The sequence below is a fragment of the Salvelinus fontinalis genome, chromosome 29 (genome assembly GCF_029448725.1).
Source record: "Salvelinus fontinalis isolate EN_2023a chromosome 29, ASM2944872v1, whole genome shotgun sequence".
In the NCBI taxonomy this organism is placed as follows: domain Eukaryota; kingdom Metazoa; phylum Chordata; class Actinopteri; order Salmoniformes; family Salmonidae; genus Salvelinus; species Salvelinus fontinalis.
The window spans coordinates 24652315-24707552 of NC_074693.1; the positions used below are offsets into that span (position 1 = coordinate 24652315).

The following is a 55238-nucleotide window of genomic DNA, read 5'->3' on the forward strand; positions in this document are numbered from 1 at the left end:
ACTAACCAGCACCACTGCTGGCTCACCAACCAGGACCACTGCTGGCTCACCAACCAGCACCACTGCTGGCTCACCAACCAGCACCACTGCTGGCTCACCAACCAGGACCACTGCTGGCTCACCAACCAGCACCACTGCTGGCTCACCAACCAGAACCACTGCTGGCTCACCAACCAGCACCACTGCTGGCTCACCAACCAGCACCACTGCTGGCTCACCAACCAGCACCACTGCTGGCTCACCAACCAGAACCACTGCTGGCTCACCAACCAGCACCACTGCTGGCTCACCAACCAGAACTACTACTGGCTCACCAACCAGCACCACTGCTGGCTCACCAACCAGCACCACTGCTGGCTCATCAACCAGAACCACTACTGGCTCACCAACCAGCACCACTGCTGGCTCACCAACCAGCACCACTGCTGGCTCACCAACCAGCACCACTGCTGGCTCACCAACCAGCACCACTGCTGGCTCACCAATCAGCACTACTGCTGGCTCACCAACCAGCACCACTGCTGGCTCACCAACCAGAACTACTACTGGCTCACCAACCAGCACCACTGCTGGCTCACCAACCAGAACTACTACTGGCTCACCAACCAGCACCACTGCTGGCTCACCAACCAGAACCACTGCTGGCTCACCAACCAGCACCACTGCTGGCTCACCAACCAGAACTACTGCTGGCTCACCAACCAGAACCACTGCTGGCTCACCAACCAGCACCACTGCTGGCTCACCAACCAGAACCACTGCCTGCTCACCAACCAGCACCACTGCTGGCTCACCAACCAGCACCACTGCTGGCTCACCAATCAGCACTACTGCTGGCTCACCAACCAGTACCACTGCTGGCTCACCAACCAGCACCACTGCTGGCTCACCAACCAGAACTACTACTGGCTCACCAACCAGCACCACTGCTGGCTCACCAACCAGAACTACTACTGGCTCACCAACCAGCACCACTGCTGGCTCATCAACCAGAACTACTACTGGCTCACCAACCAGCACCACTGCTGGCTCACCGACCAGAACTACTACTGGCTCACCAACCAGCACTACTGCATCTGGTGACACAATTCTTTCATAAAATAGAAATGCTTAACTGCTATGCACTAAGGTTGACCTGAAATTGGCTTCCATTACATTTTCACCAATCTATTCTAAAGAAGCTGATTCCTTTCTTGTCTGTAGACCCTGGCACTTCTACAGAGACACAGCAACCATCCATTGGAGTGCCTGCAAATCCCACTGGCCTGTCTACAACCAGAGAATCTTTAGACTTCAACTTAACAAAACCAGGTCAGCCAATATGACAGATTTGATTACCTGTCTGCTAACGCTACAAAATTTCCATAGAAAAATATCAGTGACTCTGAAATAAGTTTATTTTCCATAGGTGTAAGACCTAGGTTGAGAGATGAAGGCTGTTCAAATGTACAATCATTTCCACTGTTATGCTGTCATTAGGCATTGCATCCACCTTCTACAGAGTTAATATGAAACTGAATATGACAACTACTGTAACTGGCAAGGACCCAGGGGAGACCATTCAGAAGTGGGTAAGAAACACGACAACAACAGCATTGGCACTGGAGGATGATAAACGTATAATAACACTCTCTTCAGCCTAACGGTCGATACAGCGTCTTTTTGTCTGGGTTACAGGTTCAGAGAAAGCTTGGGAAAGCCCAGATGAACGTATTAAACATCAATATTTTAAACTCGACTTCTAAGTAAGTCCTGGCATTACCTACATTATGACATGTTGTGTAGCATAAGAAAAACAAGACCCCGAGGTGTGCCTTTTAACGGGGGCTTGTTCCATCTGTTTTTGTTGTAGAGTCAATGATCATAAAAAGATTCAAGAACTGGAGATGGTGAGGCTGTTTTTAAAAAGATGATTGTATCAACAATAGAAATTGATTTAGGGTGTAACTACATTGAATCATAATCGCAGCAGTAAGGAACCAGTTATACTTTTGCCAAAATTAATGTGCATAATCTTTATTACCACACTGTAGGTTTATGGCTTTCAATATGAGAAAACAATTTATTGCCCACAAGCCATGAATTGTGTTTGGTTAAGTAAGATGTATAGTGCATATTTCATTGTGGTGTCTTCTCTGTTAGACTGCTGAGCTGAGACATGAGAAAAGGTAAGAGATGATAACAAAGTTAAGAGATGATAACAAAGTTAAGAGATGATAACAAAGTTAAGAGATAATAAAAAGGTAAGAGATTTTCTTTTAAATGGCAAAAAACAGTTGCCATTTTGTTATGTAGACTTGATAGATATTGAAACCAACATGTTGTGTTTTGTTTTTTCCCCAACTTGTTTTAGTATGCTGTTGACATTTCAGTAACCATTTTTTTACTGAATCTGTTTTTTTAAATTGTCCTTTTATTTAACGAGGCAAGTCAGTTAACTTCAAATTCTTATTTACAATGACAGTCTACCAGGCTAACTGCCTTGTTCAGAGGCTGAACGACAGATGTTTATCTTGTCAGCTCAGGATTCAATCCAGCAGCCTTTCGGTTACTGGCCCAACACTCTAACCACTAGGCTACCTGCGGCCCCAGGTTGGTTGCCAGGTTGGTTTTGGGTTTTCATCCCACATTTTGTTTGTAGGTTTAGATGTACCTTCCAGGTTGAGGATGCTGATGCACGTAACGTCACGACCACTCAAACACTCATCACTGACCTTCTGTCTGGGAACCATGTTGATGAAGAGATCCAGGTTGACCGCAGAGATGTCCACGTTTCACATATAGGTACAGTATGGCTGACCTTTGACCGTTCCTCCATCTGTATTCAATTTTCGGATCTATATTAGAGTGAATGAATGGTGTCCACCCAACTGCTGTCACCAATCATACTTTCTCAGATCATACTTTCAGGAGGGAGGCATGGAAAACGAAAGAAAGAAAGAGCGAGAGAGAGAAAGAAATATAAAAAGAAAGAAAGAAAGAAAGAGAGGAAAGGAGGAAAGAGAGAAAGGAGGACGGAACGTGCCTGACTTATTAACCTATTTTCCCCTCTCCAGATCCTGGGAGCTGCCATAAGGACACCCATGAGAGTTTCTGGGGCGTGTATAAATGGCCAATCACAGAGGTCCAGATGACAAAAACTATGATCTGTGAGAAGAACCATGGATCAAGGGCTTCCAGGAAATGGTGAAAGGCCCAGCTAACGTTACATTTGCAATAATGCTTGTTAGTTGGGGTCGGAAAATCTCTTGGCTGTAATGATGATGGTGGGAGTACCATAAATGGTGGTTTATGTAGTAGATACTGTGAAATAAAATGATGTGCATTATTTTCCATGGGATGGTAGATCTTGTTAGCTTTATTCAAACAAACAGTTTCTTGCTGAATTATCTTAGCGCTATAGGTCTTTCTGAGGGTTCAGAGTATGTCTTTTAACCTGTTCAATAGCAGAGCTGTGACTACGGTCAGAGGGCAAAATCATATTTCTATGGGTAAAATCACCTGTTGCCATAGAGACGGCTCAGCGAAGAGATCCTTCAAATGTCTGCTAGACAAAGTGCAACCCTGTCACACACGCTCTTACCTATGTGCACACAATCACTCAGTCACAGAGATGACACTGGTGGAACACTCCGTGCGAGCAATCAAGCAAGAATACATTTCCTTCAATTGAATTGGGTGGACGGAACGCCTCTGGTGTCAGTGTGAAACATTGTCCTAGCGTGTATTATGCAAGCAGTGATACATTATGTCAATGTTTATTAAGCCTACCAGGGGAAGGTTTACTGCAGGAAGTAAACATTGAAGGGAAAGAAAAGGATCATCACCTATAATTGAAAGAAAGCCCTTTGACTTATGTTTCCCACGATGCCTCCGTAGTACACCCTTCTCTCTGAAATGTCAATACACAAGATCTTTGTTTTTGATCATCGTAAAAAGAGGTGTGCAATTATGCAAAATAGTAACAAATTGGTTATTGACTACAGATCAGAACAAGACAAGACTGGTCCTCTCGTCTTCTGCTCATTTCACCTTCATCTCTTTTTTCTCCTGGCCCCCTTCTTCCTTTTAGTGAGTTAGATGGAGTGACTGAGAAAGCCAAATGGGCTAAGCCAAACCTGAAGGCATGCAAGCCGGTAATCACCATCTCTGAACTGGATAAAGTCACCGTCACAGCAAGTAAGTGCCTTGTGCAGTCTAAATACCAGTCACTATGTTTTGGTGAAATAACAGTCATTTGTTATGTATTGTTCTGTAGCTATGGCATGCATGTTCTTCCCTATCCTCTTCCCCTGTGTTTTTCAGTAGTATTATATTGAAATATTCCAAAGTGCAGTGTGTTACATAACATTGGACTTTGTGTCCTTTCCTCCAAGACAACTCAGCAGATGTGGTGGACATGATTAAGAACCTCCTGGGTGATGAGGGGGACCTGAGTGACTCTCAGGTGGCCACCGTGGTCCAGAAGCTGGATGAGGTTCTGTGGGTCAGCACAGTGACCCCTCAGCTCGGTGGGGATATTGTCAACATCATCGCTGACATCCTAGTGTCCAATTCTGACCTGTCAGCGGTCGCCAACGAGTAAGGGGAAGGGGCAATGGGGAGAGGGTATATGGTTGCAAGATTTCATGTAATTTTTCCTCTTTTTCTGATGTCACCTGTGTATTTTCCTCCTCCTCTGCTGTTCTTTAAGACAAATCTGTCACTCACATTTTCCATCATGTTCCCAACAGAATTCTGGGTATCACAGACAGCATTGGGGACCAGATGGATTTCCCTGAGGAGTCACTAAATGTGACCGTCCCTTCCCTGGCCCTCTCATTGATCAACGTAGATCCCGAGCAGTTCCAGGGCCTCACGTTTGGTGTCTCCTCGTTTTCGACTGGCCTTGATCCAGAGGTAAATTGTAACATGACCCTATTGTCTGATCAAGCACATTCTGGCTTTGACTAGGAGACAGTGAGTATCACAACTCAGAGTTACAGTGTCCATGCTCCAGCAGTGCAACCAAATAACTGTCCTGTCAATATGTCAATATAAATGTTCTGTTCTTTTTTGCTCCCTGTGATATACTGAGCCCTTCCTTACCAAAAATAAATGACATGATTAACTGGACTGTTTTTATTCCATCTAAATGAGGACATGTCCTTAAGTGAACAGAGAAATGTATGACACATGTAGATGTTATATGGAAAAAGGAAAAGATACATAATCCTGCATAACAGCAAATGTGAATTATTATGTGGACATTACAAGTTTTTACATTTCCTGCATTGCAGAAAAGCTCTCTTGCAACAGGGTGATCAAATGAAGATCCTACATCTGTAGCATTAATTTCAACTGTGCTGAAACAGCAAATAGTAATGAACTTATGACGATTTACAGAAACAAGGACATTGCTTTACAAGAACATTGTTAATTCCAACACGTGTCCATTGTTTTCATTGTGGTGCAATGAACAAGGACCTTTAGTTCCATGATGAAATTTAGTTATATTTGTCCACTTGAATAAATTATTGTACATGCGTTTTGATTATTTGTACACCACTTTCTTTTATAGACCTTTGTCAACCAGACATTCCTGAGGCGGCCTTGTGATGGCACAGTCGCGTCCATCTCCCTTCCGCAGTCCCTTCACAACTTCTTCCCCCAGGGAAACAAAAAAAAGAGAGTTCAGTTCCACTTCTATGGCATACAGGAGCTTTTCAAGGTACCTGGTTAAGAATGGCTTGATGTCGTAAACAACGTATGAGGTGCATCATGATTTTTGGTTAATTAATAACCTTTTACTTCAGTGGACTAAATCAGGGTCACACAGAGTGTTTCTTGGTAGTCTTAAAAAAATCTACTTTGAAACAAAAGTATACACCTCACACACAAGGTTATGGCTTTAAAAAAGCCTGTACCATGTCAGATATAGAGTAGAAATGTATTACATTTTGAGTTTGCATCCCAATATTACACTTAATATATATCACAGAAAACTGAAATATATATTTTTAAAAACGTTTTAAAAGTAATTTTGGAAATGATGAACAATATTAATAACGTTCCACCCATGAGGCCACTGGAGGGCAATGTGGTCACTTGACTGCAGGAAACTATGAAGGATGGTTTACTTATTTCGAAGGAAAGCTTGCAGCAAATGTACAGTAGTTCAGTGTTAAAGTTTTATGATCATTCACAGGACCCAGCAATCAACTGGACGCTGAATAGTTATGTGGTGTCTGCCAGTGTCAACAACAGCAATGTCAGCAACCTCAGGGATCCCGTGGTGGTGACACTTCGTCACCTCAAGCCTAAAGAGGTGAGGAATGAAAAATAGCTTCATCTTACCACTGAACGTAGTGATGTTTCTGCTTTAGAGCCTGACTAGCTGCACCCTTTGCTTCCCCAACAGAAAAACGACAAGGTGGAGTGTGTATACTGGGACTTCCAGAAGAACGATGGGAGCGGTGGATGGGACAGCAGCGGCTGTGAGACACTTCCAACCACCTCCGCTTATCAGACCACCTGCCAATGCTACCACCTGACCCATTTCGGCGTGCTCCTGGTGAGTCATCTTTGTTGTCGACTGAGGGAAACAAAAGACATTAGTGCACTGCATCTGGACTGATATGAGGCTCTTATTGACCTTTGACCTCTGTGGTGTCCTACAGGATGTGTCCAGGACTCCTATCAGTGAGGCTGACCAGGAGATCCTGACGGTCATCTCTTACCTGGGCTGTGGTGTGTCCTCCATCTTCCTGGGCATCAGCCTACTCACCTACGTGGTCTTTGAGTAAGTCAGCATCCGGACAGATAGTCAAGGAGGCAGATTCATGGATGGGACAGACAGGGCAGACTATTTGGTGATATTACTACACACTATGTTCTCTACTTTTCTGTAGCCTTTCACATCACATTCTCCATCTCTCCTCCTTTCTCTCTGTGTCATTGGCTTATTTCCTCCTGTGCTTCATCTGCCACTCACACTATTCTTCTCATTCTCACCCTCTTTCCATTCCTCTTTCCATTCCCCTCTCTCTCTCTCTCTCTCTCTCTCTCTCTCTCTCTCTCTCTCTCTCTCTCTCTCTCTCTCTCTCTCTCTCTCTCTCTCTCTCTCTCTCTCTCTCTCTCTCTCTCTCTCTCTCTCTCTCTCTCTCTCTCTCTCTCTCTCTCTCTCTCTCTCTCTCTCTCTCTCTCTCTCTCTCTCTCTCTCTCTCTCTCTCTCTCTCTCTCTCTCTCTCTCTCTCTCTCTCTCTCTCTCTCTCTCTCTCTCTCTCTCTCTCTCTCTCTCTTCCACTCCGTCAAAGGAAGCTGCGTAGCGACTACCCATCTAAGATCCTCATCAACCTTTCTGTGGCTCTGCTGGGCCTGAACCTAGTCTTCCTGCTGGACTCCTGGCTGTCCTCCTTCGGCAGCTACGGTCTCTGCATCAGCACGGCAGCCACGCTGCACTACTTCCTGTTAGCCTCATTCACCTGGATGGGCCTGGAGGCCGTCCACATGTACTTCGCTCTGGTCAAGGTCTTCAACGTCTATGTCCCCTTCTACATCCACAAGTTCTGCGCCCTCGGCTGGGGTAAGGCAGTCTGAAGCAAAATAAGGACACTTGTATTAAAATCTTTTAGAGTAAGAATTGTATGACTACAATTATCTTTTTATATTTGCTTGTATCGGAATAACATTGAAATATGTGTTGAGAGCCTTGAGTCGGGAAAAAAAGAAAAGATAAATCAATTCAAGGTAAATGACAGTGATTTACTTTCCTTTTCAACGCTTTTGTATTGTAGTCAGTGTTTGAAACGTTTACACAGGCCCTAATCTAACGGATTAGCTGACCATGTTTGATGAGGGAATAGAATAAAGAGGTAAAGTTCTCTGTCTCCACACAGGCATTCCTCTGGTGATTGTCTGCCTGGTCCTGGCCATAGAGAAGGAGGCCTATGGCAGTGTTCTATCTGAGGCCTCGCTTGACTCTCTACAGGGCTCTGAGCCATTGTGAGTGTGCTGCACGGCCAGTTGACCAGTGTTACTGATACAGGTTATTGATAGGGGTGTGTGGCAGTTCATCACATCCATGTTATTAATCATCTCTCTCTCTCCCACTCCCTTTCTCAGCTGTTGGATACAGAGTAATGTTTTCTTCTACGTCACGGTCGTGTCGTTTGTGCTGCTGGTCCTGGTTTTTAACGTGGTCGTGTTCATTGTTGTTCTGGTCCAAATTCGCCACATGCAGACCAATAAGCCTGCAACAACAGGAAACAAGCACTGTGCCATGCATGATTTGAGAGCGGTGGCCAGTCTCACCTTCCTATTGGGTCTCACCTGGCCAATAGCCTTCTTTACCTGGGGACCAGCCAGGGTCCCTATGCTCTACCTCTTCTCTGTCCTCAACAGTCTGCAAGGTAAGGGGACCAATGTAATGGTGTCTATTGTACAAGAAGGTATGGAAGAAAGAGAGAGCGAGAGCGAGAGGCAAGTAAGCAGGCAGGCGGAGAGAGAGATAGGAGATAATGGGGCTTCTCGTTTTCTCTCTGTCTATGTTTCAGGGTTCTTTATCTTTGTCTTCCACTGCCTGATTAAAGAGAATGTGAGGAAGCAGTGGAGGATCCATCTGTGCTGTGGCCGATTCAGGCTCAATGACTACTCAGGTACAGTCGAGGGACCTCCAAGCAGTTAGTCTGCTAAATGACTCAAATGTACATGTAAATATGGTTCATAGAGAGTGTTCCTGAAGTTGCTTCATTTTTACCTTTGACCCGGTTTAGATTGGAGCCGCTCCATGACGATGGGCAGCAAGACCAAGCAGAACCAGCTGGTGCACCGCTCTCCATCTGTCAAGTCTGTCAACACCTCCTCTAGGAAGATCTCCGATGACTCCACTACAGCTAGCTGTAGCTCTGGCACACCCTACCAACAGGGGGCCTAGACTACTGTAGCTCCACCATGGGGCCGAGTCAAGTGCCACCAGGGAATCTAGCCTAGCTCCACCAGGGGGCCTAGTCTAGCTCCACCAGGGGGCCTAGTCTAGCTCCACTAGATGGACTAACGTGGCTCACAGCACAGGGACACTGAACTTTACACAACATGTGCTATAACATCCTTCACCTGAAACAATGGGAAAAGCTTGAGCTCAGGACATCATAACAGACACCTGAGTTCAGTCCATTCTGAATTACACTGTCGTATGTCTCTCTGCAGTGCAGTCTCAACTTCCTCAGGAGATAAACAGAATCTAGGTGAAAGTGTTAGCCTGTTCTGTGCATTAAATGACACAAACTCTATGAATGATGTGTATTGTAAGTGGACTATTGTTGTAGTAAATTACCAATATGTTGGTACCTCGTGCATTCTATTTGGTAAATTGCATTTTTCTTCTCCATAATGTGTTTCTGTTTATCTTTTCATGATGTTAAATTTAAAAAAAATTGCAAATAAAGAAGAGGAATGAAAACCTTGAAGTTTAAAGAGTCAACGACACTTCAAAACCTTTCTAGACTTCATGGAAACATATATTTTCAAAGCCTCGAATGTAGGCATTCTGTTGGGCTGTGTCTCTCACCATTTTAACAGGAAACAATCCATGACATTTAATGAAACACGTTATGTTTACCGCCATCTCTAAAAGACTTGAAGGTTGATGAATGTGGTTTAGCATAGGGTAGAATCTTTTATTTTCAGTCTTTTCTCCATTTCTCCATCTCAAATACAGCTTATGAATAGCACTTGCATTTTGACAGAAAGACAAGGCTATGTGGTCCATTCAAAAGGTGCCGAATGTGAACTTGGGGACATTTCAATGGAAAGTTCAACACATCTGACAATGACGATCTGTGTCAAGCATATGACAGCATAACATCTCATGTTGTTTCAGCTGTATGGTTACAAGGCAATGTGTCCTTGTGTTGACTAGTGAAAAGATGTCTGCATCACCTCTTCATTGGTGGCTGTGACTTTCATTGTGGTTCTCTGTATGAATATGGAATACTGCTCTCGTTTTCTAAAGAGAGCTGTTTCAAATAAGAATTTCAAGTCTAATTGTCACGTTCGTCTGAATTAATGGACCAAGGCGCAGCATACTTAAACATGAGTTCCACATGTTTAATAAATATGAAGCTCACCAAAAACAATACAGAAGAAAACGAAAGGTGAAGTTCTGGGCTGCTCACAGGCAGCTACACAAAAACATGATCCCACAAACAACAGGTGGGAAAAGGCTGCCTAAATATGATCCCCAATCAGAGACGATAGCTGCCTCTGATTGGGAACCATACCAGGCCAACAAAGAAATAGAAAACATAGATTGCCAACCCTAGTCACACCCTGACCTAACCAAATAGAGAATTAAAAGGATCTCCTGGCCGTGCTGCTGCTCCAGTTTCAACTGTTCTGCCTGCGGCTATGGAACCCTGACCTGTTCACCGGACGTGCTACCTGTCCCAGACCTGCTGTTTTCAACTCTCTAGAAACCACAGGAGCGGTAGAGATACTCTTAATGATCGGCTATGAAAAGCCAACTGACATTTACTCCTGAGGTGCTGACTTGCTGCACCCTCGACAACTACTGTGATTATTATTATTTGACCATGCTGGTCATTTATGAACATTTGAACATCTTGGCCATGTTCTGTTATAATTTCCAACCGGCACAGCCAGAAGAGGACTGGCCACCCCTCATAGCCTGGTTCCTCTCTAGGTTTCTTCCTAGGTTTTGGCCTTTCTAGGGAGTTTTTCCTAGCCACCGTGCTTCTACACCTGCATTGCTTGCTGTTTGGGGTTTTAGGCTGGGTTTCTGTACAGCACTTTGAGATATCAGCTGATGTAAGAAGGGCTATATAAATACATTTGATTTGATCTCTAAGGTCAGGGCGTGACACGAATATAAAATATTTATTTATTGCATTATTGCAATTACGTTACTGTCTGAAAATGCTCAGCTGTCTGCATTCTGCTCGTAGGAAACCATCTATACTGAGCATTCAATGCTTGTCTTAGATTGACATTAGGATTATTACTTGCACAGTGCACAGAAAGTATGATCATGTAAATATCACAAAGCAATAGCCATTCTATAACAATGGTATTATTTATTTTAACCCTTCCAATATCAAACTGTAGATAGTTCCAAACTTTCTAACTGACAAACCCTTCCCATATAGAATGTGTTCCCATAAACTCTTTTCTAAAAGTGAACAGACGTTTTTGGCAGTGCAGTTCACTAAGGAATGTTTTTATAAAGGTGCTGCAAGTGTGTGGAGGAACTTGTTGAGTTACATTCTCATCATACCGAGTTTATAGCGCGTCACACCCTCCCTCCCGACGTCTACTGCACTGCAGACAGCTGGAGCGCTGGATGTGTTGAATGGAGGCAGGTTGTCTGACTCCAATAAGCGGAGAGTTTGATGTTTACTCCGTCAATCTGGAAACTTGAGAGAGCACGACGATCTTCAAAGGTTGTGTTATATCAGCAGCATTTGAAGAATGCCAGTTCTGTTGTCAAAGGAATGATATTTTGACTCATTTTTGGCAATTACATGTAGGCAACAACAGCAAAGGTTCCTTCAATCAATCAAACCAGGAACTTGGTCCTTGGTCAGAGGAGCTCACCTGCTCAGGTAAGAGTACATGTCATGTATTCCTTTCTTCTGATATAATCTAAGAATACTGTCAATGTAATATATGGTATTACCAATATTTGCAGATACATCTCTGATTATTATAATTCACCACAACCATTTATGGTGTATCTATTATTCTCTGATTTATGTCACTTAGGAACTTTTTCATTCAATATTATATGGTTGTTGATTTTTATCAGATTTTTATCACAAAGTTGTGATGAAAGGTATGTAGCTTGTAACGTGGACAGCAATAAGCATCGATTTACTTTGTACCTATAATGTGTGTATTGACAAGCAGACATTGTTTTCAAATAACAGATATCTGCAATTAAAATATGTCATTTCAGTCACGTTTTGGAAAGCTTATCCTGCCCATTCTGTTATGGTCATACATACATGGTTGACGGGGATTTTTCAACTGTTGGTGAATCAAATAAGCCCCTCAGGACTTTCCTTTTTTTGATTAAAACAAAATAAAAAAAGAACTATTTGACTACTTCATGGCGAGATGATCGATTAATTCCCCTAGATGCTACAGCCTCCATCCAAGTCAGGAAATCCGATCCAAACCGAGAGAGTTATAACATTTACATTTTTATTTCACCTTTATTTAACCGGGTAAGCTAGTTGAGAACAAGTTCTCATTTATAACTGGCCAAGATAAAGCAAAGCAAATTAATTCCATATCCAAAATGATAGACTTACAAACGGCATAATTCCAATTAATGAAACAATCACATGCTGTATGAGTAGCCTAGCCTACAGATGGATTTGCTATTCACAATATCAATGTTCTCTACCTTCCAACTACTGTACTCTACCACAGGAGGTTGGTTACACCTTAATCGCGTAGGACGGGCTCGTTGGTAAAGGCTGGAGCGGAATGGTATCAAATACATCAAACAAATGGTTTCCATGTGTTTGATGCCATTCCATATGCTCCGTTACGGCCATTATTATGAGCCATCCTCCCCTCAGCAGCCTCCACTGTACTCTACTATGTTCCACCAGGATCTGAGTTGAGTCAGCGATGGCAGTTCGTTCAGGTAGCCCCCAGGAAGTTGTAAAGACAGAGGTGCAGTCCGATAGAGTCATCTTCACCTACTTCCAGGGTGACATTGGTAGCATGGTGGACCAACACTTCACCCGTGCCCTCGGCAAGGCCGGCAAGAACAAGGCCCCCAGCGGGAAGGGCAAAAAGAGCCGCAAAGCTGTCAAATCTGGTGAGCAGACTCATATCTCATACTGTGCAATTAAGTTTATCATCCTGATGCTGTGTGCACCGAACAAGAAAACAAGTGTTCACTGACGTGAAATGTACACAATGAAATAAAATTCTAGATACTGTTTCTCAATCTGTTTCAGAGTCTGACTTAACGTCTTGTCAGTGGGGTGTCTCAACCCCATCCTGGTCTGAAGGCCACTTTGCCCCTGTCTCTGGTTCCCTTCAGCTGAGCAACACCAAGGAGTCCAGCTCCAGCCACCCCCCCGCCCTCGACTCCCCAGACGAGAGCCCCAGCCCCTGGGCCTTCGCCTCTAGGCAACATGGTGGTCTGGGCCTGCCCGCCATGGCCTATCCCCATGCCATGTCCTCTGAGGGCCTGGGGGTCACTGGACAGCATTACACCAACTCCCTGCTCAATCTCCTCCACAGTGACCGGTCAGAGGTGGCTGCAGACTTGGTCTCAGGTTCCAAACCAGAGCTTTTCCCTAGCTGGACGGGTCACCCGGTCTTCAGAGAACCCATGAACCCTGACTCAGGTATGGCTACCTCAACACAGATCCCTTATCACTATTCATGTGTAGGAAGAGGAAGACGTCTCTCTTACACATAGATTAGATAGTGAACTGTAGCCTAGATCACTGTCTGATAAATCTACCATCCAAAATTCATTTGTGTTGTGAAGATTAGGGGGGTTTCACAGTACCTGTGCTTCAGTGCTTTTTCTCAACTTCATATCATTTGATTGTTTGGTTGGTTTTCAAAAGGTCTGTTTTGAGTTATTCATCACCTATTCTTCCCTCTTTCAGGAATAGTTCTGGAGAAAAAGGACCTGTATTGGTATTAAATGAAGTGTCAGTGCGCAGGGAAGAGAGAGAAAAGTCTGCAACACATGCATGCTGTGCTCCCTCTGGTAATCAGACAATTTCCTGCCAAACCGGCCTCCTCCACAGCCACTCTCGGAAGGATTACAGTTCCTTGAAATGCAACAGCTGGAACGGCCTCTCAGAAACAAAACACTTTCTGACTAACCTGTTTGCAAACCGGATTATAATTCAACGAGTCGGGGGGGGGGGGGGGGGGGGGGGGTCAGTGTTAAATCAAAAATCAAAAATAGCCTGTTTCGATTGTGGAGAAAGTTTACATTACATACTTACATCAAGTTCCTACGTAATTGTGTTTTTTATTTTTTACAATTTAACAATTTCAAACATTTATTGAAATACTGGTGTTTATGAATAGCTGTTTCTTCCTTCAATGTGTGGACTTCGGAAGGAGGGGGTTCTGATGTGATTTTCAGTTGTGATGTGGAACCAGATAATAAGGTTTAGTTCATAGCAAATTAATGAAATGCAGTTGATATCCTTATAAATGATTGCCATGAAAATGAAAGGGGTTTATGGAGAGTTTTATGAAAAAGGTTATTCAGGAATTGTCTACTTCGTATGCTCAGCAGCAATCTACTTTGCACTGTAGGCATTGACACAAAGCTCTTTTACTGTAATAATTTAGTTGTAAGACTTTGGATTAAACATAAAAAATGTATCTGTTACATCTTAATGAAGAAAACATCTGGACATCTGGATTGATCTGGATTAGAGGAAATATCTTTTGCCTGGAAAGTGTACATTACTCTCCCAGGAACAGACCTCAAGCCATTTAGAACAAATGTGACCATACTGCCACCATATGGCTGAAAACATGAAGAGGGAAGAGGTGCCAAATGTACAAAATGTCACTTGAAAATAATATTAGACTATTAAAATGTTAATTTGTTTTCTCATTCATTTTTCATGTGTGGATATTTTATTGATGCATAGTGGATTATATTCAGTAATACAAATAAAATATTTTTCCCCTCCGAACTGGGCAGAGAATTTTTGTTAAAATTTTTGTTAGAACAAAGAGAACAAAGCATCTTCCGCCCTGTAAATGTTTTTGAACGGTACTTTGCTAAAAGGTGTCAAACATAACTGTGAAATTCTTTATCCATTGACACTAAAAAAGAGAAGGACGACAGCGAGAGCGGTGTTGCATAGTGTTTCAGCAGTAGAATAGGAAGAGAGCAGACAGGCGAGACAGTAGGATAGGAAGAGAGCAGACAGGTGAGACAGTAGCATAGGAAGAGGACAGACAGGTGAGACAGTAGCATAGGAAGAGAGCAGACAGGTGAGACAGTAGCATAGGAAGAGAGCAGACAGGTGAGACAGTAGCATAGGAAGAGAGCAGACAGGCGAGACAGTAGGATAGGAAGAGAGCAGACAGGTGAGACAGTAGCATAGGAAGAGGACAGACAGGCGAGACAGTAGCATAGGAAGAGAGCAGACAGGTGAGACAGTAGAATAGGAAGAGAGCAGACAGGTGAGACAGTAGAATAGGAAGAGAGCAGACAGGCGAGACAGTAGAATAGGAAGAGAGCAGACAGGTGAGACAGTAGCATAGGAAGAGAGCAGACAGGTGAGACAGTAGCATAGGAAGAGAGCAGACAGGTGAGACAGTAGCATAGGAAGAGAGCAGACAGGTGAGACAGTAGCATAGGAAGAGAGCAGACAGGCGAGACAGTAGCATAGGAAGAGAGCAGACAGGCGAGACAGTAGAATAGGAAGAGAGCAGACAGGCGAGACAGTAGAATAGGAAGAGAGCAGACAGGCGAGACAGTAGAATAGGAAGAGAGCAGACAGGTGAGACAGTAGAATAGGAAGAGAGCAGACAGGCGAGACAGTAGCATAGGAAGAGAGCAGACAGGTGAGACAGTAGAATAGGAAGAGAGCAGACAGGTGAGACAGTAGAATAGGAAGAGAGCAGACAGGTGAGACAGTAGAATAGGAAGAGAGCAGACAGGTGAGACAGTAGAATAGGAAGAGAGCAGACAGGTGAGACAGTAGGATAGGAAGAGAGCAGACAGGTGAGACAGTAGAATAGGAAGAGAGAAGACAGGTGAGACAGTAGCATAGGAAGAGGACGGACAGGTGAGGCAGTAGCATAGGAAAAGGACGGACAGGTGAGACAGTAGAATAGGAAGAGAGCAGACAGGCGAGACAGTAGCATAGGAAGAGAGCAGACAGGTGAGACAGTAGAATAGGAAGAGAGCAGACAGGTGAGACAGTAGGATAGGAAGAGAGCAGACAGGTGAGACAGTAGCATAGGAAGAGAGCAGACAGGTGAGACAGTAGAATAGGAAGAGAGCAGACAGGTGAGACAGTAGGATAGGAAAAGAGCAGACAGGTGAGACAGTAGCATAGGAAGAGAGCAGACAGGTGAGACAGTAGAATAGGAAGAGAGCAGACAGGTGAGACAGTAGAATAGGAAGAGAGCAGACAGGTGAGACAGTAGAATAGGAAGAGAGCAGACAGGTGAGACAGTAGGATAGGAAAAGAGCAGACAGGTGAGACAGTAACATAGGAAGAGAGCAGATAGGTGAGACAGTAGCATAGGAAGAGGACAGACAGGTGAGGCAGTAGCATAGGAAAAGGACGGACAGGTGAGACAGTAGCATAGGACGAGGTCAGACAGGTGAGACAGTAGCATAGGAAAAGGACGGACAGGTGAGACAGTAGCATAGGACGAGGTCAGACAGGTGAGACAGTAGCATAGGAAGAGGACAGACAGGTGAGACAGTAGCATAGGACGAGGTCAGACAGGTGAGACAGTAGCATAGGACGAGGTCAGACAGGTGAGACAGTAGCATAGGAAGAGGACAGACAGGTGAGGCAGTAGCATAGGAAGAGAGCAGACAGGTGAGACAGTAGCATAGGAAGAGAGCAGACAGGTGAGACAGTAGAATAGGAAGAGAGCAGACAGGTGAGACAGTAGGATAGGAAGAGAGCAGACAGGTGAGACAGTAGCATAGGAAGAGAGCAGACAGGTGAGACAGTAGAATAGGAAGAGAGCAGACAGGTGAGACAGTAGCATAGGAAGAGAGCAGACAGGTGAGACAGTAGAATAGGAAGAGAGCAGACAGGTGAGACAGTAGCATAGGAAGAGGACGGACAGGTGAGACAGTAGCATAGGAAGAGGACAGACAGGTGAGACAGTAGGATAGGAAGAGAGCAGACAGGTGAGACAGTAGCATAGGAGGAGGACAGACAGGTGAGGCAGTAGCATAGGAAGGGACAGAGAGGTGAGGCAGTAGCATAGGAAGAGGACAGACAGGTGAGGCAGTAGCATAGGAAGGGACAGAGAGGTGAGGCAGTAGCATAGGAAGAGAGCAGACAGGTGAGACAGTAGCATAGGAAGAGAGCAGACAGGTGAGACAGTAGAATAGGAAGAGAGCAGACAGGTGAGGCAGTAGCATAGGAAGAGGACAGACAGGTGAGGCAGTAGCATAGGAAGAGGACAGACAGGTGAGGCAGTAGCATAGGAAGGGACAGAGAGGTGAGGCAGTAGCATAGGAAGAGAGCAGACAGGTGAGACAGTAGCATAGGAAGAGAGCAGACAGGTGAGACAGTAGAATAGGAAGAGAGCAGACAGGTGAGGCAGTAGCATAGGAAGAGGACAGACAGGTGAGGCAGTAGCATAGGAAGAGGACAGACAGGTGAGGCAGTAGCATAGGAAGAGGACAGACAGGTGAGGCAGTAGCATAGGAAGATGACAGACAGGTGAGACAGTAGGATTGGAAGAGAGCAGACAGGTGAGACAGTAACATAGGAAGAGGACGGACAGGTGAGGCAGTAGCATAGGAAGATGACAGACAGGTGAGGCAGTAGCATAGGAAGAGAGCAGACAAGTGAGGCAGTAGCATAGGAAGAGAGCAGACAGGTGAGGCAGTAGCATAGGAAGATGACAGACAGTTGAGACAGTAGGATTGGAAGAGAGCAGACAGTTGAGACAGTAGGATTGGAAGAGAGCAGACAGGTGAGACAGTAGGATAGGAAGAGGACAGACAGGTGAGGCAGTAGCATAGGACGAGGTCAGACAGGTGAGGCAGTAGCATAGGACGAGGTCAGACAGGTGAGGCAGTAGCATAGGAAGAGGTCAGACAGGTGAGGCAGTAACATTGGAAGAGGTCAGACAGGTGAGGCAGTAGCATATGAAGAGAACAGACAGGTGAGACAGTAGCATAGGAAGAGAACAGACAGGTGAGACAGTAGCATAGGAAGAGGACAGACAGGTGAGACAGTAGCATAGCAAGAGGACAGACATGTGAGGCAGTAGCATAGGAAGAGGACAGACAGGTGAGACAGTAGCATAGGAAGAGGACAGACAGGTGAGGCAGTAGCATAGGAAGAGGACGGACAGGTGAGGCAGTAGACAGGTGAGGCAGTAGCATAGGAAGAGGACAGACAGGTGAGACAGTAGCATAGGAAGAGGACAGACATGTGAGGCAGTAGCATAGGAAGAGGACAGACAGGTGAGACAGTAGCATAGGAAGAGGACAGACAGGTGAGGCAGTAGCATAGGAAGAGGACGGACAGGTGAGGCAGTAGACAGGTGAGGCAGTAGCATAGGAAGAGAGCAGACAGGTTAGGCAGTAGCATAGGAAGAGGACAGACAGGTGAGACAGTAGCATAGGAAGAGGACAGACAGGTGAGACAGTAGCATAGGAAGAGGACGGACAGGTGAGGCAGTAGACAGGTGAGGCAGTAGCATAGGAAGAGAGCAGACAGGTTAGGCAGTAGCATAGGAAGAAGACAGACAGGTGAGGCAGTAGCATAGGAGGAGGACGGACAGGTGAGGCAGTAGACAGGTGAGGCAGTAGCATAGGAAGCGGACGGAGAGGTGAGGCAGTAGCATAGGAAGAAGGCTACTTTCATTTTCACCTCCCTCCTCTCAAGGCTTGTGGAGAGAACATGAAACACAGAAAGTATGCTGGTTTACATCATTCGAAGGGAAGTATGTCAGCCTCAGTCAATCAAGCAACATGTCTGGAGGAGCTCTTGTGTGATTCTTCAGCCCTGTGTCGTGTCTTTGCTATCGTTAAATTGAAGACTTATAGTTTTTATCATAGATTCCTGTAATTAGAGATTACGCGATCACTTGAGTAATAACGTAATTAATTAACTATGAATTCGAGGGCACCAGGGAAAGTTATTAGATTACAAAGTTATAATTTCCCAATATAACCTTTCAGATATTTTCGTATCTGATCAATAGTCTTCTAATTAATGATTTATTTACTCTACCTCACGTTAGTCTCATTCCAAACGTCGTAAATTGTCGATTATCTGCACGAACCCAGTCTTCACTATGAGTCATCCATACATCAATTGTCTTAAATCATTTATTTATTACTAACTAATTAATTCACAGAAATGCATAAACAAACAAACAAACTTAAAATAGTTACATGAAATGATGGGAGAAATATGCCCTAGTGGGCTGAACCGGCATTGCTTGTTAGACAAAGGGGAAATGGCGTTCGACTAAGAATTCACTACAGAGTCCATAATTATAACAACTAACATGCTAATCCTTACACATGAACGCTCACTCATTCGGGAACAATTGCAATCAATATATATATATATTTACGCTCTGTGTGTTGTCTTGATCGTTAGAGAGAAGTTCAATTTGTTGGAGTTCCTTCTGTCGGAGTTATTGTGGAGAGTTCAGAGTGACATTCGTTATAGAATGGATGTTTCGGCGGTTGTCTTTCTTCGCGTCCAATGACACCGAATTCCTAGCTGCAGACTGGTAGTCAATATCAAAACTTGTTCTTATTTACATTTACATACATTTACATTTAAGTCATTTAGCAGACGCTCTTATCCAGAGCGACTTACAAATTGGTGCATTCACCTTATGATATCCAGTGGAACAACCACTTTACAATAGTGCATCTAACTCTTTTAAGGGGGGGGGGGGGTTAGAAGGATTACTTTATCCTATCCTAGGTATTCCTTAAAGAGGTGGGGTTTCAGGTGTCTCCGGAAGGTGGTGATTGACTCCGCTGACCTGGCGTCGTGAGGGAGTTTGTTCCACCATTGGGGTGCCAGAGCAGCGAACAGTTTTGACTGGGCTGAGCGGGAACTGTACTTCCTCAGAGGTAGGGAGGCGAGCAGGCCAGAGGTGGATGAACGCAGTGCCCTTGTTTGGGTGTAGGGCCTGATCAGAGCCTGAAGGTACGGAGGTGCCGTTCCCCTCACAGCTCCGTAGGCAAGCACCATGGTCTTGTAGCGGATGCGAGCTTCAACTGGAAGCCAGTGGAGAGAGCGGAGGAGCGGGGTGACGTGAGAGAACTTGGGAAAGTTGAACACCAGACGGGCTGCGGCGTTCTGGATGAGTTGTAGGGGTTTAATGGCACAGGCAGGGAGCCCAGCCAACAGCGAGTTGCAGTAATCCAGACGGGAGATGACAAGTGCCTGGATTAGGACCTGCGCCGCTTCCTGCGTGAGGCAGGGTCGTACTCTGCGAATGTTGTAGAGCACGAACCTACAGGAACGGGTCACCGCCTTGATGTTAGTTGAGAACGACAGGGTGTTGTCCAGGATCACGCCAAGGTTCTTAGCACTCTGGGAGGAGGACACAATGGAGTTGTCAACCGTGATGGCGAGATCATGGAACGGGCAGTCCTTCCCCGGGAGGAAGAGCAGTTATTACTTATTAGTATAAGAGTTTTAACCACGTGGTATGGTTAAAGATTCAGCAATGTTACATTCAACCTTCGTTCTCCCCATTGAGGATAAACATGGTCTAAATGGTAATTTCTTAGAGTTGGCTTTTATTCAGATAGCAGAGAGGGGTGGTTCCATTGTCTCTGACCCAACTGGCTCAGGGCGATCCTTGGATTTAGTTCAAATACAACAGGGAGTTGTATTTTCCTTCATTAAACAGTTCAAAATCATATTACACAATTATACAAACAGTATCATACTCACTCATTCATTTTATACAACAAACAGCTGTAAACCTCATATCTGAGGTTATTATATAAACAGCGGTATGGTAATGTGGTCCCACAGGCTCTCCTGAGTTTCCCACATGGGGACAAATGGACATGTTAATAGCTAGGATCTTCACCGATCTTTCCTACTTTTGCAGGAACATGAAATATGTTCGTACCTCAAGTTCTGTGAGGTGGAAGAGAATTCCTTTGTCCTGAAAGTTTACCCTCTGTCTATAATACTGTTGGCCATGAGGAGATTCTCAGGAATTTACGACATCTCTCTGTGATCACCGCAGGGGTTGTGGTAGGAAAGGGAGAGGCAGGGAGAGGGGGATGGGATTTGCACTACCCAAGCAGGCGACGTCAAAATATATAATAAAAGATGAAACTGAACAACACAACAACAAAGCTCTTAAGGAACAATTTCTGCTGCATCCTATGGTAATGAGATTGTGGCTACCCTTGTGAAACACATGATAATAGATATGGGCTTGGTATGTACTGGTGCCGTCGCCCACACCCACCCTTTTCCTAATCAGACTGGCAAGCATGTTGAGGTCCACCCCTCACAACGACCCCCATTGAAAGCTGCAGATGGAGGAACAACTACTGTATCTCCACATGCTTGTGGATTATGGATGGCTCTGCACTCATTTTAGCACCTTCCCATCACTTCGTGACATTAGCTGATGTAAGAAGGGCTTTATAAATACATTTGATTTCTATCTGTCTCTAACATTTAACTGAGAAGACTTTTTCCACCACTGGAAACTATCACCATGACTTGCATTTACTGACATGACAGAACCGAAAATAACTCAACCCCTCTCTGATTCTGATCTGTGCCTTCATAGCTCCTCCTCAATCAGCCTTCACCTTTTAACCTCTGACTGTAACGGCTCAGAAACACGATTTTAATGAGGCAGAAAAAGGTCACAGGTAGGAAAAATTAAGGCCAGAAGTTTTAAAAAAAAGTGACAAAACCTCTATGGGTTATGTGGTGAGGTCACCTTTTTTTGACCTCGGAGTATGAGCTCTGAGTCTAACCTTTCCTCTGCCACGTTGCAGCCATTTTGCTGAGTGTTTGCAGTGGTGGAAAAAGTACCCAATTGTCATAGTAGTAAAGAAGTAAAGTAAAGTAAAGATACCTTAATAGAAAATGATTCAAGTAAAAGTGAAAGTCACCCAGTAAAATACTACTTGAGTATTTGGTTTTAAATATACTTAAGTATCAAAAGTAAATGGAATTGCTAAAAGTATAAATCATTTCTCAGCCTCCAGTATTTATGCTGCAGTAGTTTATGTGTCGGGGTCTAGGGTCAGTCTGTTATATCTGGAGTACTTCTCCTGTCTTATCCGGTGTCCTGTGTGAATTTAAGTATGCTCTCTCTAATTCTCTCTCTCTCTCAGAGAACCTGAGCCCTAGGACCATGCCTCAGGACTACTGCTGCTCCAGTTTCAACTGTTCTGCCTGCGGCTATGGAACCCTGACCTGTTCACCGGACGTGCTACCTGTCCCAGACCTGTTGTTTTCAACTCTCTAGAGACAGCAGGAGCGGTAGAGATACTCTCAATGATCGGCTATGAAAAGCCAACTGACATTTACTCCTGAGGTTCTGACTTGTTGCACCCTCGACAACTACTGTGATTATTATTATTTGATCATGCTGGTCATTTATGAACATTTGAACATCTTGGCCATGTTCTGTTATAATCTCCACCCGGCACAGCCAGAAGAGGACTGGCCACCCCTCATTGCCTGGTTCCTCTCTAGGTTTCTTCCTAGGTTTTGGCCTTTCTAGGGAGTTTTTCCTAGCCACCGTGCTTCTACACCTGCATTGCTTGCTGTTTGGGGTTTTAGGCTGGGTTTCTGTACAGCACTTTGAGATATCAGCTGATGTAAGAAGGGCTATATAAATAAATGTGATTTGATTTGATTTCAAATTCCTTATATTAAGCAAACCAAGCGGCACACTAATGTTTTTATTTTATGGATTGCCAGGGGCACACTCCAACACTCAGACATCATTACAAATAAAGCATTTGTGTATAATAAGTCCGCCAGATCAGAGTCAATAGGGATGACCAGGGATGTTCTCTTGATAATGTGTGAATTGGACCATTTTCTTTTCCAAAGGTAACAAGTACTTTCGGGTGTCAGGGAATGTAGTGAAGTAAAAGTTGGCAAAAAACATGAATAGTAAAGTACAGATACAAAACAAACTACTTAAGTACTTTACACCACTATCAGTTTCAGCCAACTCCTTTTGATCAACCACATTGTCAATCTATTCTAATTTCCTTCCCAATCCATTGTCAAACTACATACAGTATGTAGCCGTATTAGTCAGTGTCAATAAAGGGAATAGTTTGGAAAAGCAATATTGATCATCATGACAGTCTTAGGAGGGGGATTCAGTTGGATAGGTGTGATGTACAGACCAGATCATCTCCTATGACACTAATATAGACCAGTCTACAGGGAGGTGACAGGTGTAAGAGGACTCTCAGAGTCCAAACAGCCAAGCATGGGGTCACATCTGTGAAGGGCAGAAGAGAGCAGTGGAGAGAGAATAAAGAGTATCATTCCTGAATACACATTTTCTCCAAAACCACAGGTTTCAGCAGCTTGAGCTGTGGCTAAAGGGGTAGATGTCAATCAACAGTGTGTTTTCAATGTGTTATTCTAAGTCACGAAGACCACTCACTCGTAGGCTTTTAGATACTCAGGAAGTCAGTGACCAGGAGTAATAAACAAGCAGGGATTCATTATGAGACGTAGATAGGAAATGTTTCTTCGTAATATAATAAAACACCACTTCAAAGGCGATGCGCTGCTATTTATAATACTGGTTTTTTTTTTTTACTCCATGAAACCGAAGCGCACAAGTCACCCACCTACCCAAGCATTCTATCCCACCCATTATCCCTTGTGTCAGTCATCGTAGGTGTGATCTAAGCACCACAGGAGGGGCCGGCGTGGCGAGCAGCCCTTCACACGTAAGTGGAGCTGATTGAAGACGGAGTAGAGGATGATTAGAGACATAACGGCAGCGAGAGGCTGCGAGGGGACACGATCGACCGCCCGGCTACACCATTGACCAGCACGTCGCCGAGGTTTACAGTGATCTCCTCAGATGATGACCGGCTGACAGAAGGCACTGACATCACTCACACAGGTCACTACTCCATGGAGTCACAAAATTTAGAAAGGCAGACATCTCTCCCTGATTTCGTTAGATTCTGTGGGGGGGGGGGGGGGGGGGGCACAGCAGGTAGATTGAGAGAGGCTGGTGAGAGGAGAGAACTGCTACAGTGTCCACAAAAATGTTGATGATAAGACAAAGGTAGTTGGGGTGGTCATTAATAAAACAGACACATTGAGGATGGTTTGCACTGCAGGAGGTAATGTCTGATGGATAGACTTTGCTGGGAAGAACAGAATACATTGAGCAAGTTGCTGACACACTTACCGGCCATTTTCTAGTAACAGGAACTTAACATGGGTGCATTGTTGCCATGTTGCTGCTGCTGAAACAGTTGGAAAGAATGGTAAAGTTGTCTATCAGGAATTTAATGAATGCCACTGGAATAATGTTTTCTAGCAACGTAGTGTGGGTGATGGCCTATTAAGCCTAGATTTTTATCACAGGCACAATGAGTTTCCTTTAAAAAAAAAAGTAAAACAATATAACTACTGTAGCATGAATTATTAAGTGATTTTGACAAATTAATCTCATTATGGATGTGGTAGTGTCACGTTCCTGACCTGTTTTCTGTTATTTTTGTATGTGTTTAGTTGGTCAGGGTGTGAGTTGGGGTGGGCATTCTATGTTTTGTGTTTCTATGTTTAGATCATTGGAAATTAGCCTTATATGGTTCTCAATCAGAGACAGGTGTTTGACGTTTCCTCTGATTGAGAATCATATATAGGTAGGCTGTTCACACTGTTTGTTTGTGGGTGGTTGTCTCCTGTGTCTGTGCACCACACGGGACTGTTTCGTTTGTTCGTTTGTGTCGTCTGTACCTGTTCATGCGTTCTTCGTGTATATGTAAGTTCGTTCTGTTCAGGTCTGTTTGACTTCGTTTATTATTTTGTAAATTCTCAAGTGTGTTTAGTTTTCGTATTGTTTAATAAATATCATGTCGTATCACAATGCTGCGCTTTGGTCCAATCCCTACTCTTCCTCTTCGGACGAAGAGGAGGAGGACAACCGTTACAGGTAGTGTGTTGGTTGCATGTACTTTGATCATAGAATACATAGGATAAGTAATTTAATATAATAATACATTTTATTTTAAGCGCTTTTCACGACACCCAAAGTCACTTAAATCCGTTTTACCTAATTTCTACCAGTATGTCACGTGCAACCACTGGAAAAACAAAAAAACAAACTCTAGACCACCTTTACTCCACACACAGAGATGCGTACAAACCTCTCCCTCGCCCTCCATTTGGCAAATCTGACCATAATTCTATCCTCTTGATTCTTGCTTACAAGCAAAAACTAAAGCAGGCAGTACCAGTGACTCGCTCAATACAGAAGTGGTCAGATAACGTGGATGCTACGCTATAGGACTGTTTTGCTAGCACAGACTGTAATATGTTCCAGGATTCATCCAATGGACCACCATAGTCCCTGTGCCCAAGAAAGCGAAGGTAACCGGCCTAAATGATTACCGCCCCGTGGCACTCACGTCGGTAGCCATGAAGTGCTTTAAAAGGCTGGTCATGGCTCACATCAACACCATCATGCCAGAAACCCTAGACCGACTCCAATTCACATACCGCCCCAACAGATCCACAGACGAGGCAATCTCTATTGCACTACACAATGCCCTTTCCCACCTGAACAAAAGGAACACCTATGTGAGAATGCTGTTTATTGACTACAGCTTAGCGTTCAACATCATAGTGCCAACAAAGCTCATCACTAAGCTAAGGACCCTGGGACTAAACACCTCCCTCTGCAACTAGATCCTGGACATCCTGACGGGCCTCCCCCAGGTGGTGAGGGTAGGCAACAACACATCTGCCACGCTGATCCGCAACACTGCGGCCCCTCAGGGGTACGTGCTTAGTCCCCTCCTCCTGTACTCCCTGTACTCCCTGTTCACCCATGACTGTGTGGCCAAGCACGACTCCAACACCATCATTAAGTTTGCTGACGACACAACAGTGGTAGGCCTGATCACCGAAAACGATGAGACAGCCTATAGGGAGGTGGTCAGAGACCTGGCGGTGTGGTGCCATGACAACAAGCGCTCTCTCAATATGAGCAAGACAAAGGAGCTGATCGTGGACAATATGAAAAGGACATCGACGGGACTGAAGTGGAGCGGGTCAAGAATTTCAAGTTCCTTGGTGTCCACATCACCATCAAACTATCATGGTCCAAACACACCAAAACAGTTGTGAAGAGTGCACGACAACACCTTTTCCCTCAGGAATGGCATGTGTCCACAGATCCTCAAAAAGATATACAGCTGCACCATCGAGAGCATCCTGACCGGTTGCATCACCGCCTGGTATGGCAACTGCTCGGCATCTAACCATAAGGCGCTACAGAGGGTAGTATGTACGGTTCAGTTCATCACGGGGGTAAAGCTTCCTGACATCCAGCATCTACACTACCGGTCAAAAGTTTTAGAACACCTACTCATTCAAGGGTTTTTGTTTATTTTTACTATTTTCTACATTGTAGAATAATATTGAAGACATTAAAACTATGAAATAACACATATGGAATCATGTAGTCACCCAAAAAATGTTGAACAAATCTAAATATATTTGAGATTTGAGATTTTTCAAATTGCCACCCTTTGCCTTGATGACAGCTTTGCACACTCTTGGCATTCTCTCAACCAGCTTCATGAGGTATTTGTATTAATTAAGGATCCCCATTAGCTGCTGCTGAAGCAGCAGCTACTCTTCCTGGAGTCCAGCAAAATTAAGGAAGTTCATACAATTTTAAAAACATTACATTCACAGATTTCACAACATAATGTGTGCCCTCAGGCCCCTACTCCACCACTACCACATATCTACAGTACTAAATCCATGTGTATGCATAGTGTGTAGTCACCTGGAATGAATTTCAATTAACAGCTGTGCCTCGTTAAAAGTTAATTTGTGGAATTTCTTTCCTTCGTAATGTGTTTGAGCCAATCAGTTGTGTTGTGACAAGGTAGGGGTGGTGTACAGAAGACAGCCCTATATGGTAAAACACCAAGTCCATATTATGGTAAGAACAGCTCAAATATGCAAAGAGAAATGACAGTCTATCATTACTTTAAGACATGAAGGTCAGTCAATACGGAACATTAAAACTTTGAAAGTTTCTTCAAGTGCAGTCGCAAAAACAATCAAGCGCTATAATGAAACTGGCTCTCATGAGGACCGCCACAGGAATGGAAGACCCAGAGTTACCTCTGCAGAGAAGAATTCATTGGAGTTACAAGCCTCAGAAATTGCACCCCAAATCAATGTTTCACAGAGTTCAAGTAACAGACACATCTCAGCATCAACTGTTCAGAGGAGACTGTGAATCGGGCTTTCAATGGTCAAATTGCTACAAAGAAGCCACTACTAAAGGACACCAACAAGAAGAAGACTTGCTTGAGCCAAGAAACATGAGCAATGGACATTAGACCGGTGGAAATTTGTCCTCTCCAAATTGGAGATTTTTGGTTCCAACCGCCATGTCTTAGTGAGACGCGATGTGGGTGAACGGATGATCTCTGCATGTGTATTTCCCACTGTAAAGCATGGAGGAGGAGGAGTTATGGTGTGGGGGGTGCTTTGCTGGTGACACTGTCTGATTTGTTTTTCAACAGGACCATGACCCAACACACCTCCAGGCTGTGTAAGGTTTATTTTACCAAGAAGGAGAGTGATGGTGTGCTGCATCAGATGACCTGGCCTCCACCAAATTGAGATGGTTTGGGATGTGTTGGACCGCAGAGTGAAGGAAAAGCACCCAACAAGTGCTCAACATATGTGGGAACTTCAAGACTGTTGGAAAAGCATTCCAGGTGAAGCTGGTTGAGAGAATGCCAAGAATGTGCAAAGCTGTCATCAAGGCTATGCATGGCTATTTGAAGAATCTCAAATATAAAATATATTTTGATTCGTTCAAAACTTTTTTGGTTACTACATGATTCCATGTGTTATTTCATAGTTTTGATGTCTTCACTGTTATTCTACAATAGAAAATAGTAGAAATAAACAAAAACCCTTGAATGAGTAGGTGTTCTAAAACTTTTGACCGGTAGTGTATATAACTAGGTGGTGTCAGAGGAAAGACCCAAAAATGGTCAAAGACTCCAGTCACCCAAGTCATAGACTGTTCTCTCTGCTACCGGGCACCAAGTCTAGGACTTAAAGGCACCTTAACAGCTTCTATCCCTAAGCCATAAGACTGCTGAACAACTAAACTAATCAAATGGCCACCCGGACTATTTACATCGACCCCCCCCCCCCCCCCCCCCCCCCCACCCACGCAGACAAGAAAATCAGCGGGGTAAAAAGCTATAAAAAAAAAAAATATCACATATTAAATAAGTATACTAAACATAAGAGAGTAACCGCGGAGAATACTAAAACATAAGAGAGTAACCGCGGAGAATACTAAACATAAGAGACTAACCATGGAGAATACTAAAACATACGAGATTAACCATGGAGAATACTAAAAAATAACGACAGACTGACCATGGAGAATACTAAACATAAGAGACTAACCATGGAGAATATTAAAACATAACGACAGACTGACCATGGAGAATACTAAACATAAGAGACTAACCATGGAGAATACTAAACATAACGAAAGACTGACCATGGAGAATACTAAACATAAGAGACTAACCATGGAGAATACTAAACATAACGAAAGACTGACCATGGAGAATACTAAACATAACGACAGACTAACCATGGAGAATACTAAACATAATGACAGACTGACCATGGAGAATACTAAAACATAACGACAGACTGACCATGGAGAATACTAAACATAATGACAGACTGACCATGGAGAATACTAAACATAAGAGACTAACCATGGAGAATACTAAACATGAGGACAGACTGACCATGGAGAATACTAAACATGATGACAGACTGACCATGGAGAATACTACACATAATGACAGACTGACCATGGAGAATACTAAACATAAGAGACTAACCATGGAGAATACTAAACATAATGACAGACTGACCATGGAGAATACTAAACATGAGGACAGACTGACCATGGAGAATACTAAACATGAGGACAGACTGACCATGGAGAATACTAAACATGAGGACAGACTGACCATGGAGAATACTAAACATGAGGACAGACTGACCATGGAGAATACTAAACATGAGGACAGACTAACCATGTAAGTAACTTGACAGAGGATAAAAGCTAAGAAGTCTGACAAGTGTTTTGGCAGGGAGCCCATAGAGAATGGCATTGCAGTAGTCCAGGCGTCATAAAACAAAGGCGTAAAACAAAGGCTGAAAAAGTCTACTCATCCTAATAGTCTTTATGACATCTTTGAGATTCTTTTCTATATGAAAAATAATTGATTCAAAGTCTATAAATGGCTATGCTGTGCTATGCTTGTATTTCTCCAAACAAAAACAGACTAGAGTGATGAAACTCACTCTATACATAACAATTTAGGTTCTCTCCCTGCGTGAACATTTTCAGCCAAATCCCTCTCTATTTGTACGTTTTATGGGCAAATGTTTGTTTTTTAGGGGTGAAAGTCGGTTTTTCCACCAGCTGTATTTTTCTTAAACTGCCCTGAGCATTAATGTCAAATAATTTTCATCACTACATGTTGGCTAAACATTGACATGTTTTGAGGAACCGAAGGGCCATTCGCAAATAGGGTTGTCACAGTTGGTTATGTACATAAAAATACTTATATTTCTTACAAAATAATTACATATGTATATAATAATTCATAAACATTAATGTTTTTGAAGTTAAGTGAGTTCATCTGGTTCATTTTTAGGCTTTACATTTGACCCCAGCTTTTACAATTGCCCCTGTCAGGGGGCAAATATAACATCCAGACTTTTCAGATGAAAATCAATATCTCATTGGTCTACCTCTAAGTTATAATTTTTTAAAAACTTTTTACAGGCAGCCCAATTCAGATCCACTAATTGGTCTTTTGACCAATCACATCATATTTTCACATCAGATTGGTCAAAAGACCAATTAGTGAATAAAAGATAAGAATTGGGTTGCCTGTGTGAACGCAGAATATGCACAGAGACATGGTCCACTGGATAAGTAACCTTACCTGGTTGACTTCTAAGGGGGTGCGAAGACACTCACTATCTTGCCCTGAGGTCACCCAGTTTGGAGCGAGATACTAACTGGGCGTACTGTATGTCTTTTTTTGTCACCAACACTGTTGGCGAGCATGTACGCGAGTTTGAATGCGTGAGACAGCTTCGACCCCAATTGTTCCTAGTTTAGCCCGCGTGCGCTATGGTTGTTCGCATACCAGTTCTGAATTTCAGCACCACTAACAGAGGGGCTTCCAACCTAAGCACCAATGTCAGTGATGGGAACACCTTGGTGCCCCAGGACTCCTTCGGCCTGAGCAGGACTGGCCACACGGTGGTGGCAGTATGTCTTGGGCTCATTTTGGAGTTGGGATTCCTCAACCTTCTTGTCCTCCTTATCTTCGCTTTGGACGCCCACCAACCCCATTCTGTTGAGCATCAGAGTGAGCGACATCCTCGTGTGTGTTTTCGGAACTCCGTTCAGTTTCGCGGCAAGTATCCAAGGAAGATGGCTCATTGGACACCATGGTTGCAAGTGGTACGGTTTCGCCAATTCGTTTTTCAATGAGTTTTCTAATATTTCAACATGCGACAAAAGCCATGTAGCCTAGACTACACTACAGGCTGTCCTCAATGTCCTCATGTATTTGTTGCAGGGACTAGATTTTAACTAATAACGTTTTTTTTATAACCTAGAGCTAGGCTACTTTACTGTCAAAAGGTAATACAAATCCTTCATCAGGTTTTCCCAAACTCGGTCCTGGGGCCCCCCCTGGGTGCACATGTTGGTTGTTGCCATAGCACTACACAGCTGATTCAAATAACCAACTCATCATCAAGCTTTGATTATTTGAATCAGGTGTATACTTCTAGGGTGAAAACCATGACCGAGTTTGGGAAACCCTGCTTCAGATCATTAGGCCAACAGTTGGATAAATTCTGACTTGTGCTCAGACTTTTCATAATCAATTTATGATGGTATATATGTATATAACCTTATGGTTGGGCCTCGCTGCACATCTTAATTCCAGGCACACTGCTGGTTGTGAAAGGCTCTCTCATTGTCTCAACTCTCACAGCGATGTATCATGCCACAACTGTGCCTCACTATATAGTGCACACTTTACTAATGCATCCGAATGTGTTACTCCATTGCATGACCCAATCCCCAGGAGTCACAAATGACCTTTTATCCATTTCCTGACTAGATCAGCCTGCACCTCCAGGATAGAACCTCCTCAGTACTTGCTACCACTGTGGGTCTGGGATAGATTAAAGAATGTACCAGGAAATAAACATTGAGCCCTTTTGTCGAACCCTTTGGAAATACCAGGATTTCTGCATAAATTTGAACTGATCTTCATCTAGGTCACAATAGACAAACAGAGTCTGCTTAAACTAATAACACACAGACAATTATATGTTCATGTCTTTATTGAACACACCGTGTAAACATTCACAGTGCAGGTTGGAAAAAGTATGTGAACCCTTGGATTTAATAACAGGTTGACCCTCCTTTGGCAGCAATAACCTCAAACAAACGTTTTCTGTAGTTGCGGATCAGACCTGCACAACGATCAGGAGGAATTTTGGACCATTCCTCTTAACAAAACTTACAGTTCAGCAATATTCTTGGGATGTCTGGTGTGAACTGCTCTCTTGAGTTGAGGTCAGGACTCTGACTGGGCCACTCCAGAAGGCGTATCTTCTTCTGAAGCCATTCTGTTGATTTACTACTTTGTTTTGGATTGTTGGGTGACACAACAGGACCACTTCTGTTGAGCTTCAATTGGTGGACAGATAGCCTGACATTTTCCTGCAAAATGCCTTGATAAACTTAAATTCATTTTTTCCGTCTATGATAGCAAGCTGTCCAGGCCCTGAGGCAGCAAAGCAGCCCCAAACCATGATGCTCCCTCCACCATACTTCACAGTTGGGATGAGGTGTTGGTGTGCTGTCACTTTTTGTCATGAGAATTATGTTCTCAATGTTCATAAACCCAATTCAATTAACTACTCAGCCTGAAACCCAGAATTTGTAGGAAACTGGTTGAAATGAATCAGACGGAGGCCCAGCTACAATAGTCATAAAGTTTATTTACGAGTGCGCGCTGCTCTATGGTACAAAACAATTCATTTTATACTGGCTTGTCATGAACACACATTCACACTCACTAACACACACACACACACATTCACACTAACACAACCATACGCACACACATTCTCACCAACCTTAGCACACAATGTCCTGCTACCAGCCGACAAGATTAGGGGATTCCGTGAGACTTACTCCCCCTCCTCCCTCAAGAAAGGAAGACTGGGAAGTACTCTCAGTGGCCCCAGCCACTGAATCTTGCTCAGACAGTCTGTTTGTTATTCAAATAAGGTTTATAGACATATTGTCCAGACTATGGCCATACATAATTCTAATCAATTTCATACTCATACGATTATACGGCTTCAGGGTTCAGAGTGGATTATTCTAGTCATTCATATAAATTCCATCAACACTTTTATTTTCTTCTCCACACATAGTGTTGTGTGTTCCTTCCAAACAACTCATCTGTAGTTTCATCTGTCCACATAATATTTTTCCAGTATCGCTGTGGAACATCCTCGTGCACTTTTGCAAACTTCAGACGTGCAGCAATGTTTCTTTTGGACAGCAGGGGCTTCTTCCGTGGTGTCCTCCATGAACACCATTCTTGTTTAGTGTTTTACGTATCGTAGACTCGTCAACAGAGATGTTAGCATGTTCCAGAGATTTCTGTAAGTCTAGCTGACTCTCTAGGATTCTTCTTAACCTCATTGAGCATTCTGCGCTGTGCTCTTGCTGTCGTCTTTGCAGGACGGCCACTCCTAGGGAGAGTAGCAACAATGTTGAACTTTCTCCATTTATAGACAATTTGTCTTACCGTGGACTGATGAACATCAAGGCTTTTAGAGATACTTTTGTAACCCTTTCCAGCTTTATGCAAGTCAACAATTCTTAGGTTTTCTGAGATCTCTTTTGTTCGAGGCATGGTTCACATCAAACAATGCTTCTTGTGAATAGCAAACTCAACTGTATTATTTTTGTTTTAAATGGGGCAGCTCTAACCAACATCTCCAATCTCGTCTCATTGATTGGACTCCAGGTTAGCTGACTCCAATTAGCTTTAGCTTTTGGAGACGTCATTAGCCTAAGGGTTCACATACTTTTTTACAACCTACACTGTGAATGTTTAAATTATGTATTCAATATAGACGAGAAATACAGTTTGTGCTATTAGTTTAAGCACGCTATGTTTGTCTTGTTGTGACTTAGATGAAGATCAAATGTTATGACCAATTTATGTAGAAATCCAGGTAGTTCCAAAGGGTTCACATTTTTTCTTGCCACTACATGGTTGAACATTGTGTTTATAACACCGGTTATGGGCTACAAGGCTCAGTCTAATTGAGCATCTAAGAGGTGTCTGGTGACAGACAGGGAGGAAACGTTTTACAGGAACTGACATTGTTATTACTCCTGATTGGCTGGTATATCCCTAGTCGGCCATGCTCATTAGCTACATTAGGACACTACACAATGTTAAATCAACTCTGGGGAGGTCTCATGCCAGGACTGGGCTACTTTTAACCCCAAGACATGATGTAGAAGAACCTTCTGTTCTGAGAAGTGAAATTGACACAGTTGATCATTTAGCTCTTTCACACATTACATAAGATCCACTGTCTTTGAACCCCTAACATGCATGACTAGCAGCACAGCATTACAAGTGGGTGCTACACATTGATAATAGCAACAATAATACAATTCCAACTCTTCTCTCCCTCCTGTTCCCAGGTGGCAGCTTAGACAGCCTCTCAGCTTAGAGCAGAGAGGGGCTGGGTGGAGTGACACCGCTAATGTCCCCACAAGGACTACTGACAGTGACACCCTGGCTCCTGTCATTGTGAGGACACACTCCCAGTAATTACTCTGTGCCTCTCAACACCCTCTGCAATCCTGCCTCCCAGATGCTACCAATGACACAACCTGCAGTTGGCCCAGAGGCGAGAGCAGCACATCCTGATCATGGTGTTGTCCATGGTGTCGTGCTACCTGTTATGCTGATGCCCTACGGCGTCATGGCCCTAGTGGCCACCTTCGGCCGGTCAGGCCTGGTCACCCCTGTGGCCAGCGTGGTGCCCACCATCTTGGCTAAGAGCAGCACCGTCATCAACCCTGTCATCTACGTGCTGTTCAACAACCAGGTGAGAGGGGGCACTAGAGGGCAGACCAGAGGGACAATGGTGTTCAACTGTCGTGTAGCCTTTACAGCAGTGGGGTGCAGCTTAGACAGCCTTCTATTGCATCCTGGCATGTGAGCCCAGAAAAACAAGCACAGACAGCCTTTCAGAGTCCATACTGTGGATATCATTGAGGTTTCATTTTATGTGGTTTGTCCTACCATGCTGACATGATGTTTTTGCTAAATACTCTAGTTCAGTTTCAGTGTTGTACTGAACCCGGGTTCAGGTTCATAGACATGACTTTAGCTTGACCAGCTAATCAGGTCTCTTATGAGAGCTCGGGTTGATCAATGGGGGTTAACCTGTCTAGGATGAGGGTGCCGCTAGCGGCACTCCCCCCCCACCCCCACTGAAAAACCAGTGCCGCGAAATTCAAAAAAATTTTTTTTTTTAAATATTTAACTTTCACACATTAAAGTCCAATACAGCTAATGAAAGACACAGATCTTGTGAATCCAGCCAACATGTCCGATTTTTAAAATGTTTTACAGGGAAGACACAATATGTAAAGATGTACATCTATTACCTAAAAACACATTAGCATAATCCACCATCTTTTATTTGTCCACCAACACCAGTAGCTATCACCAATTCGGCTAAACTAAGATATTTATAGCCCCTAACCAAGAAAAAAACTCATCAGATGACAGTCTGATAACATATTTATGGTATGGGATAGGTTTTGTTAGAAAAAAGTGCATATTTCAGGTAGATGGCATAGGTTACAATTGCACCCACCGTCACAAATGGACTAGAATAACTACATAGAGCAACGTGTTTACCTACTTACTAATCATCAAACATTTCGTAAAAATACACAGCATACACTAATCGAAAGACACAGATCCTGTGAATACAGACAATATTTCAGATTTTCTAAGTGTCTTACAGCGAAAACACAATAAATCGTTATATTAGCATAGCACATAGCACATAGCAGCCCAGCATTGATTCTAGCCAAAGTGAGCGATAACGTCAACATCGCCAAAATATATTAATTTTTTCACTAACCTTCTCAGAATTCTTCAGATGACACTCCTGTAACATCATATTACACAATCCATATAGAGTTTGATCGAAAATGTTTATATTTAGCCACCAAAATCATGGTTAGACAATGTGAAATGTAGCCCAGCTGGTGAGAAAATGTCCGTGCGCCATATTAGACAGTGATCTACTCTTATACATAAATACTCATAAACGTGACTAAAAAATATAGGGTGGACAGGGATTGATAGACAATTTAATTCTTAATACAATCGCGGAATTACATTTTTTAAATTATCCTTACTTTTCAATACAGTTTGCGCCAAGCGAAGCTACGTCAAAAAACATGGCGTCCTAAGCCACTAACATTTTTCGACAGAAACACGATTTATCATAATAAAAATGTCCTACTTTGAGCTGTTCTTCCATCAGTATCTTGGGCAAAGGATCCTTTCTTGGGTCTAATCGTCTTTTGGTGGAAAGCTGTCCTCTTGCCATGTGGAAATGCCAACTGCGTTCGGGATGAACTGGAAGCGTGCCCAGCAATTCACAGCGTTTCAGAAATAAATGTCCCAAAATCGCACTAAACGGATATAAATTGCTATAAAACGCTTTAAATGAACTACCTGATGATGTTTTTAACTCCCATAACGAGTAGAAACATGACCAGAGTAATATTACTCCCTCCACTAATGCTTGGAACAAGTGCGGGTCGATGTCCTCCAGGCGCATTACGCAGCAAGAAAAGAGTTCCTAGCTACAGGGTTTTTTAATTTGTAGTGCCTGTGAACGCGCAATCGACCCCATTCAAATCGTCATCACGTAAAGGCATCCAGGGGAAGACGTAAGCAGTGTCCGTATACTCATAGCAATAACTGTGACCTTTTAACTGACTCCAGATCAGGGGCCAACATTTCTGAAATCTGACTCCATGTCAGGGAAATTGCTGTAGAATGGGTTCTGTTCCACTTAGAGACAAAATTTAAACTCCTATAGAAACTATAGACTGTTTTCTATCCAATAATAATAATAATATGCATATTGTACGATCAAGAATTTTGTGGGAAGCCGTTTCAAAAATTACACGATTAGCATAAATAGTGACAACAGCGCCCCCATCCTCAACAGGTTTTTTAAAGTACTTGTCAGTGAAGAGCAGAGAGGGGCTGGGTGGAGTGACACTGCTAATGTCCCCACAAGGACTACTGACAGTGACACCCTGCCTCCTGTCATTGTGAGGACACACTCCCAGTAATTACTCTGCCTCTCAACACCCTCTGCAATCCTGCCTCCCAGATGCTACCAATGACACTTAAGAACGGACTGGCTGACATCTGTCGTCTCTGGCTTCACTTGAGCCAAGAAGAGGAGTCGAGTATCAACACAGACTGGATTAAAAATAACTCCTGTTAATAGAGTACACATACTAAACTAAAAGTTCAGTGTGTTCTATTTTCATGGATCAGTTGTCAAATGCTATTGCTTCAGTGTGTGTGAAAGAGATTGATACTCAAAGTGGTGTGTGTGTTTGTCAGTTTCACAGATGTTTCGTGGCCTTTGTGAGGAGGGGAGCCCCAGTCTGTGTACGGCTTCAACACCCAGCAGAGAGGAGAACACTCCCCCGGGACACCTCTCTCACACCCCTCCCTGGCCCCAAAACAGCACTCGCTCGGCTCTCCACATACACTAGGCTACAGGAACTCCAGCAATTCCCCCCCGTGTGGCCTGTGGAGTGAGTGGCACACCAGGCCTCCCCTCTACAGGGTTGGGGGAACCACTCTCTGAGGTGGATATTTATTTCAGATTCCCATTTGCTACAGAAGAAGCAGCAGCTATTCTTCCTGTGGTCCACACAAAACACTAATGGACAGGAACCGCAACACAAATTCAAACTCAGAACACCATGACCTGCGAAAAGCGGAGAACGACTGCCCCCTCTCATTGAAGCCACCAAGGAAGAAATTGCTTTTAATACACCAGATGTATGTCTTTGAACCGATTTACTTTAAAATCGCACACAGACGATACAAGGATAATGACAGCCTGCAGTAGCCCAGTGTGCCTACAACTTGAGTTACTCAGAGAGGGCAGCACTGAGCTAGCCTGCAACATCACTTCCTGGTATGTTATCCTTTCCCTGAGAATACTTTGTTAGTTACTTTTGATGTTGACTCGTTATACACGATTAAAAAACAATATGAGTGATATTTCACCCGATGTAGAAATGTTAAGCATCCGCTTGGTGCTTCCACTCAATACCAAATATGGTAGTGAGAGGAAGCCCACTGGCTGGCAGTGGGAGAAGATGGAACAAGAGATTTTTGCCGACATACTGTACATTCTCTCATCAATGAAACATTTGATCTCAATAGTTTTCGGTTCCCAAAACTAGAATGTTATGAACAGAGTGGACTAAGTTATGTAGACTTTACCCTTTACAACAAAAAAACATGGCATTGTTTAAGAGTGCCAAGGCGAATTGAGTTATTGCATGTGCACATAGGTTGCGTTCCCTATTGGAAATATGCAGATGCAGACTAGAACGCTAGCTCATGGATCTCGCTAGCTCATGCTTCGCTCTGCCCACTTCCTTGATTGTTCTGCCCTCTGACTTATTTGTTCACATTGGAAACGACAGGCTGTGTTCTCTTGGTTTAGTTCTAAAAATCTTTGCTAATATTCCACATGAGAGCGGTATTGAAGCCATGGAACATTTTTTTTTGTGATCCAAATTAACTACCCTCCAGTTGTAACGTCCTGACCAGAGTTCGTATGTGTTTTGCTTGTTTAGTGTTGGTCAGTACGTGAGCTGGGTGGGAATTCTATGTTGTGTGTCTAGTTTGTCTGTTTCTATGTTGGGTTAAATGTGTTGCCTGATATGGTTCTCAATTAGAGGCAAGTGTTTGACGTTTCCTCTGATTGAGAACCATATTAAGGTAGGCTGTTCTCACTGTTTGTTTGTGGGTGATTGTTCCTGTGTCAGTGTTGGTGCTACACGGGACTGTGACGGTTAGTGTGTTTTGTCAGTTTGTATAGTGTCTTGTTTTGTTTAATTAAATTCATTATGTCTAATTACCACGCTGCACATTGGTCCTCTGATCCTTCTCGCCTCTCCTCGTCCGAGGAGGAGGAAGAGCTAGACTGCCGTTACACCAGTGCATGCATTATAACGTTGGCTGAAATACTGAAATAGTACTCACTATTTAATGTTTCAAAACAACTTCTTTATCCAGACTAAGGGTACTGCTATGGGATCCCCTATCGCTCCTAACTATGCTCATGTGTATGTGGGTTACATGGAGTCAAAAAAAAAGTCAATTATCAATCATCTCACCAACAAAACAATGTGCCTAACGTTATTATTTGGAAATGGTGCATTGATATATTTGTTTTATGGAGGGGTGATGCAAAACAGCTCCAGACGTTCCAAGCTTAACTCTTGTTCTGAGCACCTGAGATTCCCTATGCAATCTGACACACGTCAAATGAGTTTGAGATCGTTGAATGTGGTAAAAGGTTAATGATGAGTAGTGCGGATGAAATGGAGGCAATTGAAAAGCCAGGAATGGTCGGTAGTGGAAAGACATGAGGGGGGGGGAAAGAGAGCAGTGGAGCGTCTAAAGAAAGCATAAAGAGGGCCAACGTAGGAAGCAAGAGTAATGATGTGTTGGAGTGGGAAGTGGTGATGGTGTTTGTGACCAAAGGGTGTAAGTGAGGCCCTATCTGACTAACTAATGGTAGTAAGGCTCAGCAAGAGAAGATTTTGAAAATGGAAACTTAATGGGATGAAGATTAAAAGCCATGTACCTGCTGCGTATGCTAGGTTAAGGGGAGTCATCACTGGGGTCTGTCGTGACTTTACTTTAATTAGATAAGTCATCAGATAATCAACTATGTTTAATTGTTACCCAATTTAAATTAATCATGTAACAATTAACTCATTAGGATTTGGGGAACCATGAGAGCGGTTGTTTTAGCGTTACCATCTCCTGAATTAAACTCAAGGTCTTTACCTATCACATCCATAAAACAGTCAACGTATTAATTATAACCTTGTATCATATCATCATTCTGAACAGTTGTAACCTCCTGAATCTGCAAAAAACCCAGCCTTACTTATGATTCAGTACTACACAAATCGGTTGATTTATTAGCTAACTAACACAGGATAAACATACACTAATACATTAGAAAAAGGTCCCTAGCAGACTGACACAACATATGTCGGCTTGTTACAAAGGAGATAGAAAGACGCTTATCATTGATACATTTTAGGAACTACTCTCACAGTAATCATATACTTTGCACACGAACCGCCGCCCGTTTGGAATAAAATCATGAATGTATTTACGTATAAATTTCTTCGTTCGCCATGTATGCATGTCGGAACCAAACTTTCTTGGATAGGATTTGGTTGGGTCTTTCCGCGGCACGCGGTCTCTTCTACTGTTGCTCTCTTCTGCCATCACCCGGAATCCAGTGACCCGTTGTGTAGTCCTGAACAGAACTAGAGCTCACTCTGCTTCCACTTGATCTGGAAGAGAATTATTTGAAGATAGGCTAGCCAGCTGTGCTGAGAGTAGCATACTACAGTGATTTGAGAATAGTAGAATGGTCCCACTAAAATGAGCTTTTCTAGATACTTTACTTAGGACCGCTAATCAGTGATTGTCCAGGAGGTGAGCTTCTCGCCTCTACCTCGTGTTGATAGTCAGAGTTCAAACCACTTTGGATGTGAGCTGCAGCTACATGCCTCTCTGGTCTAAATATTAATTTCTTTACCAATCCTTTTATACACTCTGGTCGAAAGGGACGGTTCCGTCAGGCTATTTACTGTGCAAAGTTTATAGAAAACAAATTCTCTGGCTCCAAAAATATTTTAACAAATACTTTCATAATTGTTCATATTTCATGCACAATGTAGAGGATGGATATTTTGTACATGTAGTGTTTATACTTTAACTTACAGTATTTCCTTTATAACATGTTTAATTACATCACAAAATAACCCATATGTCATTCTTTAGATCACCTCTGGCCATTCCCCACGTTCTCTGTTAGAAATATTGTCCCAGTATTGGCTTTAGAACGTGTTAGAGTTTCTTCGGGAAACTGTTGGTGTAGACAAAGGAACATTCCTGTGGGGGAGAGAGGATCTTGCTGACATCTATTCATTGCAAACCTGATCTGACCCATTTTGGATCCTCACAGGACAGTCATGACAGATCCCAATATCTATGTCCACAGATGACATTAAAGAAAATGTGAAGGGAGGCAGAGTGATTGAGGCCAAAGGGTTCATCAGTAGGAAAGAGGGTCAAAGAAGTGAAAGCTTATCAGTGATGCTGAGGTAGGAGAAAGTCTTGCTGGGAAAAGTACAGATTGAAACTATGTTAGAATTTGAGACGTTTTAAATGTCAAAGCATGGGACATGTACTGTAGTTGCTCAGTGTAAAGAAAAGATGTGGGAACATGATTATGGTGAATGTAGATGCAATGTGAAGGTTAAGTGCTGTACATGTGGGGGAGAACACAGTGTAGCATTTGGTGGATGCCAGGTACAGAGAGAGGCTGGAGAAGCTCAAAGATATAGGATCAGTCATGATGTGTCATATGCAGAGGCTGTGAAACAGATTGGTAGAACTACAGTGGGGACTGATGGAGATTACATGGATGTACCTGTAGTTAGTGGACCTACTGTCAGGGCTGATGCCTCTCATGGTCCTGGCAGGGTTTTGAGGCCTGTTCAGAAATGTTGTGCTCATGAATGTGCGGCGTCTAAGGACACTTTAATAATGAATAAAGTTGCCTTCATAACTTTTATTGGTATTATCAATACGACTTAGGTTGTGGAAAGCAGAAATGCCAGGTTGAAGGTTATTGTGGAGACGGAAAAAGAGATATTGTGGGTAACAGATGTTACTGATGAAATGGTTTTTGACATGCTGAACAATCCTAAGGGTGGAGTGTTTCAGCATGATATAGAGAAAGTTTAATGGAAGGGGTTTTTGGGGAGGGTTTGGTAAAGTTAGGGATTTATTTGGTTTGAATTTTATTTTCATGGTGTACAGAATTGAGCAGATCATGATTTTACAGTACGTGGCGACATGCACTTAAATGATTGTTTGCGGACTGCCATAATATCAGAGTTTTTGCTCTACAGCCAATTCTGTCGAATCAAAATAATTAGCAAAAAACAATCGGATTTCAACGAACGATATGGAAATAAATTTAAAGGAAAGGGGGGTACAAAAATGGTCAGATCAATACTGCAGTTGAAGAAATTAAAAACATTATCTCTTTCAAGGACAGTCTTGTTAAAAACGTTTTCTTATTACTTCCTATTCAAAGTGCTCTGAACAAATTAATGGACTGCAGTTGTGAAGCTTTCTAACAAAAAACCTTTCATTATACAAATACTCGCTCGTATCGACATTCTTTCACTTACACACTTCTCTTTTACTGTATGAATCTTGTACGCTCCGTCTATGCGGAACTAATTTGATTAATCTGCTTTTAAAATTGAATGTGTATTTTAACAACAGTGTTTGTGTCACGACTTCAACCGAGGCAGGCTCTCCTTCTCGTTCGGGTGGCGCTCGGCGGTCGTCGTCACCGGCCTACTAGCTGCCACTGACTCTTTTTCCTCCCCCTCCTTATGTGTTTATTTGTATCACCTGTGTTTAGTTAATTGTTAATTAGTGTGGCTTTATTAGTCAGCCAGCCCGTACGCTTCTTTGTGCGGGATTGTTTCATTGTAGCTTTTGGGATTTCGGGAGTGTTTATGATTATTGTGGACTGGGTTTGTTTCAAGTGTCATTGGACCGTTGTGTATGACACCCAGTACGTCCGTGTTGGACATTTCGTTTGTTAGTTGGGTATTAAAAACTCAACCTATTGAAGCTCTGCTGTTCCTGCGTCTGACTTCGCACCTCCCGACACTCAGATCGTTACAGAATCCCGCACCACTAAATGGAGTCAGCAGGAGCAGCAGCCAACCCTCTCCCATCGATGGAGGAACGGGTTCTCCACCACACCACCGTCCTCCATCGGATCGGATCAGCCATGGACCAGATGATGGAGAGAATGGAGCGATGGGAGAGGAGTGGGCTCCTCTCTCCACCTTCGGCTCCCCTTCCTCAGGACTCTCCATCCCCCGGCTCCAGCGCGCTCCGTCTTACGCTCCCGAGGGATTATGATGGAGCGGCGGCAGGGTGCCAGGGGTTCCTACTCCAGCTGGAGCTATACCTGGCCACTGTTCGCCCCACTCCCTCGGGAGCGGAGAGGGTGAGTGTCCTCGTCTCCTGCCTAACGGGTCGTGCTCTGGAGTGGGCCAACGCAGTCTGGAATGGCCCGGACTCAGCGAGGGAGCACTACCCGGAGTTTACCCGTCGTTTTCATGCCGTGTTTGACCACCCCCCAGAAGGCCGAGCGGCGGGTGAGAGACTATTCCATCTCAGGCAGGAGAAGAGGAGCGCACAGGATTTCGCGCTGGAGTTCCGGACCTTGGCCGCGGGATCAGGGTGGAACGACAGGGCCCTTATTGACCACTACCGGTGTAGTCTCCGGGAGGACGTCCGCAGGGAGCTAGCGTGTCGGGACATCGCTCTGTCTTTGGATGAGCTTATCGACATTTCCATCCGACTGGACAATCTGCTGGCTGCCCGCGGGCGTTCGGAGAGGGTCCTGTGCGTTCCACCACCCAGCGCCCCGGCTCCCATCCCGATGGAGTTGGGAGGGGCCGCGCCTAGGGGTATCGGAGGAGGCCTCCCCTGCACCAGCTGTGGTCGGAGAGGACACACGGCCGATCGGTGCTGGGGGGGTCTGTCTGGGAGTCGAGATGTCAGGCGGAACGCTTCTCGATCACCCCAGGTGAGTCAGCACCAAACTCACTCAGAACCCCCTGTCGGTCACATGTTTGTCTCAATTTTTTTCCTTGATTTTTTCCCCTCTTCCCAGCATAGGGCACTAGTCGATTCAGGTGCAGCTGGGAACTTTATGGATCGCGGACTCGCCCGAGAGTTGGGCGTTCCGCTTGTGCCGATAGATTTTCCCTTTCCCGTGCACTCCCTAGATAGCCGGCCATTAGGGTCAGGGGTGGTCAGGGAGGCCACAGTTCCCCTGGACATGGTGACGCAGGGGAATCATAGGGAACGTATCAGTCTCTTTATTATTGATTCGCCTGCGTTTCCAGTGGTGCTGGGTATTCCCTGGTTGGCCCGGCACAATCCCAGTATTTCGTGGAGACAGGGGGTTCGCCAGGGGTGGTCAGAGGAGTGTTCTGGAAGGTGTCTGGGAGTTTCCATTGGTGCCACGTCGGTGGAGAGTCCAGACCAGGGTTCCACGGTGCGCATTCCCCCCGAGTATGCCGATTTGGCAATCGCTTTCTGTAAAAAGAAAGCGACGAAATTACCACCACATCGACCGGGTAGGGATTGTGCGATAGATCTCCAGGTTAACGCTGCGCTTCCCAAGAGTCACGTGTACCCTTTGTCCCAAGAGGAGACGTTGGCTATGGAGACATATGTCGCGGAGTCTCTGGGACAGGGGTACATTCGGCCCTCCATCTCACCCGTCTCCTCGAGTTTCTTTTTTGTAAAGAAGAAGGAGGGAGGTTTGCGTCCGTGTATTGATTATAGAGGTCTAAATGCCATCACAGTTGGGTTTAGTTACCCACTACCTCTCATCGCTTCGGCGGTGGAATCATTTCACGGAGCGCAGTTCTTTACAAAACTGGACCTCAGGAGCGCGTACAGTCTGGTGCGTATTCGGAAAGGAGACGAGTGGAAAACCGCATTTAGTACCACATCGGGCCACTATGAGTACTGCGTCATGCCGTATGGGTTAAAGAATGCTCCAGCTGTTTTCCAATCCTTTGTAGACGACATTCTCAGGGACCTGCACGTGCAGGGGGTAGTTGTGTATATCGATGACATTCTGATCTACTCAACTACTCAAGCCGCGCATGTATCTCTGGTGCGCAAAGTGCTTGGCAGACTGCTGGAGCATGACCTATACGTCAAGGCTGAGAAGTGTGTGTTCTCCAAACAAGCCGTCTCCTTCCTGGGTTATCGCATTTCCACCTCGGGGGTGGTGGTGGAGAGTGACCGCATAAAGGCCGTGCGTAATTGGCCGACTCCAACCACGGTGAAAGAGGTGCAGCGGTTTTTGGGTTTTGCCAACTACTACCGGAGATTTATCCGGGGTTTTGGTCAGGTAGCGGCTCCCATTACCTCACTGCTAAAGGGGGGCCCGGTGCGGTTGCGGTGGTCAGCGGCGGCGGACGGAGCTTTCAACAGGTTGAAGGCTCTGTTCACGGATGCTCCCATGTTGGCGCATCCGGATCCCTCTTTAGCATTCATAGTGGAGGTGGACGCGTCCGAGGCTGGGGTGGGTGCCGTGCTATCACAGCGCTCGGGTACGCCACCAAAACTCCGCCCCTGCGCTTTCTTCTCTAGTAAGCTCAGTGCAGCGGAGCGTAACTATGATGTGGGGGATCGGGAGTTGTTAGCGGTGGTCAGGGCTCTGAAGGTGTGGAGACACTGGCTTGAGGGGGCTAAGCACCCTTTTCTCATCTGGACCGACCACCAGAATCTGGAGTATATTCGGGCAGCTCGGAGATTGAACCCGCGTCAGGCAAGGTGGGCCATGTTTTTCACCCGGTTTAGGTTCACGTTGTCCTACAGACCCGGTTCCCAAAACGTAAAGGCTGACGCACTGTCTCGCCTTTACGACACGGAGGATAGGACCACCGAGCCCACTCCCATTATCCCCGCCTCGAGGTTGATAGCGCCAGTGGTATGGGAGGTGGACTCGGACATCGAGCGGGCGTTACGGGCGGAACCCGCGCCTCCTCAGTGCCCGGCGGGCCGTAAGTACGTACCGCTTGGTGTTCGGGACCGACTGATTCGGTGGGCTCATGTCCTACCCTCCTCGGGTCACCCTGGGGTGACGAGGACAGTGGGGAGCCTTCGGGGAAGGTATTGGTGGCCCACCTTAGCTCGTGACGTTAGGGTTTATGTCTCCTCCTGTTCGGTATGCGCTCAGAGTAAGACTCCTAGGCACCTTCCTAGAGGGAAGTTGCAACCCCTCCCCGTTCCACAACGGCCATGGTCTCATCTGTCCGTGGACTTCCTGACCGATCTTCCCCCTTCTCAGGGAAACACTACGGTTCTGGTAATTGTGGATCGGTTTTCTAAGTCCTGCCGTCTCCTCCCGTTGCCCGGTATCCCTACTGCCCTACAGACTGCGGAGGCCTTATTCACTCACGTCTTCCGGCACTATGGGGTGCCGGAGGACATCGTTTCTGATCGGGGCCCCCAGTTCACGTCCCGAGTATGGAGGGCGTTCATGGAGCCTCTGGGGGTCACGGTCAGCTTGACTTCCGGTTTTCACCCCGAGAGTAATGGGCAGGTGGAGAGAGTGAACCAGAAGGTGGGTAGGTTTCTGCGGTCCTATTGCCAGGACCGGCCAGGGGAGTGGGCGAGATACATTCCCTGGGCCGAGATGGCCCAGAACTCACTACGCCACTCCTCTACTAATGTGTCCCCCTTTCAGTGTGTGTTGGGATACCAGCCGGTCCTGGCACCATGGCATCCGAGCCAGACCGAGGCTCCTGCGGTGGAGGAGTGGGTACAGCGCTCCAAAGAGACCTGGAGGGCCGTCCAGGAGTCCCTTCAACAAGCCACTAGGAGGCAGAAGAGGAGCGCTGACCGCCACCGCAGTGAGGCTCCCGTGTTTGTACCGGGGGAAAGGGTCTGGCTCTCGACCCGAAACCTACCCCTCCGCTTGCCCTGCCGGAAGCTGAGGCCGCAGTGTGTAGGGCCCTTCAAAGTCCTGAGGAGAATAAACGAGGTGTGTTATCGATTAAAACTCCCTTCCTATTATCGTATTAACCCCTCGTTTCATGTGTCTCTCCTCAGGCCGGTGGTAGCTGGTCCCCTGCAGGACGGTGAGGTGCTGGAGGTCCCTCCCCCCCCTCTGGACATCGAGGGGTCCCCGGCGTACACGATACGGGCCATTCTGGACTCGAGACGCTGGGTGAGGGGCCTGCAGTACCTCGTGGACTGGGAGGGGTACGGTCCGGAGGAGAGGTGCTGGGTACCGGTGGAGGACATTTTGGATCCATCTATGTTAAGGGATTTCCATCGCCTCCATCCGGATCGCCCCGCGCCTCGTCCTCCGGGTCGACCTCGAGGCCGGTGTCGGCACGCTGCGGGAGCCGCGCGTCAGAGGGGGGGTACTGTCACGACTTCAACCGAGGCAGGCTCTCCTTCTCGTTCGGGTGGCGCTCAGCGGTCGTCGTCACCGGCCTACTAGCTGCCACTGACTCTTTTTCCTCCCCCTCCTTATGTGTTTATTTGTATCACCTGTGTTTAGTTAATTGTTAATTAGTGTGGCTTTATTAGTCAGCCAGCCCGTACGCTTCTTTGTGCGAGATTGTTTCATTGTAGCTTTTGGGATTTCGGGAGTGTTTATGATTATTGTGGACTGGGTTTGTTTCGCGTGTCATTGGACCGTTGTGTATGACACCCAGTACGTCCGTGTTGGACATTTCGTTTGTTAGTTGGGTATTAAAGACTCAACATCTTGAAGCTCTGCTGTTCCTGCGTCTGACTTCGCACCTCCCGACACTCAGATCGTTACAGTTTGAGCATCTTTTTCTCCATTTGTGCTAATTCAAACCTGAATTATGTAATTACATTTGGGAGGGGAAAGAATGCCCTCCTGCAGTTAAATCAGACATTTGTTTGGCCCAGTTGCAGTAGAGAGAATGACTTTGCTTGCACTCCAGGCACCATAAGAGGTACTTGAAGCACACTCAAGTCATAATTTCATTTTCTAATAGTCAATACAAGTAGGATGCTAACAACTGGGTCAGGATCTGACATCCCCCATGGAACCAAAGTTAAAAGCACTAACTAGTTCTCCCTGAATTTTTACCCCTGGGTGCAAAGGAGAAGTTTCTGTATGTGAGCGCGTTTGAGTGGTAAGGCTACACTAACCGACTAAACGAAAGTCGAGGGGGTGCCTCTGCAACAGCCAAAAGTCAGACACTGATCTGGTTATCCAACAAGGCTCAGAGTAACATGGCAGTGTTGCCATTATTTTGAAGTTTCTTTGATGTAAAAAAAACAACCTCATCACACACACCCACCAACTGAAATACTGTGTGTACATGGTATAGTCAGCCTCAAATATCACAGCAATTTGTAGCCACTGTATGAATCTCGGCAAAGTTGGTTCCTGTTTCAGTCTGGTCACGTTTGCGTCAAAACCAAACAAACACCCTCACGATTAGGGGATAATAGAGCCTCCCACTATGCAGGTGACGAAAGGCGGTGATCAACGACTTGATGCCAGATCTTACAAGATAGGTATTGGATAGATATTTTACATATCATCTAACCACATGTTGCAGGGCAGTCCTACAGAGCCAAAACACTTATTGTTTTCATTCTCTCCTTCTACTCAGACCTGGGACACCAGGTGAGTGCAAAAAGTTCAACAACAAAAAACAGAAGTGTTTCAGCCCTCCTGGATTAGAATTGCACAGCCCTGTAAATCTGGTTCCCGAAGGCACAGTCAATGAAGTGGCAAGCAACCATTGATTGACGCATGCAACGTGTGAGCATGGGCACACACACACACTGTAGAGGAATCACAAGGTGGAACTCAGAGCAAGGGAAGATTATGGTCAAGTCAGGATTTCTCAGTAAATGGAAAGCTTCTAATTTAATCCTATTGAGTCAAGCAGTTTCCATAGCATTTCATCAGCAGACTCATTTGGAATGGTAGTCTACTTCCGAAATGGCACCCTAGTCACTTTATAGTGCACTACAAGAGCCATGTTCAAAGTTGCACTATAAAGACAATAGGGTGCCATTTCGGAAGTAGACTACCACTAAATGTCTTGAGTTAACATTCACTCTGCACTAGCAGTAAAAGAGGATTTAAGACAAACTAGGGGGGAAAAACCCCTGAAACTTTCATTTTCATAATGCACATTGCTGAACAGAGAAATGACAGTTTGAAGTGTTCCATTATTAAATGCAGCCTTAGCAACATTTTTATTTATTTTTTTTACTACAAAAACGCACTGTTTTGGAATCAGCTTAGTTTCCTTGTATCTAAAATATATGAACAATGACATACATTGCAACAATATAGAAACTAATACAGCGGCATATTAACATGACTGGCAAGCTGTCTAAACAAAGTTCACCAATACACAACTGCCAAAGCACTAAATTCTACATTATAGGCATATAATGTATGCATATTCTACATCATAGACATTATAGGCATTATATTTAGTATGGTGATCAGTAACGAACCAGGGCTTCCCTTAGTGGCATACATATGAATCTCTGGTGGTATGCCCCTTGAGCTATAGTATTTGTTTAACTGATGATAAAGGGGTTTAAATCCATCCATTAAATCCATGTATAAATATCAAGTTATGATTCAGCCCTAAATGCAGTAGAAGTCTGATTTATAAGGATATGAGGATGAAGATGCAAGAAGGCTAACGCTAAGAATGGAGTAAGAATACTAACACTAAGGTTAGTGCTGGAATTCACAAACCAAAGCAAGTCAATGGTACCCATATTAGCATTTTCTTGCGCTTCATGTCCAAATCTATAACTATTGAGTTATACAATTTATTTTTTGGACATGAAGTACACAAATTCTAATATGGGTAGCTTACCATTGACTCACTTTGGATTGTGCCATCAATGGTAAAATATTAGCATTTGAAACAGTGGTCAGGTAAATAAAAACAAAACACAGATTTGTCATATATTGTTAAGAGTATTTTACTTTAAATTGGTATCAAGAATATGCATATCCTTGCTTCAGGGCCTGAGCTACAGGCAGTTAGATTTGGGGGTCATTTTAGATGAAAATTGGGAAAAAAGACTAATCCTTAAGAGGTTTTAAAGCGGCAATATGTAACTTTTTGGGCGACCTGACCAAACGCACATAGAAATGTGAGTTATAGATCTGTCACTCATTGAAAAAAGTCTAAGAAGCGATAGATCTGTTCTGTGTGCTATTTCTATGCTTCCTGTTCTCAAGTTTTGTTTTTGCATCTTTTACTTTTGGTTTAGTACACCAGCTGAAAATACTCTTTGTTATGGAAAATATATTAAACAGCGGTTTAGATGGTGCAATGATTCTCTACACTATATTTGCTTGTTTTGTCACAACCTGAAATTAGGCAAACTGTTAACATTTTAGCAACCAGGAAATGGCAGAGTGATTTCTGCATAGTGCACCTTTAAGCAAAAAGGTTACATCAACTCTGGGGTCTGTTTTGAGGCAAGCCACAGGGGATGACTTTGTGCCCACAACCCACCTGTGAAATTTTGCATGCGAATGTGGAACACTGTTCCACTTTCAGTAAAACCCTACATATATTAACATGCCTTCAAGCTAGCAGTCTTTCCATTCTCGCTCGTCCTGTGGTCCAACTCAAATGCTTCACTATGAGAGGAGGCTGGGAGTGGCTCTTATAGCAATTTACAGAATTCTGATGAAAACCAACCATCCCCGCTGTTGATTTGTGGGATAACATTGGCCTCTCAAGCGTTGGTGTGGTTGACACTGACTAATTCTTTCTGTAACCAGTGTGGGTTTTTGGGCACCTATACTTGAGAGGGGCGGATTTCCAAAAATGTCTTCCCACTGGGTACAAGCTGGTTGAATCAACATTGTTTCAATGTAGTTTGTCAACGTATTGTTACGTGAGAAATACATTGGATCAGAAAAAAATAATTTTGAGGGAGCAATTTCAACCACAGGATTATGTCAAGGTAACTGAATTTCAACAGACATACCTTGTTTAAAATACCATATGATCAAAAGTGCGTGGACACCTGCTCGAAACATCTCATTCCAAAATCATGGGTATTAATATGGAGTTGCCCCCCCTTTGCTGCTATAACAGCCTCAACTCTTCTGGGAAGGCTTTCCCACTAGATGTCGGAACATTGCTGCGGGGATTTGCTTCCATTTAGCCACAAGCATTAGTGAGGTCGGGCACTGATGTTGGGCTATTAGGCCTGGCTCGCAGTCGGCGTTCCAAATCTTCCCAAAGGTGTTATATTTGGTTGAGGTCAGGGCTCTGTGCAGGCCAGTCAAGTTCGTCCACACTGATCTTGACAAACCATTTCTGTATGGACCTCGCTTTGTGCACGGGGGCATTGTCATGCTGAGACTGGAAAAGGCAAAGTTAAACGCACAAAATAAACGCTCACAATTGGCCCAGCGTCGTCCGGGTTAGGGGAAAGTTCGGCCGGCTGGGATTTCCTTGTCCCATCGGCGCTGTAGCTGCTCCTTGTGGTGGGACGGGTGCCTGCAAGCTGACTTAGGTCATCAGCTGGACTGTATTTCCTATGACACATTGGTGCGGCTGGCTTCCGGGTTAAGCGAGCAGTGTGTCAAGAAGCAGTGCGGCTTGGCAGGGTCGTGTTTCGGAGGACATATGGCTCTCGACCTTCTCCTCTCGTAGGGGAGTTGCAGTGATGGGACAAGAGAACTAAATTGTTATTGGGGCATATGTGTAAATTGTATATGTGTAATTTGTACTTAAAAAAAACATCAGATCTAGATCCACGATCAGATAAGAAACATTAGGCTGTGTGGCACCTCCTATCCAAGGTTTTAACCAAACCTATGTTATTTGTCACTGACTGTTACCAATGTGCTATCAACCTAAATACTAGAAAGCATTTGTAAAGTCATCAACAGCTATTGTTTCAATTCAACCCATAATTCAACTAAGAATAGACAATACAATAGGCCTAGGGTTTCAAGCTCTGGTTGATTTCAAATGGAATGATATTTAGTTATATTCAATTGTGTTTGGCTGTCAACGCAACCAAATATCAATATTTAAAGGTGATGTATTTTCTGCTGGGTTAGTTCAATCTGTGCCACTGACATAGTCTGGCTTTAATTCCAGTTTGTCTACAAATGTATAATGATGTTGGATTCGCAGCTCCATCTCAACATTCTAAGTAAAACATTACAGGACTAAATCAAATAACTTTATTTAAAGTGCATATAAAGTTAGATTTGATCCTGTTCTTTAATTTACATTTTTGGTTGAGATGGAGACATGAATTCAACATTAATTCCAGTTTGTCTACAAATGAATAATTTAAGCCAGACTAAATCAGTAACCCAGATGGAACTATCCAATGGCTGTAATAATCTGCGCAGACGGTTGAATGGCATTGATCATTTCCACCATTCTATTGTAATCTCAACTGGAATGCAGGTCATTTGGTTCTGTCATTAGATTAAACACAATGGCAACACAATCTGTCCTATAAATAGACAAATCTGACATTGAATTCCCATTTACTATGCTGTGCTTTTAAATAGTTGATAGCGCAGTGTTAAACGTTTGGGTGACAACTAATCCAAAAATCTGACATTTCTCCATTGGAATTTGGTTGAGCTTTAAGAGGCTGCTGCCTATATACATATATATATATATATATATATATATATAGATATATGTATATATATATTTTTTTTTTCTTTGGGGGGGGTGGATCAGCTTAATATTGCGGAAAGAATGTTGCTTCCAATGTAATTGTCTGCATCATTTCCAATCCCCCATATTTTTTGGGGTAAATATATATATCCTTTCACGTATGCATACATATACACATATATACATACACATACCTACATAGACATACATACTTTTTTTAAAGAGTATACCTTTATTATTATTCCCAGCAAACCCTACCACCGATCCCCCAATTGGAGTAAACTGATAAACATTTCTGTTTTTACCTTCAATTTATACATCTTATACACATTTTACAGACACAGTCTACTTTATAATAGTTCTCTCTTGTTTGTTCTTAGTCCTTCCTTTATTTCTGTTGTCCATCCAGTTTGATTTCCACTTGTAACTGTGCTATTTCACAATAGCTCCGCACCTATACACATTTCACAGATCCCGTATGCCCTACATTGTTTATCTTGTTATTAGTCCCACCCTTCAGCTCCACTCAACCTTTCCCATCTATCTTCCAACATCATCCATTTCGGATTTTTATTTGCCATATATTTTTCAACTGTGCTGTGATGCTTCACAAAAGATTTGAATCTTCCTATTCTCATAGCTTCCACGGATTGTAAATTAAAAATAAACATTTTTGCTAAAATAATTATTATATTATTGATTGATTGACTATGGCTTTTCAAATCCCCCAGTATTGCTATCTGTAGCGTTAGTTCTACGCAAATGTTGCAATTCTTCAACCATTCCTGGACCTGTGACCAAAAACGAGCTACATGCGGACAATACCAAAATAAATGGTCTAATGACTCTGCCTCCTCACAGCAGAATCTACAGAGCTGAGAAGATTGTATCCCCCATATATATAACATTCTATTAGTTGCAAGAATTTTGTACAATAATTTAAATTGAAAAATTTGAAGTTTTGAATCCGGCGTTGTTTTGCGTATCAATTCATTTATATACATATACTTGAAATCACTGGCCACTTTAATAAACGAACAACTAGTCACTTTAACGTTTACATATCTTGCATTACTCATCTCAACTGCATATACCGTATTCTACTGTATCTTAGTCTATACTGCTTTGACATTGCTTGTCCTCCATATATTTATATATTCTTAAATTACATTCCTTTACTTAGATTTGTGTCTATTGTTAGATATTACTGCACTGTCGCAGCTGGAAACACAAGCATTTCACTACACCCGCAATAACATCTGCTATATGTGACCAATAAAATTTGATTTGAGGTTGGTGAAAGCATAGTGATAACACATTGGAAATTCAATTAACTTTTGGCTGTCTTTTGGAGTGGGTGAATATAGGTTGTAATCCCATTGATCAACGTCTCAACCACAGGAGGCTGCTGATGGGTGGAAAGCTCATAATGCCTTGAATGGAATGGTATCAAACATATGGAAACCACGTGTTTGTGTTCAATAGCATTACATTTAATTCTGCATACTCCAAGAAAGGTTCATCTCACCTTTTTGGTAAATTTAAAAAAAAATAAACATTCAGACTATTTGCTATGAGACTTAATTGAGCTCAGGTGTATCCTGTTTCCATTGATCATCCTTGATGTTTCTACAACTTGATTGGAGTCCACCTGTGGTACAATTTATTGATTGGACATGATTTGGAAAGGCACACACCTGTCTATATAAGGTCCCACAGTTGACAGTGCATGACAGAGCAAAAACCAAGCCATGAGGTTGAAGGAATTGTCCATAGAGCTCTGAGACAATTGTGTCGAGGCACGTATCTGGGGAAAGGTACCAAAAAATGTCTGCAGCATTGAAGGTCCCCAAGAACACAGTGGCCTCCATTCCTAAATGGAAGAAGTTTGGAACCACCAAGACTCTTTCTTTAGAGCTGGCCGTCCAGCCAAACTGAGCAATCGGGGGAGAAGGGCCTTGGTCAGGGAGGTGGTCACTCTGACAGAGCTCCAGAGTTCCTCTGCAGAGATGGTTGTCTTTCTGGAAGATTCTACCATCTCTGCAGCACTCCACCAATCAGGCCTTTACGGTAGAGTGGCCAGACGGAAGCCACTCCTCAGTAAAAGTCAAATGACAGCCCACTTGGAGTTTGCAAAAAGGCAACTAAAGAATCTCAGACCATGAGAAACAAGATTCTCTGATCTGATGAAAACAAGATTGAAGACTTTGGCCTGAATGCCAAGCATCACGTCTGGAGGAAACCAAGCACTGCTCATCACCTGGCCGATACCATCCCTATGGTGAAGCATGGTGGTGGCATCATGCTGTGGGGCTGTTTTTCAGTGGCAGGGACTGGGAGACTAGTCAGGATCGAGATTAAGATTAACGAAGCAAAGTACAGAGAGATCCTTGATGAAAACCTGCTCCAGAATGCTCAGGACCTCAGACTGCAGGAAAAGGTTCACCTTCCAACAGGACAACGACCCTAAGCACACAGCCAAGACAACGCAGGAGTGGCTTCGGGACAAGTCTCTGAATGTCCTTGAAAGGCCCAGCCAGAGCCCGAACTTGAACCCGATCGAACATCTCTGGAGAGACCTGAAAATAGCTGTGCAGCGACGCTCCCCATCCAACCTGACATAGCTTGAGAGGATCTACAGAGAAGAATGGAAGAAACTCCCCAAATACAGGTGTGCCAAGCTTGTAGGGTCATACCCAAGAAGACTTGAGGCTGTAATTGCTGCCAAAGGTGCTTCAACAAAGTACTGAGTAAAGGGTCTGAATACGTATGTAAATGTGATATTTCCTTTTAATTTTTTATAAATTTGCAAAAATGTATAATAACCATTTTTCTTTGTCATTGTGGGGTATTGTGTGGAGATTGAAGAAAATACATTTTAATACATTTTAGAAATAAGGCTGTAACATAATAAAATGTGGAAAAAGTCAAGGGGTCTGAATACTTTCTGAATGCACTGTATTTGGTCTTAGAGAAAATATGCATATTTTGAAAGATCTTTCTTGATCTAAACATCAGCCTCCATCACTGTTGACGTATCACAGGACTCTAGCTTGGCTTCCTGAATTTGTTAGGAACCTGCCTTTCATCTAATATTAATCTTGTCCATCTATGACAAAGTGAACGTTGTTTCTGTTTTAAAATCTATGAATTATTTTAGATTACTGGCTATAAATTGATTGCAATGTGCTACAGCGACGAAACCACTTTCCTGTTGCGCTACGATGTAAGGATTCCAGGCATATGCGTTGTTAGTGGATGTGATGTAGGGCTCAGACAGGAGTTGATGGACAGTCCGAAGAGCAAACAAAATGGTCGGTGGGACATCCCAGCTACAAGTGGTGTCAGATTTCAGAGACATTCTCACTCCTGTGTCTGTGAGAATCAGGGCTACCACTCAATGCAAGCAGTCTTCGGTGTCCACAGATCTATAAACAAATGGCTTCCAGCACCAGAACCACGCAGGTCCCCTAAACAGTGGACTTAGATGTTTTAAAACTAAT

The 55238-nt window shown here is 44.0% G+C and overlaps 2 protein-coding genes and 1 pseudogene across 2 annotated transcripts; all 3 read left to right on the forward strand.

Moving 5' to 3' along the window:
* Nucleotides 1-1520: 1520 nt before the first annotated feature.
* LOC129827275 (adhesion G-protein coupled receptor G4-like) lies at nt 1521-9318 on the forward strand. The gene is made up of 16 exons (XM_055888007.1): nt 1521-1571; nt 2143-2168; nt 2642-2784; nt 3057-3186; nt 4073-4179; nt 4377-4581; nt 4734-4899; nt 5561-5710; nt 6098-6307; nt 6401-6553; nt 6660-6781; nt 7296-7564; nt 7878-7983; nt 8104-8390; nt 8535-8636; nt 8754-9318. Exons 1-16 carry the CDS (start codon nt 1521-1523, stop codon nt 8912-8914), a joined length of 2388 nt encoding a protein of 795 aa, XP_055743982.1. The 3' UTR covers nt 8915-9318.
* Nucleotides 9319-11327: 2009 nt separating this feature from the next.
* LOC129827256 (transcription cofactor vestigial-like protein 3) lies at nt 11328-13888 on the forward strand. Its single transcript, XM_055887993.1, has 4 exons — nt 11328-11600; nt 12618-12829; nt 12972-13367; nt 13638-13888. Exons 2-4 carry the CDS (start codon nt 12637-12639, stop codon nt 13673-13675), a joined length of 627 nt encoding a protein of 208 aa, XP_055743968.1. The 5' UTR covers nt 11328-11600; nt 12618-12636; the 3' UTR covers nt 13676-13888.
* Nucleotides 13889-30159: 16271 nt separating this feature from the next.
* LOC129827276 (melanopsin-like) lies at nt 30160-38370 on the forward strand (annotated as a pseudogene).
* Nucleotides 38371-55238: the final 16868 nt, after the last annotated feature.

Excerpts from the sequence above, each read along its gene's own strand:
- LOC129827275 (XM_055888007.1), top strand. The coding sequence starts at position 1,521 with ATGACAACTACTGTAACTGGCAAGGACCCAGGGGAGACCATTCAGAAG. Across the intron at positions 6,308-6,400 it reads GTCACCTCAAGCCTAAAGAG|AAAAACGACAAGGTGGAGTG; the intron begins GTGAGGAATGAA and ends CTTCCCCAACAG. Across the intron at positions 7,565-7,877 it reads GTTCTGCGCCCTCGGCTGGG|GCATTCCTCTGGTGATTGTC; the intron begins GTAAGGCAGTCT and ends GTCTCCACACAG.
- LOC129827256 (XM_055887993.1), top strand. The coding sequence starts at position 12,637 with ATGGCAGTTCGTTCAGGTAGCCCCCAGGAAGTTGTAAAGACAGAGGTG. Across the intron at positions 12,830-12,971 it reads CCGCAAAGCTGTCAAATCTG|AGTCTGACTTAACGTCTTGT; the intron begins GTGAGCAGACTC and ends AATCTGTTTCAG. Across the intron at positions 13,368-13,637 it reads ACCCATGAACCCTGACTCAG|GAATAGTTCTGGAGAAAAAG; the intron begins GTATGGCTACCT and ends TCCCTCTTTCAG.